At 49.3% G+C, this 67,454-nt stretch overlaps 12 protein-coding genes across 12 annotated transcripts in view; 7 read left to right on the top strand and 5 right to left on the bottom strand.

Annotated features, from left to right (window-relative positions):
• The window catches only part of LOC128274497 (uncharacterized), a 6,544-nt gene extending 1,595 nt beyond the window's left edge, over window positions 1-4,949 (bottom strand). Inside the window, exons 1-5 of the mRNA XM_053012714.1 lie at window positions 4,833-4,949; window positions 3,210-4,764; window positions 2,922-3,125; window positions 1,305-1,706; window positions 1-980 (exon numbers count right to left, since the gene is read on the bottom strand). The exon at window positions 1-980 is cut by the window's left edge and continues 499 nt beyond it. Coding sequence (XP_052868674.1) covers window positions 1-980; window positions 1,305-1,706; window positions 2,922-3,125; window positions 3,210-4,764; window positions 4,833-4,949 — 3,258 coding nt within the window. The remainder of the gene's footprint in view (window positions 981-1,304; window positions 1,707-2,921; window positions 3,126-3,209; window positions 4,765-4,832) is intronic.
• Window positions 4,950-9,743: 4,794 nt separating this feature from the next.
• LOC128274490 (zinc finger protein 420-like) lies at window positions 9,744-15,642 on the bottom strand. Its single transcript, XM_053012707.1, has 5 exons — window positions 15,627-15,642; window positions 14,720-14,817; window positions 14,416-14,488; window positions 14,070-14,214; window positions 9,744-10,763 (listed from the first exon to the last, which is right to left on the bottom strand). The coding sequence occupies exons 1-5, from the start codon at window positions 15,640-15,642 to the stop codon at window positions 9,749-9,751; spliced, it is 1,347 nt and encodes a 448-aa protein (XP_052868667.1). The 3' UTR covers window positions 9,744-9,748.
• A 334-nt stretch (window positions 15,643-15,976) lies between these two features.
• On the top strand, window positions 15,977-16,867 carry LOC128271437 (histone-arginine methyltransferase METTL23). The gene is made up of 2 exons (XM_053008973.1): window positions 15,977-16,110; window positions 16,271-16,867. The coding sequence occupies exons 1-2, from the start codon at window positions 15,991-15,993 to the stop codon at window positions 16,865-16,867; spliced, it is 717 nt and encodes a 238-aa protein (XP_052864933.1). The 5' UTR covers window positions 15,977-15,990.
• Window positions 16,868-16,897: 30 nt separating this feature from the next.
• Window positions 16,898-17,249, top strand: LOC128271438 (SRA stem-loop-interacting RNA-binding protein, mitochondrial-like). The gene has a single exon (XM_053008974.1). It carries the CDS (start codon window positions 16,898-16,900, stop codon window positions 17,183-17,185), a length of 288 nt encoding a protein of 95 aa, XP_052864934.1. The 3' UTR covers window positions 17,186-17,249.
• A 4-nt stretch (window positions 17,250-17,253) lies between these two features.
• Window positions 17,254-19,200, bottom strand: LOC128271436 (probable ATP-dependent RNA helicase DDX55 homolog). The gene is made up of 2 exons (XM_053008972.1): window positions 19,063-19,200; window positions 17,254-19,009 (listed from the first exon to the last, which is right to left on the bottom strand). Exons 1-2 carry the CDS (start codon window positions 19,165-19,167, stop codon window positions 17,276-17,278), a joined length of 1,839 nt encoding a protein of 612 aa, XP_052864932.1. The 5' UTR covers window positions 19,168-19,200; the 3' UTR covers window positions 17,254-17,275.
• Window positions 19,201-19,442: 242 nt separating this feature from the next.
• LOC128273659 (cleavage and polyadenylation specificity factor 73) lies at window positions 19,443-21,620 on the top strand. The gene has a single exon (XM_053011679.1). It carries the CDS (start codon window positions 19,443-19,445, stop codon window positions 21,519-21,521), a length of 2,079 nt encoding a protein of 692 aa, XP_052867639.1. The 3' UTR covers window positions 21,522-21,620.
• A 435-nt stretch (window positions 21,621-22,055) lies between these two features.
• LOC128272855 (uncharacterized) lies at window positions 22,056-26,296 on the bottom strand. The gene is made up of 2 exons (XM_053010737.1): window positions 25,857-26,296; window positions 22,056-25,789 (listed from the first exon to the last, which is right to left on the bottom strand). The coding sequence occupies exons 1-2, from the start codon at window positions 26,294-26,296 to the stop codon at window positions 22,642-22,644; spliced, it is 3,588 nt and encodes a 1,195-aa protein (XP_052866697.1). The 3' UTR covers window positions 22,056-22,641.
• A 1,162-nt stretch (window positions 26,297-27,458) lies between these two features.
• LOC128273889 (uncharacterized) lies at window positions 27,459-28,257 on the top strand. The gene is made up of 2 exons (XM_053011953.1): window positions 27,459-27,643; window positions 27,711-28,257. The coding sequence occupies exons 1-2, from the start codon at window positions 27,459-27,461 to the stop codon at window positions 28,207-28,209; spliced, it is 684 nt and encodes a 227-aa protein (XP_052867913.1). The 3' UTR covers window positions 28,210-28,257.
• A 1,136-nt stretch (window positions 28,258-29,393) lies between these two features.
• Window positions 29,394-32,734, top strand: LOC128272964 (gamma-tubulin complex component 5-like). Its single transcript, XM_053010856.1, has 4 exons — window positions 29,394-29,474; window positions 29,537-31,336; window positions 31,392-32,601; window positions 32,663-32,734. Exons 1-4 carry the CDS (start codon window positions 29,394-29,396, stop codon window positions 32,704-32,706), a joined length of 3,135 nt encoding a protein of 1,044 aa, XP_052866816.1. The 3' UTR covers window positions 32,707-32,734.
• A 39-nt stretch (window positions 32,735-32,773) lies between these two features.
• LOC128273710 (DNA-directed RNA polymerase II subunit Rpb4) lies at window positions 32,774-33,375 on the bottom strand. Its single transcript, XM_053011736.1, has 3 exons — window positions 33,255-33,375; window positions 33,011-33,191; window positions 32,774-32,948 (listed from the first exon to the last, which is right to left on the bottom strand). Exons 1-3 carry the CDS (start codon window positions 33,316-33,318, stop codon window positions 32,774-32,776), a joined length of 420 nt encoding a protein of 139 aa, XP_052867696.1. The 5' UTR covers window positions 33,319-33,375.
• Window positions 33,376-33,689: 314 nt separating this feature from the next.
• LOC128272602 (dynein light chain Tctex-type) lies at window positions 33,690-38,077 on the top strand. Its single transcript, XM_053010438.1, has 3 exons — window positions 33,690-33,879; window positions 34,651-34,816; window positions 36,948-38,077. The coding sequence occupies exons 1-3, from the start codon at window positions 33,859-33,861 to the stop codon at window positions 37,094-37,096; spliced, it is 336 nt and encodes a 111-aa protein (XP_052866398.1). The 5' UTR covers window positions 33,690-33,858; the 3' UTR covers window positions 37,097-38,077.
• Window positions 38,078-57,823: 19,746 nt separating this feature from the next.
• On the top strand, window positions 57,824-60,077 carry LOC128274486 (mucin-5AC-like). The gene is made up of 3 exons (XM_053012702.1): window positions 57,824-57,920; window positions 58,008-58,505; window positions 59,134-60,077. Exons 1-3 carry the CDS (start codon window positions 57,824-57,826, stop codon window positions 60,075-60,077), a joined length of 1,539 nt encoding a protein of 512 aa, XP_052868662.1.
• The last annotated feature ends 7,377 nt before the right edge of the window (window positions 60,078-67,454 follow it).

The raw sequence follows: 67,454 nt of genomic DNA, 5'->3' as shown, positions 1-67,454 counted from the left end.
CCGCATTCGCCCACGGCGGTCGTCGTCGTCTTCGTCCGTCTGCTCGTCGGAATCAGTGCGGAAGGTTTTCGTCGGCGTAACCGGAGTGTTGACCGGGCCATTCACCGCGGTGCCGTTCACGTCCGATGTGGACGGTGTTGCGAACTGTGCCGGTGACGGTCCACCGACGGTCGCCGTCGCCGGTGGTTTGACCGGACTCGTAAGAAAGACTAGGTTGGCCCCGATCCCGGGCGGAAAGTTCAGTAGATTCGGATAGAGCGGATTGGTGGTGGTGAGGAAGCTATTGTTTTTGAGGATAAATGCTGCCATTGTGCCATTCGCCGGCATAAACGAGGCAGTGGAAACGGATGGCGGCATCACACCGACACCGTGCAGTGGAGGAGATCCTCCAGCTTTCAAACCGTTACTAGAGATGTTTGCCGAAGGATCGTTTGCTGGTGGCGGTCCCGAATGGGTGTCGCCAAGTGGCACGGGGCGAACGGCCGGAGCCTTTGTCGCCATCTTAGCGATAACGTGCGCAGGCAGCTGATACTTGATCGGCGTGATCAAGGTGAGTGCCGGTGGATAACGATCGGGCAATCTGGGGGCCGCTTCGTACAGCTCGAACAGTGCACTATTGCTGAGGACTACTTTGACCATCTTTTGACTTTTGTCAGCAGACTGGTCCTTGTCGTGAGATCTGCTTCCAGAAGGCGCTTCCGGGACGGGACTAAGAGGAAGACCATTTTCTCCATCTGCCATTATCTCATCGACCGTGTCAATGGCATTACTCTTTTCTGTCGGTGCCATCGGTAAGCTTTCTTCTGCCGCGTGATCCACCGACATTGCGCCTGGGATCGCTTCTTCTGCGATCGGTTGAAAATGATCATTCTTATCGTTGCTAAGGAGATCGCCGATCGCCGCCACGTCGTGTCCGATGAAAGCTGTTTCGGTTGTTATGGCAACTTCCATCTTTTCACTGGCCTTCTCTGCTAGGCCCACTAGGGTTTCAGTCGGAACCAGTTCGATAGGGTCACACGATATGATGGGGGGCAGCAGATTACCGGGGACATCGGCGAGTTTATCATCGCTACCATCGACCACCAACTGTTGGTCGTTTGCGTGTTCATCTTCCGGATTTGGGTTTAATTCGGGTAAAGTATCATGCTGTAACGGAACGCTTCTATCGCAATGACGTTCGCCGTTTAGCACCGGGACCTTGGGTACATTCCCATTGGTCGTCGGGTAAGCGTCAGCGGCGTCCGGTTGGTCCGGTTGGTGTTGAACTTTATCGTCCTTTGCTACAGTATGCTCTCCGATCACACTTGCTTCTTCAGTCTTGATGGTTTGGTTCATTGCGCCGCCACAAGCATCTGCTTGTACCATTTCCTCGTCTAGCTGCCAAGCTTGCTCCCGCCAGGAATCTTCGCTTCCTAAATCTATTATCGGTTCATCCGGTGCGGCATTCAAATCGGCCGTTTTACAATCATTATTTCCGTTTGTAAATGGTTCCTTTTGCTGTTCAGTTGTTGCAACTACCGAAGCAATGGCTTCTTCGATCGTCACATCGTCCGGCCGAATGTCTGTTTCTTCACCAAAACTCTTCTTTTCTATCGTTTGTTCGTGACTGGCGACTTTATCCGACTCTGCCGCCGCATTTTCAGCCAAAGCCTTATCGTCGTCTGGCACGTAATCAAAGTTGTTGGCTTTCGAAATAGGAGAGCTAGCTTCGGAATGGATTGTCGGAACGTCCATATCGAAGCCATTGCCCTCGTCGTGCGATCGTGGAGATCGCTCGACATCGCTTGCTACGTTTACTTTTGTGTCATCCATCAAACGTTCGCAGTTCGTGTTCGATACTTCCTCAGCCGGTTCGTTTCGTTCACCGGGCGTCCTTTCTTCGCGCTGCTTTGGAGACGGATAGGGGTCGATCGTAGAACCGCTGTCCACCGGTTCGTTTTCATTTAGCACCTGGTTTGTGTCCTCTTTTGTGGTGTGTTCGTTTTGCGGCAGAATGTTCTCATCTGCGGCTATTATCGGTTTTTCAATATCGGATTCGGATGGTGGATTCGCCTTATTCGCTTCATCTTCGCGATCATGCAATGCAGAGGCCGGGGAACAGTTTCCAATACCGTCACGACCGTTATCCTGCTCTGTAACTAGTTCTTGTTTGATCTTTACTTCCTTGGGATGTTCTCCTTCATCCGGCACTTCTCCGTGAGCAATTCGATCTTCAAGGGGCTCTTGTTTTATAGCATAATCCGTTTGGGCTTGCTCTATTAAAGACGGATTGATTTCTGATGCTTCATCATCGTTATTGCCGGATATTTCTGATACAGGATGATCTGCCTCAAGCTTGATCCCATGAATCTGATCGTTGTGTTCCGGGAGTGAAGCGTGCTTTTCGTCGTGATCGCTGCTTAACAACACTGCTTGTTGATCTTCGGTGGGTAGCTCAGAGGTGCTCGGTTTAGTGACTTCTGTATCTTCTGTTGTGCTTTTTTCCACTGAATCTTTGCTTTCGATCGTCAAGTCAATTGTTTCTATCTTCGTTGGCTTCCGTGGACTAGTCACAGATTGAAGCTGCTCTCCATCATCCCTTCGAGAAGAAATTCCTCTAACTTCCAAAGCACCGGAATCAGATGTCACTGTTGTTTCCGTTTGTTTTGGAGTAACGTCTTCGCTCTCGATTGAATTATGTACACCATCCGAGCTATTTTCCTGTCGCTGGCTTTGAAGATCATCTGTCTTGCCTGAACTACACCACACATTCCTTTCTGCGGCTTTCGATGAGCATTCCTCTACGTGCTGGTCGCCCGCACGGGATTGGAAAATCTGTTCCGGTAGCTTTTCAGCCACGGTTAATGGCTCGTTCATTAGCGATGTTTCGCAGGTCGTTTCACTTGCTTTCGATGCCAGTTGGTCATCACTTTGTGATTTACTCTGCTCGTTGTGGTGTTGCAACGGTACCAGACTGGGAGGGTTACTGACGATCATCGGTTTTACGGCGATCAACTGTATTTTGTTACACCGTGGCGGAAGCGAAGATTGTTGCGTGTTTGAACCATTCTGTTCTGCCACCGTCGGCCCGTTGGATGGTTTCTGTACAATCGTTACGCCCGGTTGCAGCAGCAGCGGCAGTGGAACTGAAAATGTAAATGAGGAAGGAAAAGAAATTAACATTCGAATCGGCAAGATGAATTAGAGCCAAAATTGGAATCGATCGTTACAAATAGGTTCGGGCGATCGTGCCCCGGAGAAGCTGCTGTTTTCATCGAGTTTCGTGCCACCGGCAGCACTGCTTCCCGAGGTGCCGGCATTGGAAAGATTGATCGCACCGAGCATATGCCGTAGGTTTCCAAACAGGTTCGAAGCGGTATCAATTTTAATAATGTTCACCGGTGGACCGACTGCTTTCGGATCGGGCGTGTCGTGTTGCGCTTCGGGTTCGTCGCTCGATTCCGTCTTCACCTGTGCCGGGACTCCGGTCGGTATCACTGAAGACGTACAGGGAACTAGGGGGGGCAGAACGGGTCGTGCATCTGGTCGTTTGACCGAAGTGAGCAACATATTGTAGCTACTGGCCAGCTGCTGGTGCTGCTGGGCGAGTAAAAGATTGTTTAGATACACCTGCTTGGGGGAAACGCAGGACGTGGCCGCGTGGGCAAACGTGGGTTCGATTTTAATCTCCGACTGATCGGCCGAAGCTGATTCTTTTTTAACCATATCCCCATTCGCCCCGGAGGGTTCCGTTCCGTTCGTCGTCGCCGCCGGTTCCTCTTTGGCAGTGCTTTTCTTCAGTGCGGGTTGCGATGCCGTGTGCTGCTCCTCGGCCAGCAACAGCGTCGCGTGGGCAAAGATCGGATCCTTGAGCCGATTGTAGGTCGGCACCTCGATGCCCAGGTGTTTCATGACCAGCTTCATGACCTCATCGCACCGTCCGTTGATTTTTAGGGTCGAGACCTTATCCTTCGGGGTCCACTGCAGGTTGACGATAAAGATTTTCGGTCGCTTCTTGATCGGCCGATCCGTGGCCCACAGCCACGTGTACTTGCGGAGCACCTTCAGGCTTGAGCCAATGCAGAGGATCAAATCAGTCTTCTCCGTGTGCGCCGTAATGCCGGCCCAGTTGAGCGGCCACTTGAGCTGGCCCCGCTCGCCAAAGTGTACGATCGTGTCGATGAGTGGGCCTCCGCACCGCCGGCACCGTCGGTTCGTCTTGTGATAGTGCCGTGCGGTGAACTGGGTCGTGTCGAACAGGCGCCAGTACTCGACGTTCGGTTTGCATTGCTTGCACACCTCCACGTACATGTTGCCGTGCACTTCGGAGAGCGAAAAGCGTGACAGTCCGGAGCGCAGGTGTAACCCGTCGCAGTTTTGCGACAACACGTGCTTCAGCATCCCGCGCTGGTGCAGCTCGAAGAGGGCCATGTGCGTGAAGGTGGGATCGGCAAGCGAAAGATCGTACTCGCCAATGTCTTTGCCTTGCTCGAGCAACGTCCATATTCCTTGGCTTCCCCGGTAGTCCGGTATCTTGGCGGACGTACTGATGCCGGCGCCAGTGTACACGATCACGTGGTTCGCCTTCGCTATGGCTTGCGCCAGCTTCAGCGCTTTGCGTTCGATTACCTCCGGCTCATCTTCCGTCTCCAGCGCACGTTCCTTGTACTCTACGTTGCGCTTTCGCCTTGCCAGGACTTGCTTCACCACCTCCGGTTCTTTCTCCAGCAAGCGGATCTCTTCGTGTGACCTTTTGGATTCACATTTGTTCAAAATAGCTGCAATCTGTGGGGGGTAAAACGGGAAGCCGTCACTTTAGCATAATTACGTCCATCGCCAACGCGCCAACGTACCTTGCGCCAGGAGTCACGTTTTTGCTTCTTGGGACACTCTTCCTTCGGCGGTGATTTGCGGCGCCGTGTCGTGCCTTGCTCGAGAATGGCCGACAACGTGAGCCCTTTCATATGCATGGTTCTGGTCACGGTGGATTCGATTCGGTTGGGACATTACATTAATTAGCGCTAATTGCCTTTCACACACCGCTGGGCTGTTGTTTTGGGCGACAATTCGACGAGCGCCGTCTATCATTAAACCGCGAGAAAACCACGTGCTTTACGCCAAAGCCCACTGCCACGCGCACCCATGCCCGATTATATCGATACCGATGGACGATTTACGAGTATTTTTCCCTCTACTCTAATTCATGAATTTGTGATTCTTTTTGTGTTCTCGCCAAAGCCTCGCGAAAATGACAGCTACCCAAGCGAATGTGTTTAATATTTTTTTATTATTGTTTATCTACTGCCTGCTCTCGCCAAGCTGCGAGTGCGCAATGCTGCTTTCTCTTTCTTTGTTATGTATGATTCTCATGCGCTACGCGTTTATAACACCTCTTCAGATGCGCTTGAAGCAGGCATTGCGACAACGCCATCACCTCAATCCAGCTTGAGAAGCTGTGTGCTGATGTGGGGATTGTGTTGGTTCTGTTCGAATTGAAACTCAACTCTGCTAGTTTATTTGCGGATGCGGAATGCCGCACAGCGCAAGTGATGCCAGTTAGACATTCTTCTTCTTCTTCTATATACAGGGTGATCTATAGCAAGGGTTCTCTTTTTCATGCCTACGGCCGTTTTGCTGTCCGCGTCGACGGCACGCCGGCGATTCGAAAGCTCGTGGCTCCTTGGGGAATGGTCTTTAGAACCAGATGCACCAGGTATTGTAGACCACGATGGCTTTTCTTTAATAAATGGAAGATTCCGAATCCGATTCAAATTAAAAGCAACCCTGACCACAAATCGTAGAAGCGTTTTAAAGCGCCGTTCACACGCAGCGATATATCGCAGCAATGCCTTGTATCGATTAACCGAGCGATATATCGCAGCCAAGGTGGAGCGTCTACACGCCACGATGTATCGATTCGATTTGCAATCGCAGATCTCAGTGTCATGGAAACAGCCATGGAAGAAACACTGTGCTTGTCTGCCTTTGGATTGTGCGTTTCGGTTACAAAGCAAAAAATAGAACGTACCAAGAGTACTAATCGGTCACAGTGGTCGAGGAAATGGCTTTTAAAGCGAAGCCATTATTCTCACGTTAAACTTTTGCTTTAAAAACATTCAAAACAACATGCCAAACCGCCATCAACACACGCACACATGTCTATCCACCGTCAGCACACGCACACATGTATGGAGATTGGACCGAAATTGATGCTCGGCGCATTCAATTTTTTTGATCTGCCAATCTGGTCGTATACAAGCAATTTGTTCCTTTTTTGCTGTCTACACGTAGCGATATATCGTTGCAATTGGTTTCATACAAGGCATTGCTGCGATATATCGCTGCGTGTAAACGGCGCTTAAATAAACCAACCGACATGAGTGTCCTCGGTGCCACTCAAAAAACCCTACTCACAGGAGCGCCGAAATTCGACGCTCCGAAGCTGTCAAAAATCGATCGATTGTCAAAAGGCACAATCCAGCTCTGTTTAATAAACAAACAAGTGCAAAGTGGACGCTTTTACAAAATCGCTTAAATAAACTATTGCAGTCAAAATGGAGTCTTCGGCAGTGATTAAAAAAGAGGACGGTGTTGAGTAAGTTGGTATAATATAAGGATTAATAGGTATAAAAGCGAATTATTTTACAGAAGCGCAAACATATGTAGACGGTGCATGTCGACTAATGATGCTTTGGAAGCTCTTACGCGCGACGAATCCGGAAAGTTTACCGGTCTCCAGGTAGTAAAATTTTACCAATAGACATCTCACTTTGTTCCACAAGAAAAACTGGTCTATGAGCATCTTATTTTTACAGATTGAATTCTCTCCTGGAGTTTCATCGTATTTGTGTACGATGTGCGGATCGCGTTTGAAAGAGATGGATCGAATGCGTTGGCGATGCAATGAAAAGAATGATTTTGTCGATAAATTTATCGAACGGCAGAACACAGTGAAGAACGAATCAGAAATCACTCAAGAGCATCTTGACGGTCGTCAACAACAAACAGTCGTCAAACAGTTGTCAATTAAAACTGAAGTTACCGCACCGGATGAAGCGAAGCATTTACATTTGAATCAGAAGTGTTTGAGTGTTCATCAAGCGAACAGGACATATGAATGTTGTGGCAACATACCTGATGATTTATTCGAGGCAGAGGAAAATCCAATTGCAATCAAAACGGAGTACGAAGAGGTCGATGAACTGCATCAGCTGCAAACAACGAATAATGGTAAGAATCATGTTCATCAATGTCCTCATTGTTCATCAAGATTCACAAAGCCACATAACCTGAAGGTTCATATCCGCACACATACCGGCGAAAGGCCTTATGTGTGTAAAGTCTGTGACAAAGCCTTCTTTTCATCAGGCAATCTGGCAGGACATTCGAAACCTAAAGCATCAGTGTCCCCATTGTTCATCAATGTTCGCACATTTATATGAACTAAAGATTCATATCCGCACACATACCGGCGAAAGGCCTTTTGTGTGTAAAGTCTGTGACAAAGCGTTCCATTCATCATCGGGACTGTCACATCATTCGAAAATTCACAATAAGGACCACCATCAACATTCGCGCAATTAAAAACTCTAATGATTCATATCCGCACTCACACTGGCGAAAGGCCATACAAGTGTAAAGTCTGTGACAAAGCGTTCAGGTATTCAAACAATCTAGCAAATCACTCCAAAATTCACAAGAACGTTGGACATCATTAGACTTCATTGTTCATTCAAGTTTAAGTTTGTAAAAGATTGAATTTTGTATGTTTGCTGAATCAATGCAATAAAATTAATATTCTGGAAAAACTGGACTTCTAGGCTTTGCTTTTTCTTCAGTTAAGCACCTTGTGATACACTACATTTTTTTTATTATCAGCCCCTAGAACAAACAACGCAGATGGTCTTCCGACCCGTGAATATAACACATGAACATGAACATATCATTGGTCATAGAAAAAACATTGATTTTCCAAATTCAGACCACAAACTTTCTAGGATTGGCCTTGTGATTTGTTAATGGTCATAGCGAATGCAAGACGGATCGGAAATTGAAGTTTTTTAAACTCAAACGGCATATCGGTTGGGATCATCGGGATCCTCGGAGAGAGAACTTCCTCAGCAGATTTTCCTTTGAGTATCGTAAATCACATTGTTCATCAATTTTCTTACCACCAAACGCGTACCATTGCATAGTTTTGGCTGGTTTATGTTTCGAAGCACCATTACTATGGAGTCAAACTTTGAGCGTTAATTGTGCGGTGGTAAGCCAGATACGGAACAATTCAAATTCTGAAGAATGTTAAGCCCGGTCCACACGCTACGACTTCATAACGACTTGCGTCGCAAACCCGATACACTGTGCTCACTTATCGGTCACAGTGGTCGAGGAAATGGCTTTTAAAGCGAAGTGTAAAGGATGCCGGAAAACACGTGGGACAGAAGACAGAAGAATAAAACAGAAGGGACAGAAGGGACACAAGACTTAAGTTCAGATACGTCTGACACGGACAACATCCAAAGATGGAGTGTGACCACATTTATTCTATTTCCGTTTACGAGAATGTCACATTTGACGTTTCGCAGGGATCGATCTTAGGGTACGTAAACCGCAGGGTACGATCTTAAGCTACGTGAAAACTGTGCCGCGCTACAGGGGGTCTACAGAAGCAATGATTAAATTTCGATAAATTCCGCAAAAAACTCGGGTTTAATTTTCTAGGTCGCCGGCGACACGTTACGATTGGTCGCCGACGATGCGGTTGCAACAACTAAAGTATCAGTGAAGTCGTAACGTGTGGACCGGGCTGTAGGCCTTCAGCTCGATATTACGATATTTGAAAAACACATTTCATTTAAGCTCTGTTTTACTTCGGTGTTTATGTTATTGGTACAGCAGAATTGTCGTTTTTGGGTTTCGGAAAACCCTCATCGTGCAAGAGAAGCCAATGCACGCAAAACAAGTGACTGGTGTGGATTTTGGGTCTATAGTGACATCATCGGTCCATTTTCGATGAAAATGAAGAAGGAGCCGCCGTAACCGTTGACAGCGTACGTTACTGAGGCTGGTTCTTCCATGAAATTGAAGCTGAAAACTTAGGCGATATCTGGTTTCAACAGGACGGCGCTACGTGCCATACAGCGACAGCCACAATCGGTATTTATGTTATGCGAACAAACCAGCAACTATTGACGATATCAAGACTCAAATTCAAATTGCTATTGCCGAGATAGGACCAGATATAATCGAAAATGTACACAAATGTATCAAACGAGCAGGGAGAAGGGAAGCCGATCAGATACGCCACCGGAAATCCCGATCGCCTGAAAAGGGCGAGCACCGGGAAATGAGAAGGGAAGCCGGTCGGATACTTCACCGGCCAGCCCGATCATCTGAAGCTCCGGATAATCAAGAAATGAGGCGTGGCGACGCACGCACGCACGAGGCGAACAGCTGGATCTACATATTTATATCGATCGATTACCTAAAGAGCAACGGAAAAATCAAGGGGATAACATAAAACAGTCACACATGCAATTTCAATGTAAGACAAAAGAGTAATATCTCTACATAAACTTAAACTTGCACAGTCAATGGACCAGTTAAATGTAACGTTATAATTCCTTTTTTTCTTGTCCCAACGTTGTCTTCGTTATCTTCCATTTTCCATGTTCCATAAAAGAGAATTTTTTATGAGCAACCATCTTTATTGTACCATTTCAATCAAATGCTATTCTTTTTTACTTATTAAAAGAACTGATAAATGCAATTAGCTCTTGTTGTGAGTTTTCGAATGATTCGATAGTGTAGATGATGAACCGAACGCTTTGTCACAGACTTTACAGACATAAGGCCTTTCACCGGTATGAGTGCGAATGTGATTCTTCAACCCTGACGAAAGCGCAAACTTTGAAGAGCAATGCGGACACTGTTTGTATTCGTCCTTGTTGTGAATTTTCGAATGATGTGATAGTGCCGATGACGAATGGAACGCCTTTTTACAGGTTTTACACACAAACGGCTTTTCACCGGTATGAATGCGAATGTGATCCTTCAACGCTGACGAAAGCGCTAACTTGGCGGGACAATGCGGGCACTTTTGGTATTTGTCCTTGTTGTGACTTTTTGAATGATCTCCCAGAAGGCTTTGTGATCTGAACGCTTTGGAACAGATTTTACACACAAACGGCTTTTCGCCAGTGTGAGTGCGGATGTGGATTTTCAAACTGTAAAACTGCACGAACTTCGATGAACAATGAGGACACTGATGCTGTTGGTCCTTATTATGAATTTTCGAATGTTTTGCCAGATAGTTTGCTGAATAGAAGGCTTTGCCACAGACTTCGCACTGGAATGGCCTTTCGCCAGTGTGAATGCGGATATGTCTCTTTAGCTTATATAATCGTGCGAACATTAATGAACAATGCGCACACTGATGCTGTTGGTCGCTATTGTGAATTTTCGAGTGTTTTGCTAGTGTAGATGATGAATGGAAGGCTTTGTCACAGATTTTACACACATAAGGCCTTTCGCCGGTATGTGTGCGGATATGAATCTTTAGCCTAGATAAGTACGCGAACATTGCTGAACAATGGGGACACTGGTGCTGTTGGTCCTTATTGTGAATTTTCGAATGATTTGCCAGATTACCTGATGTCCTGAACGCTTTGTCACAGAACTTACACTTGTATGGCTTTTCGTAAGTGTGAGTGCGAATATGAATCTTTAGCTTATATAACTGTGCGAACCTCAATGAACAATGCGGACACTGATGCTGTTGGTCCCTATTGTGAATTTTCAAGTGTTGTGCTAGTAAGGTTGATGCATGGAAGGCTTTGCCACAGACTTTACACACATAAGGCCTTTCACCGGTGTGAGTGCGAATGTGATTCTTTAAGCTTGTTGAAAGAGCAAACTTTGCAGGGCAATGAGGGCAGTAGTGATATTCTTGCTTTAAGTGAATACTGCTGTGCTCCGTTAGCGTCTGACGTGAATGAAAAGTGTTGTCACATACTTTACACACATAAGGCACGAAAGCGCCGGTGTGAGTGCGGATATGAACCTTTAGGCTAGATAAGTTTGCGAAACTTGATGAACAATGAGAACAGTGGTACTTTTGTTTTCTGTTTTGGCTTGTGAGGTTATCCTGTTCATGATTCAGACCATCATTCGTTGTTTGCAGATGATGCTGCTGCTCCTCGACCTCTTCGTCCTCTGATTTGATTGCAATTGGATTTTCCTCTACCTCGAATAAATCATCAGGTATGTTGCCACAACATTCATATGTCCTGTTCGCTTCATGAACAGTAAAACACTTCTGGTTCAAGTGCAAATCCAGCGCTGCATCCGGTGAGCTAACTTCAGTTTTGATTAACAATTCTGTGTCATCTGCACAAATGTTATTCGATATAGAGTGATCTTCTCGATCCTGACAGACCAATTCTAAAGGATTTGTTCGCAGGTCGTCGTGTCCATGATCCAATATAGCATTCGTTTGCAGCCGATACAGCTCATCGACATCTACATACTCTAATTTGATTGTAATTGGGTTTTCTTCTGCTTCGAATGGTTGGTTGCCACAATATTCAGGTGTCCCATTTACTTGAGGAGCTGTACAACTCCTCTGAAGCAAGTGCAAATCCGTCGCTGCATCCGGTGTGGTAACTTCAGTTTTGATTAACAGTTCTGTGCCAACCGTTTGTTGGGCAGAGTGATCAAGATGCTCTTGAGTGATTTCTGATTCGTTCTTCGCTGTGTTTTGCTTTTCTTCGAAGGGTTCGTCCCCAGCTGTACAGTTCTTCTGAGTCAAATGCAAATCCTTCGCTGCACCCGGTGAGGAAACTTCGGTTTTAATTGACATTTCTGCGCCAACCGTTTGTTCGGCAGAGCGGTCAAGATGGTCTTGAGCGATTTCTGATACGTCCGTCGCTGTGTTCTGCTGTTTGATAAATCTATCGACCTTATCATTGTTCTCATTGCATCGCCAACGAAATGTATCCATCTTTTCCAACGCGATTCGCACGTCGTGCACAAATACGATGGAACTTCAGGAGACAATTCAATCTGTAAAAATAAGAGTGTCATAGACCAGTTTTTCTTGTGGAGCACGGTAAGATGTTTGTTGTTACACTTTTACTACCTGCAGATCGGTAAAATCGAAGATTTTTTGTACTTTATATTGTCCGGATCCGTCGGGCGTTAGAGCCTCCAAAGCATCTCCTTCCGTCAGACACCATCGACATATTTTTGTGGTTCTAGAAAATACTTCGCTATTACACCTTTTAATCCTTATTGAACACCGACTTACTCAACACCATCCTCTTGCTTAATAAATGCCGAAGCTTCCATTTTGACCGCAATCGTTTATTTAAGCGATTTTGTGAAAGCGTCCACTTTGCACTAGTTTGTTTATTAAACAAAAGGTGGCCCTTTGACAATCGTCGATTTTTGACAGCTTCTGGGGGCTAAGTTCACGCGCTTGTGAGTGAGCCGACGCTCTTTTCAAATTAAAAACCAGTTACAGGGTGCAACAAGTTTGTGTGAATTCTAATGATGATTTCGAATAATGATAAATCATTATCTAGTACGAGGATGAAAAATTACTTTATTCACTCAAAAATTAAAAACATGTGTAAATCATAGTATATTTAGGAATCTTTGATACAAAAGAAAACTTTTACGCAATCCTCAGCTATCAGCGAACGAACCACTAAAAGGTCATTCTACAGTCTGAGCAAACTATTTCACTCACATCTCGCATCGAGACGGTGGAAGCTGAGGTTATACAGAACCCTTGCAAAGACCTCACTCGTTGAGGCTGAACATTTAAACGCTGTCTCCGCGACTGAATTTCTCTTCCCAACTGAATGACTCACGCACTGGTTTGCACTCTGATCGAAGGTTCGAACTGAACTAATCTCCGAACTGAACTGATCTTTCTTCCCGACTGAAGACTGAATCCAACTGAACACGTATAATGAGTGATTCCTTTTCTCTCCTCAATCCTGCTTACTGACTGAGTGTGCCGTTTATTAAAATCTATTTCTTTATATACATTCGTCCTCCGCGTTCCGTCGGTGTCGTCGCTACCCGTGATCGTCTTGCCCGTTCTCAACGCGTTCTGTCGTTAGTTTACCCCCGCAGTCGCCGATCGTTTGCTGCATTGGAAAAACCCCTCGTTTGGTGGTGTGTCCTAAAAGGACCAAAGTGCCGTCGTCTTTCCGTGTTGCGATCCCAGGTAACTGTTGGGTAGCGCTTCATTTTCCTGTGCTGCATCCTGCGTCTATGGTTTACCCAGCCGTTTATGGTGGGTTTTTTCGGTGCTGTTGTTGCTGCAATTGTCGCGCCGGTCGTCTCTGTGTTGGAAAACCCCGTCGTTGGTTCTTTGAGGCGTCGGCTGTCGCTGCTTACTAGCATCTATGGTTTACCCTGCTGTCGTTCGTCGTCGGCCATCTCTGCGTTGGAAAAGGATGGGTTGTTTTCGGGTGGTGCAGGGTCCTGGACGGGTCACCCTAATAATCCTACTACTAACATACGCATATGAGACATGGACTGTGTGCAAAATCTGACTAATCCCTCCTAGCCGAGTCCGAGAGGACGATTCTCTGATTGGTTTCTGGCTTCATGTGTTGAGGGACAATGGAGAAGGCACTACAACAGCGAGTTGTGTGCGCTGCACAACGATCTTACTCTAGTGTAGCTCACCGTGCCCTGATGGATCATGGTCATGTGATTAGAACGACAGAAGAGTCTTCTTGGGCCATTGCTTAAAAGATTTCTTATTTTATTTAAAACCCAGTTGCTAAGGAAAATTAATTTTATTGAGCTGATCGTTACAGATTCGGATTTTGCTAACTGCTATCGCCGAATTCATACATTTTAGTATTCAAAGATACAAAATTGAAACTTATTCTAACCATAACTTGAATGAACAACGAAGAAATTAATGAGTTTCACCCTTCTTGTGAATTTTCGAATGTTTTGCATGATTGCTTAACGAATGGAAGGCTTTGTCACATACTTTACACTGGTATGGCTTTTCACCGGTATGAGTGCGAATGTGATTCCTTAGGCCAGATGTCTTTGCGAACATTGCTGAACAATGAGGACACTGATGCTGTTGGTCCTTATTATGAATTTTCGAGTGTTGTGACAGTGTGTATTTTGAATGGAAGGCTTTGTCACAGATTTTACATTGGTATGTCCTTTCGCCCTTATTGTGAATTTTCGAATGTACTGTCAATTTCTTTGATGATGTGAACACTTTGTCACAGACTTTACACTGGAATACCCTTTCGCCGGTATGAGTGCGAATGTGATTCCTCAGGCCAGATTTCTTTGCGAACATTGATGAACAATAAGGACACTGATGCTGTTCATCCTTATGGATTTTCAAATGATGCGATTGTGCGGTTGATGAAGGGAACGCTTTGTTACATATTTTACATACATACGGCTTTTCGCCGGTATGAGTACGAATGTGATCCGTTAATACGGATAACCGTGGAAACTTGGCAGTACAATGAGGACATTGATGGTGTTCGTCCCTGTTGTGGATTTTAGAATGTTGTGCCAAATTGCTCAACGAATGGAACGCTTTGTCACAGACTTTACACTGGTATGGCCTTTCGCCAGTGTGAGTGCGGATATGGATCTTTAGGCTAGGTAAGCGTGCGAAACTTGATGAACAATGAGGACACTGATGATGTTGGTCCTTATTGTGTATTATCGAATGTTTTACTAGATCGCTTGATGCCCTGAACGCTTTGTGGCAGAACTTACACTTGTATGGCCTTTCCTCAGTGTGCCTCCGTATGTGATTCTTTAACTTACTTAAAGCTGGAAATGATGCGTAACAATGTGGGCATTGGTGCTTTATGTTTTTGCGATGGCTTTTGAGTTTATCCTGTCCCAAAATACCATTCGTTGTTTGCAGGTGATGCTGCTCATCGTCATCTTCGTACTCTGATTTGATTGCAATTGGATTTTCGTCTGCCTCAAATAAATCATCAGGTATTTTGCCACAACATTCATATGTCCTGTTCGCTTGATGAACACTCAAACACTTCTGATTCAAATGTAAATGCTTCGCTTCATCCGTTGTGGTAACTTCAGTTTTGATTAACAATTCTGTGTCATCTGCACAAATGTTATTCGAGATAGAGTGATCTTCTCGATCCTGACAGACCAATTCTAAAGGATTTGTTCGCAGGTCGTCGTGCTCATGATCCAATATAGCATTCGTTTGCAGCCGATACAGCTCATCGACATCTACATACTCTAATTTGATTGTAATTGGGTTTTCTTCTGCTTCGAATGATTGGTTGCCATAATATTCAGGTGTCCCATTTACTTGAGGAGCTGTACAACTCCTCTGAAGCAAGTGCAAATCCGTCGCTGCATCCGGTGTGGTAACTTCAGTTTTGATTAACATTCTGTGCCAACCGTTTGTTCGGCAGAGTGGCCAAGCTGGTCTTTACTGATATCTGTCCCGTTGTTCACTGTGTTTTGCTTTTTCAAACGCGAATTGCACATCGTGCACAAATACAATGGAACTCCAGGTAAGAGCTTAACCTGTAAAAATATGAGTCTCATAAAACAGTCTTTCTTGTCTCAGGGTGAGATGTCTGTATTAACAAATGTCCTACCTGAACACCGGTACATTCGGAGAGTTTTTGGAGTTTGTATTGTCCTGATTTGTCGTTCGATACAGGCTTCAAAGCATCATCGGCCGAGAGGCACCATCGACATACTTTTGCGCTTCTGGAAAATAATTCGCTATTATACCTGTTAATCCTTATATTATACCAACTCACTCAACACCGTCCTCTTGCTTAATAAATGCCGAAGCTTCCATTTTCACTGTAATCGTCTATTTCTGTGCAGAGATTTGATAAATTCGTTCGCTTACGAATTGTTTACAATTTTGCGGTACCTTTTGACAGTTTTCCTTCTTTCGCAGCAGAAGCTGCTGTCAAAGTCCGCAGTGCCAAACACACAGTTTGGACGAAAATGACCAAATTCCAGCAGATGGACAACGATGGCGAGCAGATAAAACGGTTTGTTTTTGGCAGTAAATCCAGAAACGGCACTGCGCAGGGTGGAGAAAAGCTGGAAATTCTGATCCCCGAGGTAAGCATAAAAAGCATAGGCTCCCTGTTTTTGTTTGTTTGGCCCCGTTGACGCTCGGAGTGTCAAAAAGCGAGCTTTCGTCGCACGCATGCGACGGGGTGATACAAAAGCAAAGCAGTAGCCGCCACTAACGCTTATATTGTATTCGCGGTTTCCATAGCTCCCATTGCCGGGCTACTCGTTCTACACCTGGCCGTCGGCCCACGTGCTGGCTTGGTTCTTGTGGGAACGACGAAACTCACTCGTCGGCAAGCGGATACTGGAGCTTGGTGCAGGCACCGCGCTACCGGGCATCTTGGCCGCCAAGTGTGGTGCTCACGTAACACTGAGCGATTGCAGTACGCTGCCCAAAACGCTGGAACACATCCGTCGGTGCTGTCGGGTGAACAATCTGCTCCCGGCTAAGGACATCGAGATCATCGGACTGACGTGGGGCCTCTTCCACGATCAAGCGCTCCAGCTCGGACCGGTGGACTTGATCATCGCGTCCGACGTGTTTTACGATCCTTCGGTGTTTGAGGAAATCCTTGTCACCATCTCGTTCGTGCTCGAGTCGAACCCGGGCGCCAAGTTCATCTTCACGTACCAGGAGCGCAGTGCGGATTGGTGCATAGAAAATCTGCTCAAAAAGTGGGATCTGGCGTGCTCGGTGATTAGCTTGGACAACCTCAGCGAAGAGCTCGGCGTCGATCCGCAGGAGTTGATGGGCAACCATACGATCCATCTGCTGGAAATCGTGCGTCCATCGCGAGCTTAGTTACCGACGGGGCAACAGAGGAGAGCCACAATGTCTTCCAGTACGGCCGCCGCGGCCGCGGGTAGCATCGCTCGTGGAGTGCAGAAACTGTTCGTTGGCAACCTGCCGTGGACCATCAGCACCAAGGAGCTAAAGGCGTACTTTTCCAAGTACGGGCACGTTCACTCGACCAACGTAATCTACGACAAGACTACCGGCATCAGTCGCGGGTACGGATTCATCGTGTTTAGCACCCGGGAAGGTTTCGCCAATGCTACGAATAATCGACTGCACGTGCTCGAGGGCCGTGTCCTTGAGCTTCAACCTGCCACTTCTTAACGTTCGAGCAAAACGCGTTCACTAGAGTAGAGATGACTTTTCTTTAATAAAATCTATATTATGTCTTAACAATCCGCACCCGGCTTCTGCTCAATCCGATTCATCCGAAAACTGGTCACCATCCAATCCCATCTCATCGTCACACTCTTCCTCGGTCACTTTTTTCCGCTTCAGCTGCTTCAGCATTCGAATATCCTTCGCGAGCTCGTCCAGGTCTTCCTGGGTGAACTTGTGGCGCTTCCGTTTGGCCACCGGTGCCGCTTCGCCGGCCACGACCGCCGCCTTCCGTTTCTGTTTCTGCTCCCGGCGCTTTTTGCGATTTTCTTTGCGCTCCTCGCGCGCCTTATTGGCCAGCTCCCAGGGAACGGACTTCTTTTTGATCAGCTTTTTCTTGCCCTTCCACTCGCCGGTCTCGTTGTAGGTTTTCATTTTGCCCTCGAACGATGCCTGCTTCTGTTTGTCCTTGTACCGGAGCTTCCAAATGTCCACCGCCGGATCCGGGCCCCGGAACGACTCGCTGAAGTGGGCTTTCATTTCGGGCATTCGCGGTAGCTGCAGCAGCCCATAGCTGGTGGCCACCCGGCCCAGGTCGAGGTCCTTTACGCGCAGTATCAGATTGCATTCGTGTTTGCTGTACGCCTGAATGTGCGACACGAAAGCACGGTTCGCTTTATCGAACCGTGCTCGATCTTCCGTCTGCAGTCGGTGCAACGTGGCCAGTGCACTGTCGGCGTCGCACTGTTTCGTCTGCAGCTTCAGTTGTTTCAGGGCAACGTTTTGGTTGCGCGTCAGAAAGTCGACGTACGCATCCTCCGACGGTAGCAGCATCAGTAGAGCGTTCCCATCCGACCCTTGGCGTGCGGTACGACCGACACGATGGACGAAAGCAGCCGCATTCGACGGTGGGTCCCATTGCAGCACCCAGTCCACCTCGGGAATGTCGATTCCGCGAGCTAGCAGATCGGTGCACAGTAGCAGCGCACTGTCGGCGTCGCGAAATGCCTTCAGGATGCGTATTCGCTGTGATTTCATCTTACCGTGGAGTGCCATAACGGCCATCGGCTTCACGAGCGTTCCCATGGCAACGGCCCAATACTCGACGCAAGCGCACGTGGGAAAGAAAACCATCGCCTTCCGGATCTGGCGGCTGCGTATGAATTCAAGCATCGCGGTCAGCTTCATGTCCGGCTCAACAACGACGTAGTAATTTTGCAACCGCTTCGGTGTACTGGTGGACGCTTTCTCGCGCACACTCACTAACACCGGATTGCGGAGACCGGCGCGCATCAAATCCTTCACCTCTTTCGTTTGCGTCGCGGAAAACAGTCCCGTACGGCGTTGGCGAGGCAAATATCCCAGAATGGTGTTGATCGTTGCCTCAAAGCCCAGATCCAGCAACCGATCGGCCTCATCCAGAACGAGCAGCTCCAGGCTCTTCACCCTCACCGCCAGGTTAAGGTCTCCGGTACGCTCGAACAGATCCTGCAAACGGCCCGGCGTGGCAACGAGTATGTTTGTACCGTCCTGCATGATCGATATGACGTCATCTTCCACCGAGTTGCCACCGATGACGAGCTTCTTTCGAAAACTTCCCAACTGATCGTGACTAAGGAACGCTCCCAACACTTGGTCGATCTGTGTGGCCAACTCGCGGGTCGGCGAAACGATGAGGGCCCCAATTTCATTTCGCTTCCAGGCGGCGGTTTTCTGTCGCTTCAGCAACAGCTCCAGCAAGGGAACCACAAACGCCAGCGTTTTGCCGGATCCGGTCACGGCTTCCGCTGCCACATCCTTGTACGACAGAAGCAACGGAATACTGGCCGCCTGAAAAATACGCTGTTTACTATCGCATCAACGTGTAACGTGTCTTACATTACCTGCACAGGGGTCATTTTCTCGAAACCAAGACCCTTGATCACTTCCAGAACCGGCTCGCTTAAGGGTGTGGACAGAGCGCCCCATTTTGAGGCTGGTCGTGCCATTTCGCCGAATCCGAACTTTTACCGAAAATCTCATGCACGCCACACGTGTGTTTTGCTTTCCCAGCTGCCGGCCAAGGCCGTCGGTGAACGCTGTCAAAACGCGAACCGAAGCGTTTTTGACAAGCCGGTTCTCAACGACGCGAATGCCTTGTTGCGAATCATAAACAAAGTCCGTGCCGCAAAGAGACACATTTCGCTGGTGGACACAAAAATTGAATTGAATTGTGTGTTAGTTCTTAGCCGTGTCCTCATCAAAGGGTATCCCCCCGCCAACAATGGCACAGAAACGCACAGCGAACGGCACCGGGGTGCGCCTGCTGAAGGAGGAGAGCGATCTGATGGTAATCCGGCCACTCGGTGCGGGCCAGGAGGTGGGCCGATCGTGCATAATGCTCGAGTTTAAGGGCAAAAAGATCATGCTCGACTGTGGCATCCACCCGGGACTGTCCGGGATGGACGCGCTCCCGTTTGTCGATCTGATCGATGCGGATCAGATCGACCTGCTGTTCATTTCACACTTTCACCTCGACCACTGCGGGGCGTTGCCCTGGTTTCTGCAGAAAACCTCCTTCAAGGGCCGCTGCTTCATGACGCACGCCACAAAGGCGATCTACCGGTGGATGCTGTCGGATTACATTAAGGTCAGCAACATCTCGACGGACCAGATGCTGTACACGGAGGCGGACCTGGAGGCGAGCATGGAAAAGATCGAAACGATCAACTTTCACGAAGAGCGCGACATTCTGGGGGTGCGCTTTTGGGCGTACAACGCGGGCCACGTGCTCGGTGCGGCCATGTTCATGATCGAAATCGCCGGCATACGGGTGCTGTACACGGGGGACTTTTCGCGCCAGGAAGACCGGCATCTGATGGCCGCCGAGATACCGGCCATGCGCCCGGATGTGCTCATCACGGAGTCCACCTACGGCACGCACATCCACGAGAAGCGCGAAGATCGTGAGAGCCGGTTCACGTCGCTGGTGCAGAAGATAGTGACGCAGGGTGGCCGCTGTCTGATTCCGGTGTTTGCGCTCGGGCGTGCCCAAGAGTTGCTGCTCATCTTGGACGAGTACTGGAGCCAGAACCCGGACCTGCAGGAAATCCCGATCTACTACGCGTCGTCGCTGGCCAAAAAGTGTATGGCCGTGTACCAGACGTACATCAATGCGATGAACGACAAGATTCGCCGGCAGATTGCGATCAACAATCCGTTCGTGTTCCGGTTCATCTCGAACCTGAAGGGCATCGACCACTTTGACGACGTGGGCCCGTGCGTGGTGATGGCGTCGCCCGGTATGATGCAGAGCGGGTTGTCGCGCGAGCTGTTCGAGACGTGGTGTACCGATCCGAAGAACGGTGTCATCATTGCCGGCTACTGCGTGGAAGGGACGCTCGCGAAAACGATCCTCTTCGAGCCGGAAGAAATTACGAGCATGAACGGCCAGAAGCTACCGCTCAACATGAGCGTGGACTATATTTCGTTCTCGGCCCACACCGACTACCAGCAGACGAGCGAGTTCATCCGGCTGCTCCAGCCGACGCACGTGGTGCTGGTGCACGGTGAGCAGAACGAAATGGGGCGCCTCAAGTCGGCCCTGATGCGCGAGTACGAGGCCAACCCGAAGGTCCAGATCACGTTCCACAATCCCCGCAATACGCAGCCGGTCGAGCTGTACTTCCGCGGGGAGAAAACGGCCAAAGTGATGGGCACGCTTGCCGTGGGCGAACCGGTCGATAAGCAGCGCCTGGGCGGGGTGCTGGTAAAGCGGGAATTCAAGTACCATCTGCTCGCACCGACCGACCTCTCGAAGTACACCGACATGAGCATGTCGATTGTGACGCAACGTCAAAGTATCCATTGGCCTGGTTCGACGGTGGTGCTGAAGTTGCTGCTCGAGCGGGCCAGTGGACCGGGGACGGTTGCCGAGTGTCCGATACCGGAAGGCAGTAACGCTACGGCCAAGCTGCGGGTGTGCGATTGCATCGACCTGACGGCGGACGGGAAGATTGTGATACTGGAGTGGCAAGCGACCCCGGTTAACGACATGTACGCCGACATGGTGATGGCCTGTCTGCTGCAGTGTGACATCGCCGGCAGCAACGTGGTCAGTGCTCGGGCGTCAAAGGTAGACGAGAAGCACTATCAGAACTGCCTCATCGAAACACTCCAGGAACTGTTTGGCGAGCAGTCGATGGAGAAGTTTATCGACTCCAACCGACTGACGGTGACGGTCCGTGGCAAGCGCATCGTGATCGATCTCGAGACGCACGAAGTCGAGTGTGATCAGGACGAGCAGCTGCACCAAACCGTACACATGACCGTGCGCAAACTGCGCCAAAGCTTGATGCTGTAGATGGTGGATAAACAGCCCCAACGAGGACCCCGGATGATGATTGGCATTTAAGGTACAAAAATACTGTTCATTTGATTCAACCAAGAACTGCACGCGCAGTTCTCAGCATGTAAAACGGCCCGAATAGGAGATTAGCGTTAAGCGACATTAAAATAAAGCATATTTTTGGTGCAGATAAAGTCAAAGCAGTTGTTTTTATAAATATATATTTATGTGGATGTATATTTTTATATACGAATAGTCAAGCGACTACATTTATTGAATATATTCAGTTTCACTCTAAACAAACGAGGCAAGATGTTCGCAGATTAGATCACTGTCCACGCAGGTCAACCCAGGCCCAGGAACCGCATGTTTCTGTTTAAACCAAAAAAGAGATGGCGACCTTGCGATTTGAGAAGAAATGCAGATTCTGATCCTGTGGCTCGCAGCAGCTACCATCCGCGAAACTGCTTAGAGGGGGTGACGGTGATCATTGGAGCCGATAGAAAAGACAGTGCTTGCCGTTGCCAAACTTGGTCAACTTGAAGCTGGAAAACCGACGCACAACCGGACACTCCGCTCCGTATCACTCCATCACAGATGTACAAACACTCCATCTCCGAACAATAGTTTGTTTAGAAATATCGAGATAAATATAATCTTTGTAGCATAGCGCATAGTGGCAGCAACAGAGAGGACGCTCCGCACATTGCTCCTTACTTTTTGTGCACTAACCGCTGAACTAACTGTATAGCTGCATCCTGACTGGGAAAAAAGGTCCTACATTTCACTCAACATTCGGTGCTCAGTCGACTCATCTCGAGACATCCTTCTCCGTTTGCCCGGTACACTCACACGCTTTGCGCAAAGCGTATTGACACAACGTTTTTAATAGTAGTTTTTACTTCTAAACGAATTTTCATAAATACATACTCAACGAAATTTAAGCGATGTGCGTATACTCCCGCCCAAGCTTCAAAGAAGGAGCAAAATGGCTGAATAAATTAGCTGCGCATTAGCTGCCTACGTGGTGTTCCTAGACAATGTCTATAAATATCTGTGTATATATACTGTGTGTGTGTTGTAGTTAACGAGGTCACTCCTTTCACTTTCGTTTCTTGTATCCTTCGGCGTACAATCAGGAAAATGGGTTGCTGCGACGCTTCAGCGAACCAAACTTTTTCTCCGCCTCCAGCAGCATCTTTTCGTTGCGGATCACCTCGAACGGGGCCATCTTCAGTAGCTTGCTGCCGGCCGCCGCCACCACCCCGCTCAGCCGGTGGCCATCCGTCGGGACCACGTCCACCACTTCATCGGCCAGCTCGTCCGACGGGAAATCCTCGAAGCTCATGTTGCTGAATCCCATCGCCGTTCGGCACGCCTTCGGTTGCTTGGATGAATGGTGGTCGTCCTTTTTGCTTTTCCCACTGCCTACTGCGCTGCCACCGTCCGATGACAGCAGCACCTTCCGGTAGCCGCTGACGTTCGCTTTGACCTTCTGCCCGATCGTGCTGCCGACGGACGCGGCAGTGCCGAGGGCACCGACACCGATATCACCATTTCCGTGATGGCCACTTGGGCCGCTACCGCCCCGCTCGAGCAGATGGTTGTATTTTACTTTTTGCTTTTTCGTCAGAAACCCTTTCGAGGAAACCTTCGACACCGGATCGCTGCTGTTGTCCTCGTAATCGTCAGACTTGAGGTTACGTACGTCGTCATCGAGATCGTCATCCGGCCGGAAGTTGACGTAGTTGTTGTCCGGCGAAATGTTTCCGATACTGTGAGACGGTATTTGGCTAAAGTTGACGTAGTTTCGCCTGGCCGATGACACTGGTGCCACCGGCGGCGCCGGTTGGTGATAGTAGTTTAACGGGGGAATACTGTGGTTCGTCTGCTGCTGACTGGCACCGATCAACGACACCGATGATGGTGGTGGTGGCGGCGGTGGTAATGGTGCCGGTAGTGGTACCGGAACCAAAGGACTGAGCGCGTGCGGGATGATGTGTGTCAGCGAGACGGACCCGGGTTCGATCGTAACCCTACTGATTATCGGTTCCTGAGAGATTGCTGGCGCAGGCGGTGGTGGAGGTGAAGCCACCGACTGACCACCGGCTACAAGGCTGGGCGAAATCGCAACCATCGCGTCCACCGGAAATGGTTCCGAACCAAACAGATCCCGCTGGAAGTGGGGCGATTTTTCACGCGACGATGGTGGGGCGGCAGGCGGTTCATCGAGATTGAGCAAATCGTTACACACCGGTAGCCTCGGTACCGGGGGCATCGTAGGTAAGGGTTTTATTGGCGTTGAGGTCATAAAGTCATTCGCCGGCAGAAGGGCAGCGCCTGCGACCTGCGGCCCCGCAGCGGTGCAATAGTTTTCCGGTATCGAGTGAACTTCGGGCAAAAATTTCATTCCACTTGACCGCTTTGGTACGAACGGCTTCCGAAATGGGGCCATCGCAAACGGATCCAGTTCAACGTCCGCGGCACCGTCGTCGTCTTCCGGTGGACACTCCCGCGGGGGCTGGCTGTGTGGCTTTTGCACCGCCGTTGCCGCTCCGCTGGCTCCGCGTGCATCGTCCTCAGGAGTGAACGGATCCATCAGGATCTCCTCGCCGCTGGTGTTGTTCTCGGCGGCCGACTCGTAGTCTAGCTCGTCGTCCAACAGGAGCGGCTTCTCGCCCTGTATCATGTCCTCCTCGGCCGAGCCGTCCTCATCGATCACGCTGTGCTTGGAATCGAGATGGTCACGCTTCTTAACGCGCACCCGCGTCACGATGCGGCTCGTGTTGTCCTCGTTCGTGGTCACACTTTCACACTCCGCGTGGTAGGCACTTGAACCGCACGTTCGGATACTCTCGCTGATGCAGTCGTCCACGCTGCCTTCGCCACCGACGCCACCGAACGCACCGCGGCCGAACAGCTTCTTTTTGGCCCGCCCCTCGCTCGGAGGCACCGGTTCCGGTTCCTCGCCCTCGGGAAAATCGTCGTTGGCACGAAGATCGGACGCCGACCCGATAGAGTCGGCATCGTCCGAGGCCTGCTCTCCCGCTTCCGCCGTTGCCCTCCGTTCGCCCTGCGTCGCCGGACCCTTGTTGCCCGAACGCCGCCCTTTGGTGGGCACGTTTGGTGCACCGGCACCGGCCACTGTGCTGGCGCCGTGCTGGGCCACTTTGCCTCGTAGCTTCTTCACGATTTGGACATTTTTTATTTGGCTCTTATCCACCTTATGGTAAACTGCTTGCAGTTTCTCCGGAATGTTGCTCTCGACGAACTGCTTAAAGCTTTGCTTCTTCGCACTTCCACCCGTACTCGCCTGGCCCCCGGATCCCAGGATCACACCACCGGTTGCCACTCCGCTCGCCCCCACCACGATCGATCCTCCCACCGATGATTCCGGGTAGTACTCGGAGTCACTGTCATCCGAGGTGACACCGTTGGAGTTGAGCTTCTCGTACTTGTTGCGATCGTCGAGCGGCAGCTTGATGAAGCTGGGCGAATCCTTCTCGCCGGCACCGCCGATCAGCAGATCGTCCAGTTTCAGATTGTTTGGTCCCCCGCCGATCAGCGCCGATTTGTCCGGCGCTCCTCCTGGCTCCTTGTGTTTCGTGGCCACCGCTTCGATTCCATTGCCGGACAGCGGCTCGACGGGAGTGCTTTCGATCAAACTCTCCTTCCCACCACCCTGGCCACCGACGGCGTGTCGCCAGCGATCGCTCAGCTTCGACGCTAGCTTTGAGGAGCTGCTTTTCTGTTTGAACCGCTTCGGCAACGTAAACGGTGCCGAACCGAATGGATCCTCGTCCCCGAGCTGCGGACCCGAGGGGCCCCTGCTGGAGGTCGCGGCCGCATGCAGCATGCCCGTGGACAAGGCCTGTGACAGGGAGCCTCGCACCTCACGCGTTACGCCCCAGTATGGTACACAGCCCAGGTCCGATTTCATCTCCTCCGGCGAGGTCACGATCGACGTCTGGCTGCCCTCGAGCCGCAGCTTGTCGAACTCGGCCCCAAACAGCTGATCTTCGGTCAGCGTCGAGATGGGGCTGAACGGTGACGGATCACCGAACGGGTTCCAGGTGGACGAGCCGAGCGACAGAGGAGATACTAGCGATTTTTCGCTGTTGGAGTTGCTCAGAATGTGCTGCTGCTGCTGCTGCTGCGATTGAATGAGTGCCGTTGGCCGAGGCCGTACCGAAACGGTGGTGGTGGATGTCGACATAGGTTCCTGCTCGAACGGAGACAGTAGGGCAGCTGCTGGCGAAACCGCATTCGATGGAACCGCAAATCTACCGGAGAGGCGATTTAGGGGCACATGATTATTGTTCGATCCAAGATGGCTGCGCTTCAGCTTACCTGAAGGACGTCGAATCACCATCCAGCGATAGGGGACTCTGCCGGGGGCAGGGAACGGAGGCACCGAGAAACTTGTCGTCAAAGTTGGCCACAAACTTGGTCCCGCACTCTACGGTTGCCGCCGGAACGGGCGAGATGACGTTTTTCGGCGAAGGATTCAGCGATATCGGAGCCAACGTCAGCCCGATCGAGGGTGTCGTCGAGGAAGACGTCTGTTGGGTCGGCTTTGGTCGTGATCTCGGTGCTACGCTCGTACCGTGCCCACCCGGTACGGCCCCCGTCGTAATGGTAATGTTCGATGGTCTCGCGTACGAATCGAACACCATGCCCGCGTCACTGTTCCCCGTTCCCGTGGACATCGTCGACGGAAGCGGTTGCTCCGGCTGCACGGAACCGCACACCCGTGTGCCGCTGCTTTGCAAGCTAGTTGAACGTGGCATCGCACGGCGGTGCCACTGCACTGCGCTTACACTTCGATCGGCAAATCGCGATCGGTTTACTTGCACCGTTTCAACATCCCATGGCCTGCACGTGATGCTGTGCTGTGCTGTGGTTGGATGCTATCTGTGGCCGAAGAAAAGTAGGCAGCGTGTGTTATGCACGCGAGAATGGTGGTTTGCGCGTCCCAAACCCGTGTAAGCTCTAGATGTGAAGCGTCGAAACGAGGGGAGCAATTATAACAGGACTTTGTTTACATTCACCGATAAAATGGGGCAAAACCGTTGTTCGGGTTCCGTGTGTGGGGGTGGGTGGTGGTATGATAAAGTGGGCTACACGCAATCATCCGTCCTCCCTGTCTGCTGCCGCACACACTGTTACGTTTCGAAATGTAAATAACAGCTGCTTGCCCTCCCCGTCCACGCAGCCGATGAAGCGGTCAAAGCGTTCACCGATGCAATCGAAGTGTGCTTTGCATCAGACTCAGAATCCGCGAGAGAGCGCACTACTTCCGACACTTTCACTTACCACCAAATATGCTACAATGTCCGTTCTTTATCATACGTAGCACTACTATCTGAGTTGCCTTTAGTAGCACCTAAACATTTTTTGCATACACGGCCAATGCAGTCCGTATGATCAGTTCACACATGCACGGCGGCGACGCCGCAACGGAAGTAAACAATAGAGCGACCGAAAAAGGGGACCGCAAGCCGATAGTAAAAATTGGCAAAATTGCATCGATTCTGGCCACCTACGTTGTTGTGACAAAATGTACGAACTCTCGAATGTCAGTGGTTGTCAAGCGTGGAGAGTGCAATTGTAGAGAGCCTCAAACGAGCCCCGCGCAGGCTGAGAAGCACTGTCCGTTCCGCTGTAGCCGTAGCGTAAATTGTGCAAAGGAATGAACTAGAATTACGGACACGGCACGGTATTTTAATGCGATTAGCAGGGTTGCAAAGCAGCGATATTTACGTGAAATAGCATTGGGCAGGACTACTATCAACATACTTGTTGCCATAACCTTTTTTTGCTCCGAATAGTTTCGTTCACGATAACGTACGCAACATCATTCGGTTCCGTTTGGGAGAGGATGTCTCGATGTCGGGTTCTCTGCCAAATACCCCGAGAAGCGAGAGCTACAAAACAAACCGACCCGCGCCAATGCCCTCTCCCGTTGAGCGTCCTTTTAATTCAAAATTCTGTAAGTTTTACAAACCGCTCCTAGTGGAGGAAGTTGCGCTCATCGATCATCCCGTGAAGCTGCATCATGGAAAGTGCGCGGTAATAGGACAGCTAGCAGAGGATGGCGCAAAACTGATGTCCCTGGCGATACCTGAACTACCCGAGTGAGTAGGCTACGGATTAGCATTGACAACATAATTAGTTTATTCAAATCTTTGTGGTTTATTTCAGAGAAATACAGCTTCCAGATTGCTCTTTCGCTGTGGACATTTCTGTGGCCAACTTCCGCGACGTAATGCCGAACAAAGGCAACCATGTACAGGTGTACGGTGAACTGTTGTTGCACAATACGTGCACCCTGCTAGCTACGACACCGGAAATCTTGAGGAGCACTATCATGGAACTGAACGGAACAGAACTCTGTGAAGCAGTCTTGAAAATTACTGCCAGTCACAGACCTTTTATTGAAGTCGACCATATAGAGCACACTGCACGCGCCCGGGAGCTAGTGGCTTGCAATCTACGAATGAGGAACATTGGGTTAGAACGGCTTAGGAGACGGTTTAAGAAATTAAAACTTTTAAAGACGATAAAAAGCAGGAGAAATCTTGACGAGGATCCTGTGCGCCAAGGGGTGTTGAGTGCGAAGTTGAGCGACCATTGTTTGCGCCTCCGGATCGGTGGGATCGATAATCTCGTTCATTATGATAGCGTAAGGTCTTATCGGTGAGGGAAATAATGTAAAGAACTCCTTCGTGGGTAATTTTGTTTTAATAAACCGTACGAACGCAATCATCAGTGTTTCCGCCCTATATCCGTCGTGTTCAGCCAAATGGGTAAGAATCACGAAGAATGATGGGCCAACCGTGAGACATCGCGAAAGAAACTGGAATTCCGGATTAGACTGTATCGTATCGTAGTTCGTTTCTTCGCTCTGCAATAGGATGGCGACAAAATGGTGCAAGTACTCAGGATAAGCCTGGGAGAGGACTTCGATAAGCGTGGGGACGTAATGGCTCACGGCATGATGCCAGAGCCGTTTGAAAAATGTAACAAGCGTTACGTCGTGTTGGTATTTCTTTACAAACGGCATCAAAAGATGGACCTTCGCTAAAAGGGACTCGTTATCGATCGGATCGACATTCAGTTCGGCTAATCCTGCGTCCACGATGACTGACAATCGGTCGGAAACGCTGCGGCATAGACAGCAACCCGTATCAGGGGTTTTGGTCGACAGGCTTTTCATCACCTCCAATCCCAGGCCATCTCGTGAATGATCAGCAGTTGGATCGTAGCTGATCGCATCTTCTTTACATACGCCGTAGGTGTTTTGAAGTTGCTGCACAGTTCCAATCTAAAATTGAATTGAACCAACGCATTATCGCCACCATGGTCGAAAGAAGTGCTTTTAAATACGCACCATCGTTAGCATTGCCTCGTTATCTTTGTCCTCCCATATGCGATCAATAAGCGCATCAACTGTTTCACTCCATTCTTGTTGCTTACGTTTCTGGTGCAGCTCGTTCACCGTTAAAGGAAAACTTTCTGTGCATGAGCACGAATAGCTAAACTCAAAATTCATTTGATAAAATCATTCGGAATGAAAAAATCGGTTTGTTGTGTTGTTCACGAAACTGGCGCCAAACAAATTTTAAACGATCTTTGGTTTGACAACTGCCTTCTGTCAACTTCTTTCTGTCCGTAGTTTAATAAACAAACAACATCCTTTAACGATTCCAATTTTCTCGTAATTTAAAATATCATTTTACGCAAGGTTTAAGGTTTTTCACACATTCAGTACAATTTAAAAGCTTCAGTGATGCTGTCACGGTTATATGTTGTGTAAATATCGGTCAGATTGAAAGCAGATGGATTGAAAGTATCGTCCGTTCTGCACCGAAGGCCGACAGCAAAATGTCTACGGTGCTCTCCGAGGTGGAGGCATTGATTCAGGGATATGTCCCTGAATTTGTAAGATTGTTAACCGGGTTCGATGTAAGAATGTGCAGTGTATTGAAACAAGCAATGGTGTGCTGAATTGTTCGTTTCGTTCGCAGGAGGATGAGGAAAATTTTGCATTGTGCCACCACTTCACGCTGGGCATGATACGAAACCATTCCTTTCTGTCGGTCAACAGCCACGAGATCAGCCGGCAGATGGAAGCCGTAATAGAAAACATGGAAATATCGAACTTCGTTACCGAGGCAACGCAGCTGAGGCGCTGCTATGAGGAGTTGATTAAGAATCCGGTTTGCTTGGATCACTACGTGCATGAGATTCACTGGTCGGTGCTCTTGTTTCTGCTAGGAGTTGCCTACAATCCGGTTGGCGCAATGAAGGAACGGCTACGCACCGGAAAGGCTATTGAGCTGTTCCGACCTGAGCCCGCGCAACCACGGCTCCCTGATACGGAGAAAGACGATCTGATCGCCGAATTGATGGAAGACAATGTGCAGTTCGAAACGGAGGACAACCACGGCTCGGATCTAAGCGACTGGTCGGACCGTGAAGACGAGGGCAGGGACCCTACGTACGGCGGGTGCTTTGAGCAGAAAGATACCGAACTGGAGACGATTGAAATTGAGCACATGGCCAACGGTCAACCGTCCAACGAGGTGGTGGTTTTTAACCCGATTGAGCCACCACGCCCGGAACCAAACTATCTGGCATTCGACCGCAACCATGTGGTTCGCTGGTTGGAGCAAAACGTACACATGAACTGGTGGCACGATCCGCAGTTCAAGGTAGATGTGGTTAGCAGCCATCGGGGTGCATCGTTTTGCGATTTTTGGTCCGAGTGCGTTGCTAAGGCATCGCACGGCTTCCTTAAATCGGAACCCGTCTCCACCATATCGGAGCTCTGTGTGTTGAGAGAGATTCTGTGGATGTTCACGTCTCCGGTCGATTGTAAGCTGTTCCGAATCGACGATGATCAGATTTGGATCAATTCGCATGTGTCCCTGGCCAGCACAACGGAGCACGGCATTCAGACGTTTCTGCTAAACTTTACCGAGTTTATGACCATTACCTATCGATTGCGCAATTTCTGCAGCCGAGTGCTGGATGATACGGGCAGCACGGTTGCGGCGCCGCATTCGTTCGAATGTTATGCGGCTGGCGTAAAAAGTTTTCTGCTCAACATGGAAACGGTGATGATAGCGAAAGAACAGGAACTGATGCGGCAAGAGCCGGGCAAAACGCACACCATTATCACACTGTTTCACGAGCTCGAACCGGAACTGTTTGTTCTGAAGAAGCTCTACGATATTCACCGATTTTCGGTACTGGATTGGACCAAATTTCCGGCCCACATTGCCGTAGCACACTTGCTGTCGGGCTTGTTCCGGAGCGTAAAGTTGAGCGCCAATTTGGAGAAAGGCAACCTGGCCTTCGCGCTGCTGCTGGCCACACTCAAGTGCTACATGAACGTGATCGACATCTGGTGGACGGAGGGTCGTCTCGATGACTGGCGAGAGGAATTTTTGGTGGAGAAACAGTACGCAGAAAATGCACCGATCGGCGATCGGCTCACCGGCTACCAGGCGCGGCTGTTTTCGAAGTGCAAGAAACGTTCCTTCTACGTCAGCTCTGCGATTTCGGAAGTGATTGAAAACGATCCCATCATCAAGCTGCTGCTGCACCACTCCCTCGAAGCGGGCTACACTCTGAACATACTGAACGGGTTGGACCGGATCAGCGATATGCGACGGGAGCACGAGGCGGAAGACGAAAGCTTGGTATATTTGAGCTTCTTGGAAGCAATCGTCGAAGAGCTGCAAAGATTCCGAACGGAAGACGAACTGAGTGCGGACCCTAAGACCCCTGCAACGGAAGCAGAAACGGTAAGCAGTGGCCACGTAACACGTAAGTTTCTCATGCTGACACCCGACATTCTTTTATTCATCCGCGCAGGGCAAGGAAAATGCCAAGATGCATCAGTTGCGTAGGGAAATTAAGGAAATCTGTAGCGACGATCTGCTTCTGATGGCATTAAATAGCACGCTTTGCTTGGTTAGTGAACACACGGATCGCGATTTATCAGATAAACCGTCCCCGGTGGAATCGAATCTCACAAACGCCCATTCGGTTTACGTGACCCTGAACTCGATCACGGCGCTTCCACTGCCGCTGGAGCACGTGCTGTTTAATGCGATCAAGAATCTGATGGAAACGAAGCGACAGGCCGCAAACCATTACGTGACGTACATCTACAAGGACGAATTCCACGTTATGGACCATTTGAGGAACATACGGAAGGTGCTTCTGCTGGAGGCTAGCGATCTGATGGATTACTTCTACAGTGATCTGTTTCGAAGGATCGAAGCCGGAGAAAGCTGGGCCAATCCGTACCTGCTCACGACTCAGCTGAGTGACATCTTGGCGTCGCGTTACAACGACATGATGTCGCTGTTTACGGTTGAAATCGATCGCGCACGCGGATACGGGTCAGTAGACCATCCGACGGTGCTGCAGGCGATCGACACCATCAGCGTAGTGTACCTCCCGGGGCACGATCTGAGCAACATGATCAACGATGGCACACTGGCGAGCTACAACAGCGTGTTTCGGTTCCTGCTGAAGGTAAAGTGGGCCCTGGGAACGCTGGAAATGCTGCGTTTTCCCTGGTCACAGAAACGGCGGCCACCGTACGCGGCGTTCGGCATGATGGATCTGATACTGAAGCGCCTGGCGATGCTGAAGTTCTGGATGATATTTTCCTTGCAATGCATACACTCGCACCTGATGACCCACGTGCTGCAGTCCTTCGGCGAACAGCTGGATGCGAAGCTCGATCGTGCCGACAACCTGAGCGACATGATCGCGGCTCACCAACTGTACATTAGTACGATCTTTGAGCATTGCTTCCAGCAGGAGGACAGCAAACCGGTGCTCGACGGAATCACACGCATGCTAGAACTGGTGTCCATTTTGCGTGACGAATGGCACGCAACGGTCAGCTTTATGGAACTGGATGCGAAGGGTCAAATCGCCGACAACAGTACGATCGCGGACTTTGTGGCCAAATCTCAGGTCAGCGAACTGGAGCATACCTACTGCAAGTGCCATCAGCAGTTGGCAAAGTTGCTAAGTCGGGAAGCTTACGGACGCCAGAAACTACACTGTAAGTTGCTTTTCATCGTATATTTTGCGGAACGTTACACCATTTTTTTTTACTCTCCCAGTGACAGGATTGGCCGATGCGTTTAGTTACAATGTTCCTTACTGAAGCGCGCGCCGTGCCTAGGACCTAGTACAGGACCCAGGACTAGTATAATAAATGAAAAACAAAAAACCTAGTACTGTAAGCTGCGTTTTGTGCCGATGTCGTCCAGTATTTGCTGCAACTCATCATCCTCGAAGCGACCCTCGAGGGAGGGAATCAGTGCTTTCGCTTCCTCCGGTGACGCTGGACACAGGTTTCCGAGCGCCGCGAGCTCAAACTTGTGTAGCTTTTTCTGCATCAACAAGCTGGCAAGAAGAAAAATACATTAAACAAGGACATTTCGTTGAAAGAACGGCATTCTGCTTACCTGCGGACGCTGGCGATAGTTTCCTTGTTGCGGAACTTTCGGAACTCGTTTGTGTACGTGTATGTTTTGTGAAACACCTCGGAAAACTCTTGTTCTTCCTCCGAGGACTCGTTCTGGTTCTTCCGGTGCTCCAGTAGCATGTGAACTTCGCTGATCAGAAGTGTTTCCGCAGTCTCGAACTCTGCAAACAAACGGAAGGGTTAGCTGTCGCGGGCAGTATTTATGGATCAAACGAAGACGTTACCTTTGGGGAACTGCAGGTCGGCCGCATCTTCCTCGACCATGTCCACTGGATTGAATCCGGCCATTATTTTAGCTCCGAATGCGATTGAAACCGTATACTTGTTCCGCACGACAGACGCTTTTATTTTGCCGACTGTTGTGATTTGGTGAATTCAGAGGTGTTTGCGGTGGTGAATTTAGTTGACGTTTGCTTGTGAAGGTTAAAAGAGATTCAATTCGCTTGAATGAGGATTAATGAAAATTAATATTGAAAAGAAATCCAGTTTAATTTCAATTCAGTTCAGGCCCATGAAGTTCTTCCGATTTCTATTTTAAAACCGATTATTTTAGTAACCGATGTTGTGGTGGTGAAAATGATTGACAGTGTGCTTGAAAGTAGCCCACCATTTTTCTGGCTGTCAGTTGGCATATTCTAACAGGCACACCACACGCAAAGCACAAACCAGTCGCGTATGAGCTTGAACCAGAACTTTCTAGTTTTCGCCGTATTCTCCGCCAAAAAGTACGCCGCAACGTGCGCTCATTGCGAAGTTTTACGCCCCCCCGTCTAGTTCAATCGAATAGTTCGTGGCCGAAAGAAAAACGCAGCGGAAGAAAACCAAAAAATGGAGGATAACAAGGACGAAGTAAGTATGGCCGGTAGCAGAGTACAGGCGGCAGCAGAAGGGTGATGTGATGCGCTAGCCAGCCGCCAGCTGACGTAGTGACCATTTCGTTTGGTCTCCGCCGACGCGACGGGGGGCACATGCTATCAAAATAGTTTTGGGATGCGTCACGGGGAAAGCAAACCCAAGCCGCAGAAAATAATGCCACATTTTTGGTTCGATCGAAATATTGTTGCCCGTGCCACCGAGTGCTATGTTTACTAGATGTAAAAGAGCGTATGAATTAGAAGGTTTTTTGTTGTGGTTCTCTGTATCATCAAAGATCCCCTTTTTAGCAAATCCGTCCGCATTTCGCATTCTTTCGGGTGAACATGTTAATAAGCTGTGTGCGCGCCGCATGATGGCGTTCCGACATAAGAGATGAGCGTTCCGTTGGTCGAGGAATGCTATTTAAACACCCGCTTCGTAGGTGCGAACAATTTTTACGACTGATGGCACTTTGTCATGCAATTGCGCCGGGGGCGAGCTAGGCGAAAGTTCCTCGAGCGATGCTAGAGAGAGCCGGGGTTCCCGGTGACCCCGTTGGAACACGCAGCAGCATTTTTGTTTCGCACTAGGCCAGAAATTGATCAAACTTTGGCGCGAAGTAATTCGAGTTTTACCGCTGAAAAATGATGGCCGGAAGACGAAATGGCAGCATTTGAATCGTGACCGTTAGTTTCCCGGTACATGCGAACCGGGCAGGATCGGCTGGGCTCTCTAACGCAGTATATCATGTTAATTGTTCACCAGCACCAGTTCGTTGTGGACGACGTGAGCAAAATTATCAAGGAAGCGATCGAAACGACCATTGGAGGAAACGCGTACCAGCATGACAAAGTGAACAACTGGACCGGCTCGGTAGTCGAAAACTGCCTCGGAGTGCTGACGAAGCTGCAAAAACCCTACAAATACATCGGTAAGTAGAGACACGGGCCAATGGCCACTCGCTGCGCTCTCGACATGGATTCTTTAGTTTATTGTTTAGTTTGCGGAAAACGGTCAGATCGGGCGATCGGGGTGTTAGCCCACGAACAATCTGAGCCCACCACCAAGTCCCCCGGAAAGCCCACCCGTGCCGAGGCCAAGGCCACCGCCAAGGCCGGCACCGATTCCGAGGCCAAGGTTGGACGAAGCACCAGTGTTGGCCGACACCTGGGAGGCCGTTTTCACGGCACCACTCGCCGCAGCATTCAGTCCCGCTCCGACGCCGTTGATGGCACTGCCAACGCCTCCGAGCAGACCGCCTGCAAGGTTGGCTACACCACCCAACAGGCCTCCGGCAAGGTTCAGTCCTGATCCGATGATGTTACCGGCGGTGTTGGCCACCGCCCCGACAACCGGGGCTACCAGGTTGGGAAGTACGGCTCCTCCGGTGCCACCGATACCGATGCCTCCGCCGATTCCCAGTCCACCCAGTCCGATGCCTCCGCCAAGACCGATCCTTATGCCAGCTCCGCCGCTGCATCCTCCGCTTACGGTGGCGGCTTTGGTGGTGGTAGTGGGAGCGGAAGTCGTGGTGGTGGTGGTGGTGGTCGTTGAACCCGCCAGGATCTCGGTCAAGATCTGGCTGATGAGCGTCCAGGTGCTGGCGTCGCTGGCGCCCAACACAACAACCGTTCCATTGATGTTAATATTTATCGTAATGGTAATTGAGCCCGATCCGCTGCTGCTGGAAGAAGTTGTTGTTGTGCCACTTGAAGCGGTAGTTGTTGTGGCCGCCGCGGTACTTGTTGTGGCCGCCGCGGTTGTTGTTGTGGCCGCTGCCGTTGTAGTAGTGGCCGCCGCGGTGGTAGTAGTGGCCGCTGCGGTGGTAGTGGTGGCCGCTGAAGTAGTAGTAGTTCCGGCGGTCAGCGCAGCAATGATTGCCGCGATGGTGCTGCTGTCGGATGAGGCGACCGTCACGATACCTGCAGAAAATTTGAAACAATTGTAAGTAAAGATCGGTTTCGGCTTGTCCTGTTTCGTTTCTTCTTCTTTTTGGCGCCACAACCGCTGAGCAGTCTTGGCCTGGCACAAGAGACAATGTTAATCTCTGATGCTCTTCTGTAAGATTTAATTTTTACGGACGGGATTGTTAGCCCCGCGCCAACCCCCCTGTCACGCCGGTATCGGGAATCGAAACCATGGCCGGTTGAGTGATAACCGATCCCGGGATTCGAACCCAGGCCAGCTGCGCTGACAGCGAAGAGCGTTACCGACTGCTCTATCAGCGGGGGTACGGTTCGGTTTCGTTTCTTACTTCCGCCAATGTTGAACACGACGGTGTTGCCGGTTCCGGAAGACGACGTAGTAGACGCTCCGCTGGCGGAGGTTGTTGTTGCGGAGGATACGGTTGTTGTTGTTGCGGAGGATGCGGTGGTGGTTGTGGGGGCTACGGTGGTAGTTGTGGGGGCTGCGGTGGTCGTTGTGGTTGCGGCTACGGTAGTCGTCGTAGTTCCAGTGCCCACGCCAATGATCGAGGACGAACCGAGGACAGTCACGCCGATGCCTCCAACTCCGATGCCAATTTGGCCAACAGTTGGGCCAGTCAGCAAGGTGACGGCAAGAAGAGCGGTAACGAAGAAGTACTGCTTCATTTCGTTGTTATTTTACCGAAATGAGGATGCCAGTAATCGGAGATCTGAGCTGATCGGCCGAAGGTTTAGGTTTTATATACAAGCTTTCCCGATCGCCCGGCACCGGACCAATCAATAGGCGTTGCTGTTAAAGGTGGCGACGCGGATGTTTGACGAAAGCTTGCAAAAAGCCACGACGTCCAGAAAACAGGGCGCGCTTGTTCGCCCGAAGAAAGTGCGTCACTTGCAGGCAAACAGCGCGAGGGTTTTCGCGATCGCGATGCTGATAAAGGGGACAATTGTTTGATCGCACAAACAGACCCCCAGAACTCTGGCTCGGGATGCTTTCTTTCTAGACGGGTGCGAACAAAAAGCATTCCAGACTTGTTTATCGGATTGATTGGTTGTTGGTCGGACAGCGCGCGACTGATCCTTGGAAACGGAATCGTAAATTTGATCTGTCTTTCTGTTTTTCCTTTCCAATCCCCCCAGTAACCTGCATGATCATGCAGAAAAACGGAGCCGGGCTGCATACGGCGAGTTCCTGCTATTGGAACAACGAAACGGACGGATCCTGCACGGTGCGCTGGGAGAACAAAACGATGTACTGCATTGTGTCGGTGTTTGGTCTTTCGATTTAAACACTTAAGCCGCGGCTGCTTTTCGAATTTTACTACATTTCGACACCTAATTTAATACACGCGCACACACACAAAAAAACACTTGGTTCCATCTCTTTCACGTATCCGATCGTTTTTTTCGATCATTGCTTTCCTTTCCATCACTTAAAGATCGATCGATTGCATGGCACAATGAAGCGCTTCTCTAGAGTAAAGACTATATAGTTACGGCGCCGATGCCGATGACTGTGGCCGTTGATAATTTATTTTTAACTAAACATAATGTTGGGCAGTTAAGCTCGGTGCGAAGTCACACTTTCACCTTCTTGCAAATTGTTAGAAGCAGAAGAAAGCTCTCAAAGCGTATGTTTAAAAATGTACATGGATCTGTAGGAGGTACCCGAGTTCTCCCCGAAGGTGCATCGTTAGGATGAAGATTGATTTACCACCGCACCGCCGCTCCCTAAACAGTTTTGTTCTAGAAATGCTCCAAATGTTAGCAATTAATATTGTTTCTGAGCTTATCCTCTCAGCCGGGGTGGCGGCATTTGGTGCGGTCGTAAAGCCATATGTTACAGGCATGGCCAGGAGGAGGCTCAGGAGATGTGCATTGCATTGCAGGCTGGCTGTGTGTGTAAAAACGAGAATTAGGATTTGCAGGAGCTTAATAATAGCATTGAGGCCAAAGCGCGCGATCACTTGTTACGAGCCTGCATCGAACATGAGAACTAATCAATTCAGCCGAGAGACAGATCGCTTATTAGACCCAATGTGAGCAAAGTGGTGAACCGTTGACAGATGTAAAGTATCACTCGAATGCCTGGACAGGAAAGCAAACGGGCCAAGGGGCGCTGGTAAAACGGAGCGACGCGTAACTAGTTTCTACGCACTACATTTTCCATGTAATTAGGTTGTACGAAGACGAAGCGCCCTTGACGGAAACGGAAGCTGAATGTATGTTTCGGAGGGAAACTGATAAACAAATAGAAATAAACACTAAGTGCTGATACAACGAGAACGAAGAGCCACCATGGTTATAATCTTTGATTTACCTTTGTTAAAGAACCAATCCATTGGTCATATGTTTCTCCTAGCTACTTTAGCTTCTTTAGTTGGTGTGCCGGAAACATGTGTTCATTTACACGTACAAGGATATCATCATCCGATGCTCCGAGCTGCAGCTGGCCGCCCTTTCTGTCGAGCGTCCATAATTACTCATGAATTTTCATGAATTTCTCTCCAATGGCTTCGATCTTTATGGTCTATTGCACCACCAGCTGATATGCAGCACATCCCTGAATCCATGAATGTTTCCCTCAAAACTATCCTCCGCCCCGGAGTGGGAAACATGTGCAATAAATAATGCATCATCGGTAACGATATTATCAGGCCGAACGAAGAAGCGGCCACCGGTGATCCCGGAGCTGTGCCCGGAGTGAAGACGGAGTTTAAAGTAACACAGTAGGCAATGGGAGCATACCTTCGGGCCAGTGCAGTGGTACATCATCGATCTTTGCTAAGAAAAACGAGTCGCCAGGGGAAAACGGAGCCGAAGGAAGCCATGGAAACCGCGAACTTTCTCACGTGCGGTCGGCTACCATTCGCCTGCGAGGTATGCAATTTGGATGATGTATACTTCCATCGAAGCAACCGTCGCGCCGCTGAGAACGCGTTTTTTTTAATGCAGATAAGTAGTGAAACATTTTTGTGAAAGTTGGTAACTGTTTTTAAATTCCTGTCGGTCGGTTCGCTTTAGTTAAATAACCGAAATGTAATTTCTGTTTTCACACCGGATGTGATTTTATGCCCATTATCCCCATTTATCTCCCGTCGACGCATGTTGGGTGTAATTACTGCGTGCAATTGCGCTTTCGGCATGGACACTGGAATTCGCCGCTGGCCCGCTTATATCGTGTACGAAGAACCATCTCGTTGCCGAGTCATGCGACAAATCTCGAACCAACCAAGCGGCTTTGAATTATGCCACACACGACGGTTTCACTGTGAGGCTTCAAGAATACTTTATCATCATTCCGTCGAGAGTGTATTATGAATGATTTAAACTTGGAAACTACGTGCCGCAGAGAAAACGATCAATTTAAGGTTTTTGGCGCTTACACAGTATGTCTTTTAAATAATGAGATTTTTTATAAGTATTCAATTCAGCTACATTAGTCAGTAATAAATTGTAGATCTCATTTCATGTTTTACCAATTTTAATGCAAAATTATTGGCTCTTGTTTCGTTTATTTACTTTTGTAACATGGATTCGAAACCTGCTCACACATATAAACGCGCATATCTTTTTAATCTCCGATCCGATATCCGAACGATAAAAACAAACATCAACCGTAGGAAGACCGTCTGAAGGCAAGCAAGGAGTTGCAGCCGAAGGAAGTTGCATCTTTCGGCCACCGAAAAAACCGTGGCCAACGCGTCGCGACCAAACGCACGTGCTACGAAGCAATAGAAAACATGCGATAAACAGCTGTTTTTCGCCGAGGGGTTTTCCCGGCATTTAAATTACGAAAGAGACACCAAGAAAGACAGAGACAGTGCGCTGTACACACGTGTGCGAGAAAGAGACGATCGATTCCAGCATAAAATGAGCAACTTCGCGTTCGAGAAGTGAGTGTCCCGAAGCATTAACACATGGTTCAATAAGTCCCGAGACTAGCGTAGAGATGGCGCTAATAATGCCATTTATATACCAAGGTTCGGAAGTACCAACCTTCAGATAAGAAGTGTCAAAATTTGATGTAATTCGAAACACAACCAAGAAAGCTATAGCTACCTTTGCAATTCTGAAAAAATGGTCCAAAAACACTGTTCAAGCTCAGCAATGGCTTGAAAAACGATATCCGGAATCTACTCCGTCGAAACCAACCATTTGTCGGTGGTATGCTGACTTCAAACGCGGTCGTGCTGATACGGAAATGATGCGGAACGTTTGCGTCGGCCAAATGAGGCAGTAACTCCCGAAAACACCAAGCAAGTATTGAAAATCGTGATGGGAGACCGCAAAATGAAAGTGCACGAGATAGCTAAGATGGTGAACATATCAACTGGCAGTGCATTTACTATTTTGCACCAAAAATTGATTATGAAAAAGGTTTTTTGTCAAATGGATGCCGCGTTTGCTCACAATGGAACAAAAGCCACCATGGCACAATTCAATCAAAATGATAACCAAATTCAACGAATTAGGCTACCAACTGCTTCCTCATCCTCCGTTCTCGCCGGATCTGGCCCCCAGCGACTACTGGCTCTTTGCGGATCTCAAAAAGATGCTCCAGGGACAAAAGATTTTGGGCTCGAATGAGGAAGTGATCGCTGCTACTGAGGCTCATTTTGAGTCAAAAGACAAATCGTTCTACAAACATGGCATTGAAAAGTTAGAGAAGCGTTGGAATGATTGTATTACACTTGAAGAAGATTATGTTGATGAATAATAAAAGGGACTCGGGACTTATTGAACGATGTGTTATGCTGTGAGTGGCGTTCGGTTATTGTGAGTGGCCAGAATCACCGCACGCGCGTGTTCGTCCGGCATAAATTGTGTCCAGAGAAATCATTCGCGATTCGCCTTCGGAAAAAGCAAGTATCTCCGCGCGGAGTTTGTAGTGCGTGCGTGTTTTCGTGTCCCTCGTGCTCGGGCTTCTCTGGCGGTCAGTTTGTTTATGCAATCGCAGCCAACGGTTCCAGTGTGCGATGTTTGAAACAGTGCGAATGTGACACACACAAGAATGAGAGCGGAGAAAAAACAACCGAGTATCATTAATCGAGTCGAGTCAATTTTGCCGTTAATTGCAGCCAACACGCGAAGGAGCATTGTGCGGGGCAGATTAAATTGAATGAATAATTAAAGAGATTGGCGATCGTGTGGACCACAGCCTCCTTCCCGGCGAGATAATTATCCGCGGCCCGCCGCCCTTCTACGATCGCTAGGTCGTGATCACGTTTTTTGCTTGAAACCGCGTGTTAACGTGTTCGTAGTGGGAAAAATCCGTACGAAAGTGGTCGATATCTTGTGGCGTTGGAAAGACAAGTGAAACACCGCATTGGAACACGTTTGATTGCACAGCAAACAGCACAGCTTTGATAAGAAAAGCCCAACCCTCAAACGGAGCAGATTCAAGCGGATGCGGTACGGGCGCGAAGATTGCCAAATGCTCCAGCCATTTACTTTCTGGTAGTTTCGGCTCCTGCACTGGGCTATTAGATTCCGTATTCCATTTGTTTTCATAACAAGTACGTTAAGGCTTGTTGTAGCACGTTTTGTAACTCCAAAGCGCCGCGCCGGTCAGTATAGTGAAGCAGGTTCAAATTCAATTTGTTCGGGGGCTGAGGGAGCGAGTAATCGGAACGGAAAAGTCGACAAAGTGGGAGTGAAGAAAAAGCGGGCTCCGTAAAGGATAGAACTTTTGCTCGCAATCGTGCTCTGGTCCTATTAATTATTCAAATTTTTGCCCGCCACGCCGCGCAGAGTGTGCGCCACACGCACGGAGCAAGTTTCTAATCCCGAATGTAAAGTGTGTGAAGAAGCTGCAAAACGCAGTGTAGGCGACCGGCGGAAAATGGGGGATTAAAAAAAGAAATAATACGCTCCCCAACTCCACGAAAATGTAAATTCTTACGCCATGATCGGAAAAGTAAGCGGTTTTTCCCCATTTTCAGGGTGTGAATTTGTGTGATTTCGAAGTGCGTGGTTTTTAGCGGTGCTGTTTGTGAGTTGGAAGCAAATCGAAGAAGCGGCGCGTCTGTTGGGCAGAAGTTGGCGCAATAGTAGAGAGTGTCGTCATCGCAGAAGAGTGTGCGTTGCGCCGGCCTACTTGGCGGAAACGGTTCAATCCTAGAAGCCATCCGCTCCACAGGAAGCTTCCATTTCCTCAACGGCCTACGGCGGGAAAAAGACGTTGAGTGGTTTGCACTCGATAAATCATCGCCGTTCTACTTCTTCGCTTCGCTGACGGACGGCGCGGTATCAACATGAGCTACATCAACGCACTATCGATATTAACTGGTAAGTCCCGCTGTGTTCGATGGATCGGAAGATTCGTACCCCATTGATTAATTATAGATGACAGAACGCAAATTGAGACAACCGGTCCAGCGATCTAGGTTTGATTGCTTCAACCGGCCGATGACCAACTCCTTCCGCACACGCTTCGCTTCGCGGCCATTGTCCGCCTTGAGTATCATGTTAAATTATTCGTAACATTATAAATGAGTCGGATTATTTCGATACATCATTCCCCATTCTGCTGGCGCTTGCTTCGATCGGTTGATTGATTGAATGTTTGCCGGTGCCTGCTTTGTTTTTTTCTGGTCAACGCCAGCAGCAACACACTTTCTCAATCGTTTTGCCAAATAATCGAATGAAAATTAATCTGGTTAAGACCGCATGACTTCGACGATCGACTCCGTCCGGCTTACATATTTGAGCAGGACAAATCGCGCCCGTTTATGTGTGCGCCCATTGTTCGTTGTCCCTTCTGCAAGCTTGTTTGCATTTCGCAGCTTTTGGTTTGCTTTTCGGTACGGCGGTGGGGCTGTATTTGTTTTGTGGCAGTGGCCGAATATTGCGCCCATCTGTTGGTTGTGTCCGCCGTGTTGCTGCGCCTCTTGTGTCAATACATACTGCGTGCGATTTGAGTCGGCCTCTCAGGACCCCAATGCTGCGTGGCCGGTTTCTTGCCTCGCGTTCCTGCGTTCATTACCGGCATTTTGAGGAAGATATTGCCACGATAAGCGATGCTTTTTTTTGGCGATGCGACGAACGACAAACAGGAAACGGCGAAAACAAGTTCTATGATGGGTGCCAGCCAGAGTGAAGTGGCCAGACTCGTTTCTGGCCCGAGCTGTGCGACCCCTGCTACGTTTTTTTTAACGGAGGCCTGTGTCTGGCGGTCCTTAGCTAGCGTCGACTTGCTTATCTTGGCGCTAGAAGACGGTCGACCACTTGCGGTGCGAGGTGGGCCGTAAAGAATGTTGAAGTTTCCATTTTTTAACAACTACTCCATTAGCCTCCATCGGTTGCCGCACCTTTGGCATGATGATGGGGGCCTCAGTTCTCATGCCGATGCGTTGTTCTGTTCTAACAGGTTCAATGGTTTCCTCAGAGCCAGACCTCGAGGAGGGCTGAAGGTTAAGGGTCCCCAGCGAAGAGGAATCGCGTTGTGTTGGCGGTATTGATTAACATGCGTCGATTATCATCTCAATCAACAAATTAGGACGATTGATGAGCTATCATTAATATCGTCGCTTCCAATTCTGCTTTCGTGCGTGATCCTAATCAGCGTCTCCGAAAGGGCGTAGCGTCAATGTCATAATCAAAGGCAAAGGCTATCAAAACCTGTGACTGTGGCCTGATCGCTGATCGGCTTCGGGGGCCTGAATAATAACGGCCCGGAGGTTTCGAGGTGCTCTAACGAACCGTGCTGCAGAGTCGTAAAAAAATGAGCACACAGTCACCAGTCACGGAAAGCCCTTGACACAAACGGGCAAAAGCCCGTTCGTTTGTGTGCCCGAAAAGGAAAGGCGAACCCTCTGTCCGGGAGGGCGGGCTGCGGACGTCCCTTGGACCGGAAATAAAAATACGGACCTACGGAGGAGGAGGGATTAGAAAAGGATACCCGGCTACCGGCGTGTTATGGTCGGTGATTTCGGCTTTTACCGAAACCCGGCGAAGGATGATATCTTGCTGTGCGGCGCAAGCGGCAGGGAGGGACGGGGTTCAGGGACAACAGTGTCTTTGAAGGAGCAGTAATATGTTCGCCTGGTTCCTGGCCGATGTCGTGGCGCTCTAGGGTGCGAAAGCTGAACTAAGCTAAAAAGCTAAAGCGTCCCCTGCGCCCTGCGGGAGATGGCGGCCACTGCGGGGTTTATCCCGAATCTTGTTTGATAGTTGGTCAAAGAAAAACAAAGTGAACCCAAATTAATGGTTTCCAGAATGGTAGCTACCCTTCGCTCGGTTCGGGCAAAGTGGCCACTCCGGGCCGGGGGTGTCGTTGCCGCAGAGAGAGAGAGAGAGCGAAAGAGCTGCACCGTAGTGCGGACGAAGAAAGTTCTTGCCACGTTCGGTGTTTTGGGTCCGATGCGATAATGAGATAATCAATGGAGATGATCTTTAATTAGGGTTCGTTATTCGTTCGCAGCGTCCGTAGCACAATCTTATAACGGAGGCCCGCTACTACAGTGCCTAGGAACCCGAAAAACGGCTGTCTTGTTCGATTTGTAGAAAGCGCTGGCCGTCGTCGTCGTGCTGTCGGTTAGAATAATTACAATTTAGCAACGATTTTTTCCGATTGTGGTCTGTTGAAGTTGGAAAAGTTTCAGTAATTTTAATACTTACACTGACGTTGGCTGTGACAGCGAAATGTCAATCATAGAAGGCGATGATTGAACCCGATTGTTAGGCGTCGAAAAATGACAGTTATTGAAGCACATTAGAAAACGTAGTAGGCTCTGTTACAAATTACTCACGTCTGTTAATATCCTTCTTATCAGCTCGTAAACAGGGTTTCCAATACTTTATTATCGTTTTTTTCTTAAAAATCTCATCACACACAAATGTGTCACGGCTCGATCGGATCTTAACTTCAAAGGTATTTATGTTTGCCAAACAGAAAAGGATTGACGTCAGGGCTATCGATAGCACGACTGATTGATAATAAATGTGTCACTTTTCGGCAGTTAACGATGATCGATCACTCGATCGCACATGTTGCGGGTCGTACGTACGAGTTGCGATAGGCGTTCCGTAAGATTAGCTGGAGCAAGATAGCAAAGGCATCAAACGTATCCCCCGAGGGGGGGTCTTCCGCCTATTAGTAGGATAAGAATGTTTACAAAGGTAGGCAGTCACGCGATCGTGGTTTCGTGGTGGCCTCGGTCACATTTTGGCGCCGCCTCCCCCAGGCGACGACCAGAGCCCACATCAGAAATTCCGTTCCAATGTCCACGTTTAGCAGTATGTTCGCCCTGGGTCTGTGCCGGGGAATAGAACGGCTTAATCCCTCGGTAATAAACTCGTCAAATAGATCAACAGATAAAAACGGGGATATAGTTTCGAGCGGGACCAGAGCGGCGGTTGTTGATGGTAATCGCATGGCCACACTCCGGGGATTGGTCAGCCCGGGTAACGGGCAACAATTCGGAAAGCTCTCGTCCCAGCGGTTAGGTGTGTTACTGTTTTGGGGTTGTGCCGTTCCGGGGCCCAGTCCCAGGGGTAATAAAATTAATTCCCTTTCTACGATAAATCTGTTTAAAGCCCTTCCGAGGCCCACGGGAGGTCTGGGAGCGTGCGTGAGACGGGAAGTTGGTTGTTTGTCTGGTTTTATATTTTAACTCGCGGGTGCACGGTAGCGGCGCAACGGCGGTGATGGCACAGGGCGGATGTCATCGACGAAGCCAGAGACCACGCCGATTCGGACCCGAGGGGGCTTCGGGTGGCGAACATCTGCACGCCGCAGTGCGCTCGCAGCATACGCCACACGCGAGGCATTAAAACGGGATCATTCCCGCGGTCAGAAGTTGCCTACGCTTTGACTTTCATTTGATAACCCGTCCATTTTTTGTTCCTTCAGCAGCGCATTTTTCCTGTCTCTGTTCTGTTTGTTTGGGCTCCAGTTTTTGTGGAACTGAGTCACCGGACAGTTAAACGAGCAACAAACGAACGGTTGGTTGCATTAAAAATGATGTATTATACGGGGCAGGATCCCTCGTTTTGATGATATTTTCATTTCAAGACCCGAAGCAATAATTACTATTTTTTTGCGAAGCTCAGCCGCCAGACTTTTTTGTGCCATTGAATTCCAAAAATGACCTTTCGGCTGTTTCGCCAAAGGTCGTAGGCCATTTATTTGGTAGTGATTTTCCACATAATACCCTCAGCCGATGCATTACACCGCGAGACGCGTCATGAACAATTTATTGATCGGAACAATGATAATGCCCCGCCATTGGGTCCACCAGCGAATTTATTGTACTTTGTTTTATCGTGACGCTCGCGCGGAAGGATGTTTTATTTTCGTCCCTGGCAGCCAACAACATATCTTCCGTCGCATCTTTTGCTCCTCGTTCGCGAAAGTAAATACACGCTACGGCAAAGCGTCATGTTTGTACAGGCCTCATCAGTGTACCCCGAAAGCAGGGCGCCATGCAACAGGATTAAGTGAGATTGTGAGGCTCACGCCAGATAGAGAGAAAGAGAGACACGGTCCAAACGGGCGACCGACAAAACAATAATAATAATTCAGTGCCCGTCGATTTATGGGGCTATTTAAAATTAAATATTGCTCGCATTTCGATGGCAGTATTTTGTAACGGACCGCACTCGAGCCGGTCGGTCGAAGTAGATCGTTCCGGTCGATCAGTATGGATGATCGACATGAAGAGATATCGTTGCGACTTGATCGCTCACTCTTTCCTTCGCGAAAATAGTACCTCAAGCGCAGAGATTGATGCATCAAGTGTAGTCTCTTGCCGGTGCCGTCGTGGTTCAATTATGCCACCTGCCGGGCGGTGCGGTGCGTCATGTCGATTGGTGGGATTGAAATTTTGATGAAACACACAACGCGCATCAGACATTGCCGAGTCCCGAGCCCCAATTTATTCATGTTGACGCGCGCCGGGGGACCCTGGCGCTGGTTCCTTGAGTAATTCACCTTCCATCAGGCCGCCGGAAAATGGCCCCCGTGAGTGACGGATCGTTTGATGCACGCGGAGTGTGATTAAAAAGTAGAACCGCGACTAGAAAATCAAATTAAAATCAATCACGCTGAAACGGAACCGCAAAAGTCGCGTGTACGCGACTCGGAAATAAGATCGGCCCCTCCCGGTTATCGGTTTCGGGCGCCGCCGAGATAGCGAGAGAAATGGCAAATAAATAATAAAGCGCGCCGAAGGACCGTCGTTCCGTTTTGGGGCCAAAAAACAATACCCACTTCGTTTGGCCACAAAATGTTTCACCAAATGATGAGATGAGGTGGTTGGCGGCGGCCCGAGGTGATTGTTGACTTTTGGGGCTCCGCGACCGGGGCCCGTTCATTAATCTTGTTTTATGAGTGGAGCCCCACCCGAGCCCCAGCCCCAGCATCTCGGTGAGGGAACTTTTTCGATCGATTCGGTTCGGAATTCGGTTCGATTGTAAATTCAATTTAAAAGTTTCTATCCCGATGGCATCCTCTCGGGCTGGCCGTGCCGCGCCGTTTCTATTGTTTATTCGTAGTCGCAGTTCTCTTTTGATTTGTTGCCGAAAAAGTCGAAGGAAAGGAAGTTGAATGTTAACTTTTATTCTCCTATTCCTGGTGTTTCCTGCCAGTCCTGCCTGCCGTTCATCATTATGGCGGACGGGGAGCGTTTGTTTTCGCGTTCTGCTGGCCATCGCGGGATGCCAATTAGGGAGCTTTATCCATGTCAACGTGGAACGACATAATCGTGTTTCAGTTCGGGGCCACCAATCTTTCGGTCCCATCTTCTAACGGTCCTGTTTTAATCCTTTTTTCAGATCGATCGAAAAATCAAAAACGATGCTGCGGTGGTGGCTAACGAGGCTGAATTTACATCGTTCGCATCCGATCGACGATCGAGCGTTATCATTTGTGAAGTTATGAGCTGCGAGACTTCGCGGCCCGTCGGGTTGTTGTTGGTGTTATGAATTGTAAAGCGTTCGACTGTCAATTAGACTTTTGGCAGGTGTCTGACGTGAGTTCATTAATTAGAGCCAATTAGGGCCGTGGGCGACACATAATTGAATCATTAGTGCAGAACTGTGTTCTGCGTGGTGTCACTCAGCAGATGGTTAACCCTTTCCATCTGCGCTCCGCACGTGTGGCGAGCTCTCGGGATCCACCGGCCGGAACCAGAGATTATTGCAGTTGCACAGTAATGTAATTACTCCGGGCGCGCCATTCATGGGCGCCGTGGGGATGATTGTTGCGAAAATTTTACGACTTCTACCTTGTTTGCGCTGCGCCGGCTGATGAAACACGCGGGTGGCAAGAAGACTTGCAGACAGCGGACGTTTTATTCAAAAGGATAACGAGAGACACGTGATGTCACGGTCCAGGGATACCGCAGCAGCGCATAATGAAACGGACCGAAATGACGCACGACAAACGCTACGGTGCCACGGTATTTGGCAAAAGAGGGAGGATGAAAATGAACAATGCGGTGCCCTTTTTGTGTACCTGACTCGCAGCATAACTCTAGTGCCTTACAAACTACCTTTAATTTTAAGTATCTCCAGTACCTTTGTGTGGTGAAAAGGGGTCCTTCTATTTCAGACGCATGTTATGTACAGCATAAAAAAGTGTTACAAAAATTCAGACATGTCAATTGTGACAGATTGCCAACAGCCAAGTTGAATCATAGTAATCTAGCAATCGCTAATGAGAGTGAGACACCAGCTTCGAAGGTGAGACGGCTCCCCATTCACTATCTCACTATGGAGACGGTGTTTTTCGAAAAGTAATAACTCGTCCCATGGGCATATGGCCCCATTATTGATCCGCTGAATAAATGTTTGTTTGACTTTTCAATTGAAACGCACCGATGAAACATAATTTCCGTCGCCACGTGACTTTTATCGCTGCCCGTAACAGCAGCCATTGTTCGAAGCGATTATCGGGGGGGGAAAGAATTTTGGTATTATGCTGGAATTTAATCGAGCATAAGAGTTAATCAAACGGCAATCGATTAATCAACTCCATTAGGGCACCTGGGTTTGTTTATAACTGTTTTTCGGGCCCCGGACCTTTTGTGTGTCCCCCCGGGTGGGGCAGGTTTCTGTGAGTTGAGCACGGAGCAGCAGCAGTAGATCCGTGATAATATATGTATTTCGCTTCGATAAGTCCCCCGGTGGTCAGTGTCCCGGGGAAAACGGGACAGCGGAGCAAAGGTGAAGCTTTAAATAATCCTTTGATTCGATTCGAATATCAAATGTCGAGCAGGGACCCCCGGCGGCATATCAGATCATGAAAGCGATACTCCTCCATGGTGCCGTGAATTCTTGGCCCGGGTCCATTCCACCGCAGCCTCCCCCGGGGGGTGACGATGCATAAATAATTCCTCTCGTTCCTACACACGTTCGGAATCGGACTACGGGATGCGAAAGTTGCCATTCGAGCAGGCAAGAGAGAGACTGAGACCCATACATGCGCTTACCAATGCATTATAGATTAGAAAGTAATCAATTTGTGGCCAACTCCGGCGAGGCGTGGATAAGCAGTGCCCTTAGTAGTAGTGTCGTGGAGGTCGAGAACCGATCGAGAACCTAGCAGTCTAGACGCTCAGCGCAAGGATGCAACTTCGGAGACATCGGCGGCCGATGTGTGGTTATAAATTTATGAGTTGTTTTTGAGTAGTGTTCGACTGCGGCTCCTCGGAAATTCCTGCCCTACGCCACAGGTCGATAACGGCGCACGGTGGCACTGGGCGGCCCCAGGACTATTGATAAACTTTCGCTCCCACATCCCCACAGCATCAGCAGCAGACGACGGATATCCGTCGCAAGTTTATTGTTTTCTTTCCCGCCGGCTGCCGGCGGGTTGACCCCCCCCGTCCGGCTTCGGTGTGTGTAACAAGTGAGTGAGAATTTTGAAGTGGTTAGTAAATATTGATTCGGAATGGCTTTAAGAGGGTGGCGGTCCCAAATAGGGCTACGGCGATATCACAATTTGTTCTGTGGGAAGTTCAAGAACCGAGCATGAACCCGGAACCCGGACCCGCTCCAGCATGATTGGCATAAGCAGCCCCCGGCCAACTAATAAAGCTCGCCTGCGGCAAGTGGCAAGTGTTGCGTAAAGTCCCACGTTCGACAGCGCACGGTCGAAGTGATGATTTACCGCGGCGAATCCGTTTTTACGACCTCCGGCTCCGATCAACCAAAACCGGACGGGGTGCGATGCAGCAACGGGTGGTCGACAAGACACGGCGCAGGATCTGTGGGGTCATTAATAACGGATTTTAAGCGCGCGGAACATCGGCGAAGGTCACAATGAATTTATAATGCGAAGCGATGATTTGAAATAAAATTGCCTATTGCGAATAGCTTTTGGCCAACAACACATAAAAAACTCGTTCAACCTTCTTAATGAACGACCCGGCGCAGGTTGTTGTCGTCCGCTGCGCGTGACTACGCATTAGCATAACAAATGGACAAACCCCTCTACACGCTATCGGCCAGCGGCTGGTGACCGATGACCGTCCGGAGGAATAGATGTGTTCCGGTTTTAAGTTCGTTTCGGTCTCAGATGAGCCTTCCCGGCCCGATAGCCACGCCACGGCAGCCCGTCAAAGTCCAGTGGTCAGCTCGGAATCTTCCCGGCAGGAATCGCAAAAAGAAGAAATTTGCATATCGAAACTCTCGTAAGCGAGCAACATGACGATTTTTGGCACCACATTTCGTCGCCAGCAGCAGCATAACGGCATAACGGCCAACTAAAACCGGAATGCAAATGAAAAATCAATACCGGACCTTTCTTCGGCAAAGATTTCAACATCCCCGTCCTGCATCGCATTCCGGGTCACGCTCTGGACCGCAAAGTGGCACGTTGCACTTTTGCACTTCGGTCTGGCTGGCCGGCCAGTTCGACAGTCGGATTGGCAGGTTGTGGTGTTACCACGGACGGGCGGTAAACCGAGCAATTGTGTGATCGCAAATTTGACTTCTCTTCTCCGGCACCGGCTCCGTGGCCGGCCGCTCCGGTTGGTAGCAGGTTGGTCAGTAAATCGATTACACTCGCTCGTCTCGCGGTGGACGGCGAAAATCAATACCGAGTGGCACCGGGTTCGACGACGGGGACAATATTTTCGCCCGCTTTCGCCCGCCCGGGTTTTATGAATATTAAGCGCGCGTCGCGGCTTTCGGTGATGAGTTTCGCCATTGTCCGGTGGAATAAATGCTAATGACAGGCCAGGACACTCCGGCGACAGACAGACCGACGAGAGGAGAGAGCGATTAGTGACTGCGCGCTCGGTGGAAGTCGCCAACGATACTGCAGCATCCCCCCGGGTAGAATTGGTTCGTTAAAATCACTGTCAATTTATGGACCCCTAATTCCTTCTTGTGTGGGAACGTGGCCCAAAAGGGCGTGCACAGCTAGCTACATTCGGGGAGGGATAAATATTTGAATTCTGATCTGGAAACGTTAGACGGTGCAACAGCAGACGACTTTTAGACAACCTCAATAAGGATCATCAATGGGCCTTAATCCAATCAGTGCCCGATAGCTGACCCTGTGTTAAAATGACGGATTGCTGGAGTGACCCAGCCGTGGGCCAGTAATAGCGTTTCTATTCGTCTGAATGGGAGCGGGACGTCAGTATCAGATGACGGAGCGGATTTTTAAATGTCCGTTCGTGGTGCGGCCGTGTATCGCCGTTTCGCTTCGCATTTATGCTGCCATTCAGCCATTCGGAGCAGCGCGCCAGCGAAAATTGGAACCTTAATTGTACACATTCAGAGCGCCGATCTGGTTGCCAAGATAGTGCTGGTGCTCTCCGGTCATTCGCTAAGTGACGCTTTGCTTTTTGCTTCCTTCAAATCTCTCGAAACGTTTACTTTCACCGACTCGCCCAAACGGTGCTGGGGACTGATCTATCCGGCCTTGGCCAAAAGGTTTCTTTGTCGATGTTTTTTTCCGTCCAAAGTGTTGTTGTGGTGTAACCGAAACTAGTACAGGCAGTGTTCGTTTTGCTCTTTTTATCAGTTGCTCTTTATCAGATTTGCTTGCTTAGCAGATATATTACACAGAGCCATAGAGACGGATTGAATCGCTTTCGCAATCTTCCCTTCAGAAACGACCTCCACAGAGTAGAAACATACAGAAAACAAGACATGTTTATTCCAATAACCTGTTATCGGAATCTGTTGAACGGGAAAAGTTCAAATATTTACGTCACGTCAACACTAAAATGTTTCATTTCATATCTATTTCGTTGAACTTGGATGGGTGTTCTCACTTTTGCGAAGATCTCATCTCATTCTCAGCTGCTCATTGGCATGTTTTCTGTCAACGCCTCCTTCGGTAACCGATGGCTCGTAACGAAGGCATTGAAAATTGCTGCTGTCAAATGAGTAAGTTAGCGATTTGCTACATAATAAAAGCTGCTTATTTGATAATCAACTTAAAATAAGGCATTCCCTACAAAAATAATTGTGCCTTTAAAAAGCTGCTTTTTGCTGTCTGTAAGTGAAATACAGACAGTAACAGACCAGACGCGATATTTCTGGCCGTTCCAGTAGTTGGCAGTAGAGATCTCAATTTAGTGTTTGGCCAAATTTAATTACAGTATCGGCACCATAAACTCCATTCACAATTTCAGCTTCCTTCAGGCTTCCATTTTCGCCTTTATCAAAGAAAAACTGTAAAATGTACCGAATTTTCTGTTTGTTGACTTACATTGTTGACACCCTGCAACTCACAACTGAATGGAACAAACAAAGAACCGCAAAATGAAATTGATCACTAGAGCCATCTAGCGAGAAAAAAATTGATTTATTTTCCCTCAACCTTATACTTTCAACCGTTCAATACGGGTCATTACGAAAGCACGAGGCTCCCGTTGATTGTAGAGTATCATCGACCAGACGTGATTTTGAAGGATGCCGCATTGTCTATTATCCAGCGCAAGGATTGTGGCTAAAATGCGATTGTGCCGTGGGAAAAAGGGATACAATTATTACACGGAAGACCTGGTGGCTGTGGCTGGAGGGTGCCTCAAGCGATTGCTACAATGCGAGAATGAAAAGTCCCTTCGATTGCTGTCCGACCGGCCAGCAGCAGAGGAGGTGCATCCGGAGCATACGTAGGTACGTCAAGCGCATACACATGTTTTCACTTCCGGACACTGATTGGGGACCGTTGTACCATTTCATTCCGGGTGGCTGCACCCAGACACACATGGTCAAGTACGCGAGGTCAGAGATAAGCGAGGTCGGAGCGCTGTGGAGCTCGTGGGAAAAAGGCTTGGAGCCTCACATGGTCCGCCGCCAGCGGGATACATTCGGCATTATGTGCAATTGAGCAGGAAAAATGCTAAAAGTCGAGGCTTCCCGGTCGCCATTGATATGCATTCGTGAGCTCTGCGCGCCCCGCTGCCGCAGATGATTGCCATTCGGTGGTCCGGTGCTTCCGGTGCTGATTGTATGTGTTCCGGATTGGGCGGGCAACTTGGGTGCGGAAGACGGACTTGCCAAAAGTATCATCCACTACACCCGAAAGGATGCCGGTCGGTGGTTGGCTCTCTCGGTATCGGTAAATGAAGAAACAAAAGTTGGAACTTGCGGAAAACGTATGATGAAAATGAAGCTTTGCGCAGTGCCGGCGGTGGCCAGATCCAGGCGCGCGGGTCTGCCACCAGATCCGTGCCTGCTGCTGCTGCTCGTCCGTTCGATTGGAGAGCAATATTATGGGGACCACACCGTTATCCATTTTCCGGCCGCTTTCATCGAGCTTTCCGCTTTCTGTCAGCAGCAACCGGACCCGGAGGGCAGCCGGTGACCGAGCCGGTGACCAGGTTTCAATGAATTTCGAATTAAAACAATTCCTGTCCCGCGAACGCCGCGGTGCAGAATGTTTGATCAACTGCTGACCCACGCCGGTGCCGGCCTTAAACTTCCGGAACGGAAGATGTGTGACATGCAGAATTGGCCACATTTAAAATGCCACTCCTATGCCAGCTAATCGGACTTGACACGGAAAAAATAGCGCCCGTTGAGAGGGGAGGTACCGAGACCGTTGTCCCGCGATTTGTTCGGATGCCAAAAATATAGCGCCCCCGGCTTCGGTGGCCAAAAATGTGTGTGCCCCGTGAGCTCTCCACGTAACAACGTGAGTCATGCATGGAATTTGTGAAGTTTTTCTTGAAAATCTGCTAGCACTCTGAAATGTGGCCCCCAAAAAGGGAGAGAGTGCCTTAAGTGCGCTTCAACGGCCGGCGGGGGGGCATTTTTTGGCACACGCCTTCTAGCCTCTGTCTGGCGGACGTCTAGCATGTGTCCTCTGGACCGTGTCGGCGGCGGCGACGACCGTGGGGTGGTCGATATTTGGCATCGGTTTTAAAGCGCCACAAACTCTTTTTGGCCCACGTTCCACTTTCCGCTATTTTTAATCTGTGTCGAACGTTTGAAGGCTTTCATCTCTGTCTCGGGCTATGCGGAAGGGAATCCGGAAGGAAAATTCCTCTTCGCTGCAGAACTTCGCCCCTTCCTGGCGCGGAGCATAGTTTCGAAACTTTGGAGAAGAACCGATGATTGAAATTTAAAACGAGCGTTTTTGGGGGGAATTGTTTTTAGAAGATGTTTTCGCAGGTTTGTTTGTTTACCCTCTCGTTCGAGCTCGTGTGTGCTTTTACACCGAACACCGCTGCAATTTCGGCCTTCGACGACTACACCGTCCCTCGGGGACGGTTGGTCGAATAAGGGGTTTGAATATTTAAATCCCCGCGCCCTCCTGTGCCTGGGCGCTCGTCCCGGTCCTCCGCGTCCGTGCGGTGCAGTAATGGTCGATGCAAACAACAGTTACTCTTTGGGAAAGGTACTGCATTATTCATAAAGTTTGTTAAAATTTTAAAATTCCATTTAGAAATTTTGTGACCTGTGCGGGGTTGACCAGAAAGGGAGGGACTAGGGACGAAACTAGGTTACCTGTTGGGATTTAGTTTACGATCGGAACCGCTTCTCGGTGTGAGGCCATCAGAAAAAGTGAATTTGGGTTAGTTTGGAAAGGCCAGCCAAATGTGCAAATGTTAATCCATTTATTCTTGCTTCTTTACAGGTAAGTTGCGTGATGTTGTAAAAGACGTGCGATAGGTGCATACCCTCGTAAGTACGATAAAACTGACCGCTGCTTAGCATATTTTAATTAAACCAGTCAAATAAGGTTGTTGCCGAGATCTTCCTCCAAAGGAAATTGTAAACGGGGATTCATAGGGCCACAGGAAATTGAGCCACTTGAGCTAATTGTAAAATGTCTAGCTTTTGGTTGATTAAAATATTATTGAGCAAAACGTAACGCGAGAGAATGATTAGCCTAATCGGTAAATTCGTTAACGGATGTTGACGACTGCCAACGTAATATTTCTGATCCAACCATCCTTTTTGCGACTGCTAATTTCCGTTACCAATCTTATTCCGCGTGATTGGATTATTCGCTACGAAGCCAATCAGTCATCCGGTTGGGTTCCGGTCGGTGGGGAGAAACTTCAAACCGTGTTGTTCTATTCCGGTGCACCGGTTCCGGCGAGCAAAGTCCCCTCGTCGAACGCATGATTCATATCGAAGGCGTTTTACCGCGACCGGTTTCCGTCTCCTTGGTAACCGGTCTAGGAGGCTTCGGCGCGCTGACTCATTTCTGACGCGACGCGACTACGTGTGTGCCCACAATCTATTATCCCTGTTGGCGGGGCATCGAAAGTATGCTAACCCGAGGGCACACACTGGGCAATGGGAAACAGTTCGAATAAAAAATCAACCGACGGGGTGGTTGTCCGTGTTGCGAAAAGTTTGAAGCACTTGGCGACGGTGTTAAGAATGACAGGACGGCGGCGGCAGGCGCGCTCTAATGGAAACCGCCATGAATTTATAACGAGGAAAATTGACTAAAATTTGAGCCGAGTACGCTCTGGAACACAGGCGGCGCATAACGAATTAGCAGCGCCATTCCACCACCATCGCCGGTGCCGTGCGACCGACCGAAGTTTGAAGTTGTATTATGCATGCATGCAATGTGTATGATTTTTGTTTGAGACTTTGAGAAGATGGAGCCGAGTCGAGCCCAGCACACCGCATAGAAAGTGCCGACGTGCAGCAGTTGTTGGTTCGTTCCTGTCTTTCATTAGTTCACCTCAACGAAAGTCCCACTCTCCGGTCAGGCGGCGATTGATAGAAAATGGCTACCTCTTTCGAAATTTAATCAAACCCAGTGTGTGTCACTGCAAGCAAGCCTGCTGCGATGCATTTAGCCCGAGGAAGGTAGGCTTTCATCACCTTGACGATACCCAAGGTCTCTACAGGCAAGCTGGCTGTGTGCCGGTGCACTTTGAGCATCATTTTTAATGGCCAAGAATGGCCTGCTGTGGAGTGTCAACTTACGCTCTTGATCACGGAAAGAGCTTCGAGAAAATGAGATTATTCAAATTGCAATTATTAAAAACAGGAACGGGCCAACTTGTGGCCAACGCTCAACACTTCAGCATTTCAGCAACCCCCTTCTTCTATGGCCACAGTTTCTGTGGCAGGAACGGAACAGGCATTTTGCCGGAAAGAACTTTTTAAATAAAGAATGTGCTGGACGATCGAAATGTGGCACACAAAACAGGCAACAAATTGTTCAAATTGTCTTAAATCGTAATTTGCAGGCATTTGCCTTGGTTTCCTACTCCGAAGTGGTTCCCTTCGTTACCACGTGGACCACGTGCAACATAATCCTTTGGCCTCGCCAGCGATATTTACAAACATCTTTTTCGCGCGCTGCCACCGGGCCGAGGCCCGAATGCATGTCTATTGGATCTTTTTCTGCTCAAACAGCCATTTTTGTTTATTTACCGAAAGATGGCTGCATTTATTGAATTAGCTGGATTGGAACCATGCGGCAACAAACGGCTGCATTGTTGGCGTTATTGCGCCCCAATCGATCGGTAAAGGTAGCGCAAGAGAGAGGTTCGTCTTTTGAGATATAAATTAGTGTAGGAGGTGTGTGATTACGAGCATTGTACGGTGGCAGTGTGTCTTATCAAGCACGCAACGATGAAGTTTCTCTGGCTGCACTTCATATCGGTAGGATATGCTTTCCTGTCGGTCGGGTCATTCGCTGCGGACGATGCTACTACGGGGGAACAAAGTAAGTCTGCAGGGGTCAGCAAACCCAGTGACTTGGCCGCGAGTCTTACCTGTCCCGCTGGTGCTTCATCTACAGCCGGTTCTGTGACGGTGTCTTCGGTCACGAGCGGTACAAACGGAGCCGAACCTACGAGACGATTGGTATCCTGTATTCGAAAGTTTGGCCATCAAGCAGGACGCGTGGTAATGAACGAGCAAGGGGAACCTCAACTTCAACGCTACGATGCAGCTACTAAATGACCGATTATCTGCACGAATATTTTCGTTTTTCGCCAAAATGCCCTATTACTGTTGAACTGTTGGACAATGTAAAGGGGAAAATTATTAATAAAAGTATATAGTTTAGCGAATTACCTTGTCACTTTTTTCAATGTTGTAAGAAAATCGAAACGGATTCTTCTACTGGCCGCAACTGATATTTATTCTTAGAACGAACAGAGCCGTCTTAAGGGCCAACCTAAAGTATTGCACTCAAATGTCTTTCGCTTAGAACGCGGATGATCGGATGATCAGCGGACGAGCCACGAAGAATTGGCAACAACACATGTCGTTTTGACGTCGGTCATTAACGAAACGTTTGTTATCTATTTAGGTATGAATTTTCAGCACAATGCTAACTGAAGCCAATTCAATGTGTCGCTAAAATCGATCTTGATCTTATCTTGTACCGACGGCTTCTCCCGGATGCCGTTGTTTGCCAAACAGCATTTCCGCAACCATCGACCCCCGCACAACGTTGCGAATTATGTGAACACACAATGTGTGCCATTATGGCAATAGAAAAGCGCTTTCACCTTCAGAACTGGCAGAACTTTTGCCTATATAAAGGAGGGTGTGTCTCAAAATTGGCAATTTCGCAGCATCAGTTTGCTGCAAAAAGTCGAAAGAGAAATCGCTCAGAAATGAGTCAAGGAATCGTCGCCGTGTTGGCACTGTTCGTCCTCACCGGGCAGCTGTGTTCCGGACTAGGGATTGGAACAATAACGGTGGCTCCGATTACGACCGTGACAATAGCACCGATAACCGTTCCCAAAATTACGACTATCGCGGTTACCATTCCCAAAATTACAACTATCGCGGTTACCGTCCCAAAAGTTACAGTGCCAACTGTCGCTGTGACCCTGCCTACCGTAACGGTTCCTACCGTAACGGTTCCTACCGTAACGGTTCCCACCGTAACGGTTCCTACCGTAACGGTTCCTACCGTAACACTTCCTACCGTAACGGTTCCTACCGTAACGGTTCCTACCGTAACACTTCCTACCGTAACACTTCCTACCGTAACGGTTCCAGCTATCAGCGTAACAGTGCCAAAGGTCACGATTCCTTCCACCATTACACTTCCGGTGACGCTACCAGTGACGATACCTACGCTGGCCGTAACGACTCCGAATTTGGCGACGATCGGAGTTACCGTTCCTACGGTGCTCAGCGTGCTGTCTACGTTAGGAGTGACGTTACCTTCTGCGATCCCGGTTTTGGCCACGACCACTACAACGGCAGCAACGACAACCACTACAAGCGCAGCAACGACCACCACCACAAAAGGATCGGTCAGCACGGTGACTTTCAGCGTTAATGGATGTGAGTAATCGAAACACTATGAGGTGTGCTAAAAAGTAATGATAATTTTACATCTACGCGGGATACGTATGTTCGATTTTTTTGTGGCGTTAGGTTGCTACACATGTGGTGAAAAGTTCAGCTATTTTGAATAATCAATGAATTTTTTACAACCGTTTTGCTTAAACAAGATTTGGCTCATCTACGATGGCGTCTTTATCGTCTCAATCGTAGCGTAGCTTCGTCCTTTCATGGCCTCCTTCAGTTTACGGAACCAGGAAGATTAACAGGGGGCCAGATCTAAAAAATAAGCTACCTCTGGCATCATTAGTGTGTTGTTTTGGCTAAAAATTCGCGCAAAAACCAGGACGTGACAGCAGGAGCGCAACAGGCTATTTTGCGTTTCTCACAAATACGGGCATTTTTGACGGATTGCTTCGGGTGAATTGCGCATAACTTGCAGGAAATTCTTAAGTTACTGACATTTATAGCAACATAACGCCACAAAAAAAATCGAACATACGTAGCCCGCGTAAATGCAAAATTATCATTACTTTGCGAACACACCTCGTACTTAAGGAGTGGAGCTTGCTGTCTAATTTGAACTTACCCGGTCCGAACCCTAATCATTTTGGTGGCCCGCTTTCAGACACAATAACCGTAGACGCAAGTGACCAAGCAACAATAAATGCCATAAATCAGGCGCTGCAGAACGCAGCCTCCACAACCACTGTCGCCGGAACCACCACAACCTCGACTGCTGCTCCAACAACCTCAACAAGCACGGCGGCACCAACAACAACAAGCACGGTAGCACCAACAACCTCAACAAGCACGGCGGCACCAACAACCACATCAACAACGGCAGCACCAACAACCCTGGCGAGTACCACGACGGCCGCTCCAATCTCGATTAACATCAACATTTCGATCACTCTGAACGGAAGCATCGTGGTAGTGGGATCCAACGATTCGTCCTTGCTGACTTTGCTGATGCAGGTATTGGCCGAACTAGGATCTACCACTTCGACCGTCTCTAGCACTTCGACAACCTCCACCACTAAAGCGCCTACGACAACGTCCAGTGTGGCCGCCACCACAACTCATTCTGCTGCTGCTGCTGGGTGTGGCGGAGGCATCGCTATCGGCGGAGGAATTGGTATCGGTGGTCTGGGTGGCGGCTTGCTGGGAATCGGGGGAGGCTTACGCATCGGTGTTCCGATCGCACCGATCGCTCCGATCGCACCAATTGCTCCGATCGCACCGATCGCACCAATCGTTCCGATCCTTGCGCCAGTTGTCAACACCGTGGGTCTCTTGGCGCAACCCGTAGTACGTGCAGCCGGCTCGATAGTGAACGGGATTGGCCAAGGGATCAGCAACATAGTTGGTGGAATCGCCAATGTGGCCGGCTCCATCCTGGCACCTCTTACGACCGGTCTCGGGGCAGGGCTTGGCGCAGCAAGTTCTGCTGCTGTATCCGGCGGAGGGGGTTTGTCTCTGCAGGCCGGGCTTGGCGCTGGTATCGGAGCTGGCGCAGGAGGCTTGCAGGCAGGCCTGGGACTTAGGGGTGGCCTAGCGATTGGGGGCTGAAACTTCTTATTGGGAAAGACGACAAGAGAATAAATGGTTATCAGGCAACGTGCGAATGTGAGAATTGTAATTGTCCGTAATGTTGAGTTTTCCCGATCGCAGCGAAGAATGGTGTTCACTGCGATGCCCGTCAGATACACTGGTCAAATCCTTCAAATGACTCAATCCTTTTACCGCGGTGCTTTAGGAACCTGTATTTGCGAACCGATGGCTCTAGCTTTCGATTTAGCTTTTATCATTATGCCTTTTTAGGAACATTACCGTGTTTTGACATCTGGCAAAGGATTTAAATTTTAAACGAAACATAAGACACCCTTTTTTAAAAGACACCATACGCAACCTCGTCCTCCTCGAAGTTGATGCGTAGGGCCTCCGGTATCGTTTTCGTAAACACCGTTACCATAACACCATGCGTTATTGCTAATTGTTGCTGCGATAGGATCTCTACCTGAGAGATCCAGTGCTTGCCATAACACAAGTGATTATCATTTTATTTCTGCGATAGTTTTAAAGCGAAGAAATTTAAAACTGAAAGAAAGCGGAACCCACCAACCGGGAAACATCAAACATCGCTGGTCGGGCCAACCTGCGCCGCAGATCAAAAGCTTGGTGAACAGAAGGACTTCGATCATTGTTGCGTATTGTTGTGGTTACGTTTGTCGCGATCTGCACAAGTGTTGCCCACAATGAACGACCATTCATTACACACGACACGTGTCGCCAAGCTCTACTACAATGAGCATATTGTACGGGTCCTTTTGCAAATGGGCTAGGGACAAAGTTTGACATGTGGCGTCCAGAACGGCACTAAAGCCGTATATAAAGGACCGCAACGATCCTCACATAGCTTTGCCTTCAAGGAGATACAGCCGTACAGAGATCAACATGAAGAACTGCTTGGCTTCTCTGGTGCTGGCTGTGTGTTTGATCACCGGCCCAGTAGCCAGTGCTCCGGCCGCTACGGTGTCTTTCCAGATTGGAGGAAGTAAGTAGTGGAGGACGGTGGGCAATTTGCTGGGCACGGTGGTCAATACGGCCGGTAACGTGGTCAACACCGCCGTCGGAACCGGACTTAACTTGATCAACACCGCAGCCAACACGGCAGGAAGTATTGTTGGCACCGGGCTCAACTTGCTCGGTTCGGTGGCCAACACGGCCGGTAGTGTCCTCGGTAGCGCTCTGGGAGGAGGCTCTGCAAGTGCTTCGGCCGGAACTGGAGTGAAGGCTGGACTGAGTCTAGGAGGTGGTGTCAACCTTGGCGGTAGCGGTGGTCTTTTGGGACTGTTGGATTACCTGAATCCTTGTCGAAGCCACCCTGGGAATAGCTTATGCGCAGACGCAACGAAACGAACCTTCAGACTTACAAAAGTGATCCAAGCACTCCAATGCTGCTGCAGAGTGTGTTAGATGTCAGATCATTAACCTCAAGGGGTTTTGTTTCGGCTGCGGCCAGCCATGCGTAGGGCCCTGATGTGACGAACGAATAAGAGCGCCAAAGTTTCGGTGATCACCTGGATCATAATTTATGTACCAGAACCATTCAACTGTATGTTTAGGACCGGCCGCGTCTACGAACAAATCGTTCAGCGATCTGTGATGCTATCAAATGGCTTGCTGAGAAGAGTGTTTTATGGATGGCTTCAAATTCAATATTCCCGGCGTTGCTGGTTGAGCTGCTTGTGACGAAAGGCTGTTCGCCTATGTGCGTCGTATCACGAGACAAAATCCCATTCAAATTTCATCCACCCGTTGAGCTTTATGTGTTCAAACAAACGCTGTGTATTTGTCCTCGCGGAGCCTACTCTTCAGTCTTATTTGTCGAGTCGAGATGACACTCTGGTGCTTTGGCAGATTTAGATTACGTCGCCGTAACTTGTTTTGGGTCATGCTCAGTTCGATAGACAACTTAAAAACAACACTTAAAACTACTGTGGTCATCCCCTTAAGTGGACATAGTATTTGACGCAACGGTTAGGAACTGCATGGACATTGCATTACTGCGGTTGTTGCAATAAAGAGAGTGAAATATTTAAACCAAAACGAACAACCTGTCCCCGAAACAATAGTGTATCCGATGCGTGTAGCGTGCATATCAATTGCGCCAAAGCTTTCGCATGGTCTCTGGCCAGGTTTCATAGACATAAAATAACTTGCTAGCCTTTGTTATGCTTAATCCTGGCATAACTTCAGCCAGGGACCTTGGACGGTGCGGAACCGTTTAGAACCGGCTCGGTTGTGTAGCACCCGTTGGAGCCTCCCTTTTTTTCTTGACGTTATAAAGCCCTGCTACTGTACCGTGTTCCATTAATAACCTGTCCGAAAAAGCCCTCACCACGGGCGCCACGGTTTGCTCCGGACTGAATGGTCACCTGGATGGACCTCCCGTTCGGAGTTCGTTTGGTGTGTGAAAACACTGGAAACCTTTTTTAATCTTTCCAATTTATCACCCCTTTTGTTTAGCGCGCCGGGACGCGCTCCCGGTGCGAGCGTTTTATTGAATTAAACGAGAGAAAGCGAGAGCGAGACTCCACTCGGAAAACGCCGGGAAAACCCCGGCTTTCCCAGGTGTAACAACATTTTCATCCTGATTACATTTCGGAACACCGTGTAAAAGGGGGCGACGGTAAAGGTTGAAGTGATTTTTATGCTGAGGCTCGTTTTTGGTGATATTCAGGAGTATGTTAGAAAAGTGTTTTGCGGTTTTAGGCCACCGGAATGGCAGATGATCGATGTGGAGTCCGTGCTCCTTGGGGTTTCTGGCGGCATAATAGAAATCCCCGTTCAAGGCATGTCTCCTTTAGACCTCTTATATTTTATCCTATTCTTCAACGCAAGGCACTCGGAATGGTTTCGGAAGATTTTCAATGAAAACTGCACCACACTTTAGGCTCTACGGCCAAGAAGCGACTTTACGGGCTTTAAGATGTGACGCAAAATAATTGATCGCAAAAGTGGCTGCCTGCAACTATCGCCACTTCTCGACCCGCTTCTCGGCTCGTTGTCAAACTCGCCTCCGTCCCGATTCCGCTAATTAGTAAGTGCGCCGACAAAGTTTCACAAGACGAGTCTAAAACGGGGCACGTCTCGAAACGGGGTACCTTCAGACGGAAGGACCCTCGCGGACGACGCTGCTGCTGTTAGTAATATTAGTAGTTAGCGGGGCGCGAATAATGAAGAATAATTAGACTTTCCGAACCAACCGGCTGAGTTTTTCGGCTGCCCGCGTTTGTTTTTTCAACTAATCATAATTTAATAAATTTCGCTACCGTTTGCGGATGGCGAACGATGACACCATTCCGTTTGTTTGCCGATGGCAATCGGTGGCGTCGGACGGGCGAATGAGTCAAACTGTTAGCGCTGGTTACGATTCCCTGAATCCGAACGGTGTCATATGCTAGTCACATCGTTAGCTGGATCTTGCCGAGGTCAAGATCAATTAATCGTGACAAACAGAGCCTCTGATAGCTGGTTTCGTTTATGCTGAAGCTCGTGAGTTCGATTGTCGTAAAACTGTGCAGTTCATTCCAATATGTTGCCATTGAATTGAACGAACGAATGTACCGTCTTCGAACAACTCCGTCCTGTTCCGGTTTCCCAGAACGTGGATCGATACAAACCGGCACCGGCAACAACTGGGAATGAGGTGCGCCAACGCGCCAATGTTTGTTTTTAATTTCCTCCCAGCGGCCGCCCAAAGGCCCAAGCGCAAGGAGCATGAAATCTTTGGGTTTACAGTTAAAGCCGCTGGACGCCCCGTTGGCGAACGGTGAAATGGAATTCAATCTCACGTCATGTTCAATCCATCGATCCATCGGCTTTGGTCGAAGCGTGATGGTTCGATTTACATTCAATTAATCACACCGTAAGGACCGGCACGGTCGGTCGGTCGTGTCCTGTTCCACCACAGGTCCTGTGGAACGAGCCGCTCTCTCGGCCAAGGAGCGGCGTCGGACCATCGTTTATTCTTTGTCGTCGCGTATGCATTCGAATCCGGAGCACCGTCATCCCGTTGTGGTGCCGTTGGGAGTTTGTCAGCCCGCGCGCACTTCGGATTATGCTGAACAGATTCAGAATCGATTTATTTTGGCGCTTGTTAAGCAGATTGTTTCTACATTCCGCTCGAGGACCGGAGGCGGCGGCCGGGTGACTCTGGTGCGAAGGGAACGTAACTCGATAAGAGGTATTTCGTTTGGATGTTTAGTGTTTGTTACTTGACACTTTCGCATAACAAGATGAAAGAAGCGGTTTGAGTGTTTTCTTTTTTCGCCCTTTTTCCCATCGCCATCGCCAGCGTACGGTGTTCGCCTTTTTACAACCCCGTTTCGGAGGAGCCAGTTCAAACGCCGACGGGCAAGACGGGCTTTCTCTGTTGGGACACCGGATAAGCAGGGGAACCGTACGACTGGAAGGCGCTAAGCTGATAATAGAAGAACTAAACACCGGAATGTGTTATGCAACGAGGGTTATGCTAACGAACTTAAAGCTGTTTACGTTGCCGCCTAACTTTAACACGGTGGTATTGTTTTTCGGTTCGATTCAAAATTCCGGCGCAGTCAACAGATGTTCTCGTGCTGTTGGTCCGTGGAAGCAATAGGTGTGCCCGAACCGAACGCAATTAGTATTGTTAAGCCAAAGTGTTAGTGAACAATCACTATTGTTTGGGGTTCTATGGACGTAGCGCATAGTCAGTGGGTCATAATATGGATGAAAAATCTAAACAGATCCGACTAGCAGTACCTAAAGGGGAAGATGAAACGAATAAAGTGTGGGACCATGTTTGTTTAGACGGCGGAATGCGTTGGGGCAGATGACAGAAAAGAAACCGGCAACATCTGTCAGTATATTCCCCGCAGTGATGACTTGATTAAAAGAAACGGTTCTTTTCGGTTTTCCGATGAACCGCCGTTCGCGTCCTATTAACACCTAATGATGGATGATGGATCGTGGATCGAGTAGGCCTCGCTTGGATTGACGTGTAAACGGTGTGTGTGTTGTTGTAATTTTATACCATGCTTCGAACTTTTTACTTCATTAGCAGCAAATAGCCTGGATATCGGGCAATGTTTGATATAAATGCTAACATTTTGTGGTTTACTTTCTCTTCTTTTAGGTAAGTTGTTGATCAGAAGACCAATGTTTCGAACATCAACTGCGAACAGATCCTTGATAAAGTGCGCGGGCAAAACCACCGTAGGAAAACTGCTCTCGTTGGTTTAATTGACTTTTCCGAAAAAGAAGCACACACACACACACACACACGGGCATCGTTGCGCCGGCGTTACCGGGTTTTTCCCGGCACGGCAGCAGCCGGCGGTGAGTGAGAAACTTCATTAAAAAGTTAAATTATTTGCCAACAACACATATGCATGCTCATCGATCCTAGTAGACACAGCAGCGTGCGAACACGTCTGGCAAGCGGGGCAATTGGTAAGAATTAGCCGTAATGGTTCCGGTGGCGGCCTGTGATGTGCGGCGTCCGTGGGTAATTAGTTTAGACAAAATTTGTTTATGATAAATAAACAACTCGTGTAAATTATTAAACGAATTTCTCAAACCCCGGTTTTAGGTACCACCAGCCCAGCTAGCGCTTGTGGCAGCAACATCTTTCTAATTCGCTCGAATCGAAGAAGGCCTCCCAGATCCGGCCTTCAGATTGTGCGATGTTTCGCAGGATATCCGTCGCGCTTTAGGGCGAGCTTTCAGCACATGCTCCTCCGTTGCCGAAACTACACACACTCCGGCGCCGGGGATTTACAAGACCGGGCAACGATAAAGTTTAGCCAGACAAAGGCTTATTAAAAATTTAAGGACACGTTTATGTCATCGTTTGACTTAGCTTTTGCCTGGCCTGGCCTCTGGAATTCGACCCTCCGGGCGACACCGGGAAGGGCCGAGGCCTAGATAAACACCGAACCGTAGTTTTGACCAACCCAGGACTGGCCGGAGCTTTGTGTGATCTCCAGTTTATGGTGCCTCACTGGTGGGGCTCCCCCACCGGGGGGCGAAAAGATCGGCCAAGTGGCTGTGGTATTAAATTTTGCGCTTATTTGCTCTAAGCATTATTGCCCTTCTTTCTACCCACAATCACATGCCCGGTCGGTCCTGTCACCTCGGTACGCTCCGGTTGGTGGTGGTCGAGACATTTATGGCGGCCGGAGAAATAAATAAAAGCACCAAAGGGCGCACCCTACGGCCCAGGCCGCACGAAGATACGGTACACGTCCGTTCACTTCCTTTGAAGAGCCATCAACCCGATAATATCCGCCCTTGTCTCGAGGTGGTCTCGCTGAATGGCACATTTTTCGTCTGCGGGAGACCCTGAACCGGGGTTTCTAGGATCTAGGAAAATTGAATTGAATCCTCACGGGAGGAGCTCGTGGGGGGCGCCAGTTTCTTGCGCGTTTGAGGCGGAGACCCGTCGTAGGGTTTTATGGGGTTGCGCTCGGGGAATTCCCGAGCCGGACCCTGGATCGGTCGGTCGGTCAGGTGAGTCCGAGCCAGAAATCCTGGCGGATGAAATGCTCCCACAAATGATTTCCCAAGCTACCCCAACCGAGGGCCAACGGGAATGGAACCCTGCGCTGAGCTTGTGTTGCTGTGTAATGAATGCCAAACATTATCGTGCAAATTATGGTTGCACCCTCGGCCCCGCCCAGGGACACGCCGTTGCTGGTGGTCGTGTTTTGACACACGCTCAAAAGCGATTAGACCGGATAGCGGCACCGCAACCGGAGCGTCAGCAACAACCGCACGAAAACAGAAGCTCCTGGGAGACGAGACTGGCAGACGAATGGACCAAAGTCCTGGTCCAAAATCGGACCCTTGTGATGGGTGCATTGCAAAAGCGGCAGCAGCGGCATATGCATGTTGTGATTGTTTGACGAGGAACAACAACTTCAGCTCACCTCAGAACACTCGGCCAGAAGTTTCTCCGGACGTTCGTCTCATGTTCGAAGCTCTGCTCCGCTTGAGTGAACGTTGTTCGAAGAAGGCTGCCTTTGGAGTGGGCCCTCCCGCAGGCGAGATGACGCTGTTTTTGGGGACGCTAAGCAAACAAGACCGATTTCACGCAGAACACAAACCACCAGCCACCAGCCAGCAAGTTCCGGCCGGCGCCCATGTTCTGTGGGGACAGCTGCACCTAATGTCGATGGCTGAATAGGCCCCCTCCGGGAGCTTTCCCGGGAGCACAAAGACTAGGTGGCAGCCGGTGCTTTATATCGCAATAATGGAAAACTATGTTGATCAAATTAAAAGATACCAACTTTTGCACTTCACGAGTACACTGCAGCGAGCAGGTCGAGGCCACTGGCCGGAGGCCGAAGGCGCCCGCCGCCCGGAAGATCGAAGAGGGGGCCAGAAAGAAAATGGGCGCAA

Source organism: Anopheles cruzii, chromosome 3 (assembly GCF_943734635.1).
Source record: "Anopheles cruzii chromosome 3, idAnoCruzAS_RS32_06, whole genome shotgun sequence".
Lineage (NCBI taxonomy): Eukaryota > Metazoa > Arthropoda > Insecta > Diptera > Culicidae > Anopheles > Anopheles cruzii.
Note: the sequence above shows the minus strand (reverse complement) of the source record. Positions and strands in the feature narration are given on the sequence as shown.

Coding starts and splice junctions, on each gene's coding strand:
- LOC128274490 (XM_053012707.1), bottom strand. Junction 14,215..14,415: donor GCCGTATGTATGTAAAATAT/GTAACAAAGCGT, acceptor AGAAATTGACAG/TACATTCGAAAATTCACAAT. Junction 10,764..14,069: donor TGTCCTCATTGTTCAGCAAT/GTTCGCAAAGAC, acceptor AATTCACAATAG/GGACCAACAGCATCAGTGTC.
- LOC128271437 (XM_053008973.1), top strand. CDS start 15,991: ATGACCAAATTCCAGCAGATGGACAACGATGGCGAGCAGATAAAACGG. Junction 16,111..16,270: donor TGGAAATTCTGATCCCCGAG/GTAAGCATAAAA, acceptor CGGTTTCCATAG/CTCCCATTGCCGGGCTACTC.
- LOC128271438 (XM_053008974.1), top strand. CDS start 16,898: ATGTCTTCCAGTACGGCCGCCGCGGCCGCGGGTAGCATCGCTCGTGGA.
- LOC128271436 (XM_053008972.1), bottom strand. CDS start 19,167: ATGGCACGACCAGCCTCAAAATGGGGCGCTCTGTCCACACCCTTAAGC. Junction 19,010..19,062: donor AGAAAATGACCCCTGTGCAG/GTAATGTAAGAC, acceptor CGTATTTTTCAG/GCGGCCAGTATTCCGTTGCT.
- LOC128273659 (XM_053011679.1), top strand. CDS start 19,443: ATGGCACAGAAACGCACAGCGAACGGCACCGGGGTGCGCCTGCTGAAG.
- LOC128272855 (XM_053010737.1), bottom strand. CDS start 26,296: ATGCCACGTTCAACTAGCTTGCAAAGCAGCGGCACACGGGTGTGCGGT. Junction 25,790..25,856: donor GGTGATTCGACGTCCTTCAG/GTAAGCTGAAGC, acceptor CCTCTCCGGTAG/ATTTGCGGTTCCATCGAATG.
- LOC128273889 (XM_053011953.1), top strand. CDS start 27,459: ATGCCCTCTCCCGTTGAGCGTCCTTTTAATTCAAAATTCTGTAAGTTT. Junction 27,644..27,710: donor GCGATACCTGAACTACCCGA/GTGAGTAGGCTA, acceptor GGTTTATTTCAG/AGAAATACAGCTTCCAGATT.
- LOC128272964 (XM_053010856.1), top strand. CDS start 29,394: ATGTCTACGGTGCTCTCCGAGGTGGAGGCATTGATTCAGGGATATGTC. Junction 31,337..31,391: donor AAACGGTAAGCAGTGGCCAC/GTAACACGTAAG, acceptor TCATCCGCGCAG/GGCAAGGAAAATGCCAAGAT. Junction 32,602..32,662: donor CGGACGCCAGAAACTACACT/GTAAGTTGCTTT, acceptor TTACTCTCCCAG/TGACAGGATTGGCCGATGCG.
- LOC128273710 (XM_053011736.1), bottom strand. CDS start 33,318: ATGGCCGGATTCAATCCAGTGGACATGGTCGAGGAAGATGCGGCCGAC. Junction 33,192..33,254: donor CGACCTGCAGTTCCCCAAAG/GTAACGTCTTCG, acceptor GTTTGTTTGCAG/AGTTCGAGACTGCGGAAACA. Junction 32,949..33,010: donor ACTATCGCCAGCGTCCGCAG/GTAAGCAGAATG, acceptor TCTTCTTGCCAG/CTTGTTGATGCAGAAAAAGC.
- LOC128272602 (XM_053010438.1), top strand. CDS start 33,859: ATGGAGGATAACAAGGACGAA. Junction 33,880..34,650: donor TGGAGGATAACAAGGACGAA/GTAAGTATGGCC, acceptor ATTGTTCACCAG/CACCAGTTCGTTGTGGACGA. Junction 34,817..36,947: donor AAAACCCTACAAATACATCG/GTAAGTAGAGAC, acceptor CAATCCCCCCAG/TAACCTGCATGATCATGCAG.
- LOC128274486 (XM_053012702.1), top strand. CDS start 57,824: ATGAGTCAAGGAATCGTCGCCGTGTTGGCACTGTTCGTCCTCACCGGG. Junction 57,921..58,007: donor AATAACGGTGGCTCCGATTA/CGACCGTGACAA, acceptor TCGCGGTTACCG/TCCCAAAAGTTACAGTGCCA. Junction 58,506..59,133: donor GACTTTCAGCGTTAATGGAT/GTGAGTAATCGA, acceptor GCCCGCTTTCAG/ACACAATAACCGTAGACGCA.